General features: G+C 43.7%; 2 protein-coding genes across 5 annotated transcripts; one reads left to right on the plus strand and one right to left on the minus strand.

Annotated features, from left to right (window-relative positions):
- Positions 1–9322: 9322 nt before the first annotated feature.
- On the minus strand, positions 9323–40861 carry TRMT61A (tRNA methyltransferase 61A). Of its 3 annotated transcripts, none has more exons than XM_030558676.1 (4): positions 40793–40861; positions 37866–38230; positions 21201–21467; positions 9323–10703 (listed from the first exon to the last, which is right to left on the minus strand). In XM_030558676.1, the coding sequence occupies exons 2-4, from the start codon at positions 38194–38196 to the stop codon at positions 10375–10377; spliced, it is 927 nt and encodes a 308-aa protein (XP_030414536.1). In that variant the 5' UTR covers positions 38197–38230; positions 40793–40861; the 3' UTR covers positions 9323–10374. The 3 variants fall into 3 exon arrangements, with proteins under 3 accessions (XP_030414536.1, XP_030414535.1, XP_030414534.1); XM_030558675.1 differs by lacking the exon at positions 40793–40861 and adding an exon at positions 40081–40172; XM_030558674.1 differs by lacking the exon at positions 40793–40861 and adding an exon at positions 40077–40172.
- A 6087-nt stretch (positions 40862–46948) lies between these two features.
- CKB (creatine kinase B) lies at positions 46949–57318 on the plus strand. Of its 2 annotated transcripts, none has more exons than XM_030558677.1 (8): positions 46949–47047; positions 48616–48831; positions 49961–50115; positions 51586–51718; positions 52582–52753; positions 54626–54749; positions 55665–55854; positions 56959–57318. In XM_030558677.1, the coding sequence occupies exons 2-8, from the start codon at positions 48639–48641 to the stop codon at positions 57135–57137; spliced, it is 1146 nt and encodes a 381-aa protein (XP_030414537.1). In that variant the 5' UTR covers positions 46949–47047; positions 48616–48638; the 3' UTR covers positions 57138–57318. The 2 variants fall into 2 exon arrangements, with proteins under 2 accessions (XP_030414537.1, XP_030414538.1); XM_030558678.1 differs by lacking the exon at positions 48616–48831 and adding an exon at positions 49277–49464 and having other exon boundaries at positions 46952–47047.
- The last annotated feature ends 14417 nt before the right edge of the window (positions 57319–71735 follow it).

A 71735-nucleotide genomic window follows, 5' to 3' on the forward strand; every position in this document is an offset into this window, starting at 1 on the left:
CAATTATCATTCACATTTTTCTGATTAAAATCTTCCTTCCAGCTGATCTGGCTCATGTTTCCCTCCTTCTCACCCTCCAACCCCAGCCATTGCTCAGCTCACGTCTCCACAGCTAATGTAGTCTGAGGCACTCTGCTCTTCATGCATTCTTCAAGATCCCCCAACTCTAAAACAGCAGCAGACAGAGCTTCAGGGATCTGGACTCGCTTTCACTTCGGTGTCTGCTCATTCGCAGAACAGCGCATCTGATAAAAGAGCTAATCCAGGGGTTATCAAACTGGGGGTTGGGACCCCTCAGGGGGTCACGAGGTTATTACATAGGGGGTTGTGAGCTGTCAACCTCCATCTCAAATCCTGCTTTCCCTCCAGCATTTATAATGGTGTTAAATATATAAAAAAGTGTTTTTAACTTATAAGGGAGGGGCGCACTCAGAGGCTTGCTATGTGAAAGAGGTCACCAGTTAAAAAGTTTGAGAGCCACTGAGATAATCGAAAGGGGGGGGGGCGGAATACAGTGTGGCAGCTAACTTTAAGTACACAGGAAAAGAAAAGAGCCAGCAAGTGGGATTGCCATGAACATTTACTTTTGCTGCTGATTTACAGGGAGGAGACAGTGGAAGACAACAGTGTGCCTTACTCATTCCTGAAAGGGAATATCTGAAACCGCGCAATAAGTCTTAAGCAACCATACAGTGAACAGCAAATGCCGATTGCTTAAGGAATAGCTCCATACACCACGGTAAACGTGGATACAAGGGTTCACCCAGAAGCACTGAGGAAACAAACACTCTAATTGTCAATGAGTCCTTCTCTACCCTGTCTCAGAAAAAAAGTCTTGACTCTGAACATCCTGGTATATTATACTTTGCTCAGCCACCCTTTGTACAAGATCAGGAACCTGCCATGATGATGATCCACTAAGACCTGCATCACCAGTGAGTCCTGTTAATATAGTCCTGAATTTCTTGAGGGAACACACAACAAGCACATAGGTTCCATCAGTAGCTCCTGCGCAGCTCAAGAATACAAACCTCCCCTGGTCTCTGGCAAATTTTCCCTTTTGATAACACACCTCTGTGCCGCACACTAGGTATTTCCATGCACGCCTCCATGGCAGCAGCTCCCATTGTGGCTTTCCCTACCCTCAGCTGATGCCTTATTAACCAATAGCTATCTGAGGCAGGCAGTTTCCACAGGCCAATCACCACTACTTCCCATGCGGACGGGAGCTTTCTTCCTTGTAAGCCTGGCACTACAATGACAAGGCTCATTCACTTGGAGAAGGACAGAAAAAAAAGTCTCCTTACCTGTACTGAAGTTATGCAGCAGCTACCACTCAGCTCCATGACAACTCAGGCCTATCAGCCAATGCTTGTAATTTAGACCCAGAGGTGATGCTCCATCCGGTGAATATAATCCTTGATCAACACACCTTGTTTGGTGGTGAGAGTGAGGAAGAAGGGTACCTGATCATTGCAGCAATAACTAGGATTTGCTGGCATTGATTGCTGTCAGAACATCCTCCATCACCTTGCTGCAGCCACCTAGATGGCTCACAACTTTTTGAAATCCCCAGCACAAACTTTTATTGCTGACCAAGAACATTCATCCAGGTCTCTCTTTTGAGAAAATGAGTAGGAAAGAGCATGACCATCAAGGTGCTCCTGCAAGTTTCCTAGGCTATATGGAGCTTTTGAAATCTCCCATAGGTCACTGTGTTAGGAGGTTGTAACAAGACCTATGGGATAGGTAGTACTGGGCAGCACAACTGCTATAATGTAGCACAGAGTTAGGGTGGCTGCTTGGAAAACCTGGAACCAAAAGAACATAGCAAGGGTAGACAGTGCACCAGTGATGCTCTCCCACTGGTTCAACCCTAGTGCAGACAGCTTGAAAGTCAAAATTGTAGAGGAAATCTTGGGGACAATTTACAGTAGTCATTTGAGAAAGAGACATGCCTATTGCAGGTAGTTCTTGGGGCATGTTTCACCGTAACCATAAACCACCATCAGTGCAGCTGGGGTTAGACAAGATGGTGGCATAAACACTTAATGCCTGACTACACTATGTCACATCTGGGTCATGGGTAGCTAGATCTAATAGAGCCAAAATCCACTGTCACAAGACAGGAGTCAGCTGGGTCAGGATACCAGCATGTCAGAAGCAGGAGACGAATTGGAGGTTAGAACCATGAATCACATGCCAGGAGTCATGCAGGGTCATGAAATCAAGCCAGGAAAGGACAAAATCCAGAACAACGTGGATCCCAGTTGTTCAAACAGCTTCCTGTTCCTGCTGCTGGCTTAAGTAGGGCTAACAGGCCAATCAGCTACTCTAGAGCTCTGCCATAGGATTGCAGGGGTGGAGCCTAAAACTGGGGCTAGGCTTCATGGGTCCCAGATAAGCAAGCAGCAGCAGACTGCCAGATGGAGGGTTGAAGCATGGCTGCTCCTACACACCCAGGTTTGAGACCCATGAGTTATGACACACTATATACTTCCAGCATTTCTACATCTGGTAGAGAATCATGGCTATGCAGTTTGGTAGTGCAGACATGGTCTAGCATAGGGTTTAAAGTTGTTTTGATCACAGAAATGTAGGACTGGAATAGACCTTAATAGGTCACCTAGTTCAGTCCCCAGCTCTGAGGCAGGACTAAGTATCATTTAGACCATCCCTGACAGGTGTTTGTCTAACTTGTTTTTACAAACCTCCCATGACAGAGATTCCACGACCTCCCTAAGTAATTTATTCCAGTGCTTAACCACCCTTATAGTTAGGAAGTTTTTCCTAATGTCTAACTGAAATCTCCATTGTTGCAATTTAAGCCTATTACTTGTCCTGTCCTCAGGAGTTAAGGAGAACAAATTATCACCCTCTTCTTTTTAACAACCTTTTACATATCCTGTCCCCACTCAGTTTGTTTAGTCTCTTCTCCAGACTAAACAAACCCATTTTTTCAATCTTTCCTTGTAGATCATGTTTTCCAGGTCTTTAATAATTTTTATTGCTCTCCTATGGACTTTCTCGTTTGTCAGCATCTTTCCTGAAATGTGATGGCCAGAACTGGACACAATAATCCATTGCTGAGTAGAGTGGAAGAATTATGTCCCAACCCCGCCCTTTTTTTGTTGTGAGAGTATTATATCGTTGGCTTATATTTAGTTTGTGATCCGCTATAACCCCTAGATCCTTTTTTGCAGTACTCCTTCCTAGGCAGTAATTTCTCATTTATTATTTGTGCCACTGAGGCCTGGTCTACATTATGAGTCTATATTGAATTTAGCAGCGTTAAATCGCTTTAACCCTGCACCCATCCATACAACGAAGCCCTTTATATCGATATAAAGGGCTCTTAATACCGATAACTGTACTCCTCCCCGAGAGGGGAGTAGCACTGAAATTGGTATTGCCATTTCAGATTAGGGTTAGTGTGGCCGCAATTTGATGGTATTGGCCTCCGGGCGCTATCCCACAGTGTACCATTGTGACCACTCTGGACAGCAGTCTGAACTCGGATACACTGGCCAGGTAGACAGGAAAAGCCCTGCAAACTTTTGAATTTCATTTCCTGTTTGCCCAGCATAGAGCGCGGATCAACAGAGGTGACCATGCAGAATCAAAAAAGAGCTCCAGCATGGACCGTATGGGAGATACTGAAGCTGATCTCTGTATGGGGAGATGAATCTGTTCTATCAGAACTCCATTCCAAAAGATGAAATGCCAAAGCACTTGAAAAAATCTCCAGGCTATGATAGACAGAGGCCACAGCAGGGACTCAACACAGTGCTGCGTAACGGAAAGCCAAAGAATCACATGGACACTCACAGAGTGAGGGAGGGGGGACTGAGGACCCTAGCCATCCCACAGTTCCTGCACTCTCCGAAAACCATTTGCATTCTTGGCTGAGCTCCAGATGCCTGAAGGGTCAAGAACATTGTCGCGGGTGGTTCAGGGTATATGTCGTCACTGCACCCGTGGGAAAGAAAAGGGAAAAAAATCGTTTCTCACTTTTTTTCAATGTCACCGTATGTCTATTGATGCTGCTGGCAGATGCGGTGCTGCAGCGCTACCCAGCACCATTCCCTTCCTGATGGCAGATGGTACAATATGACTGGTATCCGTCATCATCATCCCATGAGTGCTCTTGGTCATTCCCTTCTTTAAACTTTGTCTCCTGGATACTCAGTCCTGCCTGGACTATCATAGCAGCTGGAGGCTGCCTCCCCCCTGTTTTATCTCTGCTTGCAGAGGCAATAAAGTCAGTGTTGTTTCTTCATGCATTCTTCATTACTTCATCACACAAATGGGGGGATAACTGCCATGGTAGCCCAGGAGGGGTGGGAGGATGGAAGCAACGGGTAGGGTTGTTGCAGGGGCACCCTTTAGAATGGCATTGAGCTCATCATTTCTGTGGGATGTCTGGGGCTTTGACCCGGAGCGGCTGTTTGCCTCTCTGGTTCTTTAGTAGACTTGCCTGATATTCTAGGCAGGACTGACTCTCCCTTTAGACAAAACTTAAGGAAGGGAATGACCTTGGGAGTCATTCCCATTTTTGTCCATGCGCCCCCGGCCAACCTCACCGAGGCCAGTCAGGAGCATCCATGACAGCAGCAGATGGTACAATATGACTGGTAACCGTCTCTGCTAACTTGCAAAGGCAAGGGGATGCTGCTGTGTAACACTGCAGTACCGTGTCTGTCAGCAGCATCCAGTACACATACGGTGACTGTGAAAAAAGGCTAAATGGGCTCCATGGCTGCCATGCTATGGCATCTGCCAGGGCAATCCAAGGAAAAGGGCGCGAAATGATTGTCTGCTATTGCTTTCACAGAGGGAGGATTGACTGGTGACATTTACCCAGAATCACCCGCAACACTGTTTTTGCCCCATCATGCATTGGGATCTCAACCCAGAATTCCAATGGGCGGGGGAGACTGCGGGAACTATGGGAGAGCTATGGGATAGCTACCCACAGTGCAACGCTCCGGAAATCAACGCTAGCCTCAGTACATGCACTCACACCACCGAATTAATGTGCTTAGTGTGGCCGCATACACTTGACTTTATACAATCTGTTTCCAAATTCTGTAAAATTGGAATAATCCCGTAGTGTAGACATACCCTGAGTATTCTTCCTTAAGTGTAGTACTTTGCATTTGTCCTTATTGAATTTCATCCTATTTATTTCAGACCATTTCTCCAGTTTGTCAAGATCATTTTCAATTCTAATCCTGACCTTCAAAATGCTTGGAACCCCTCCCAACTTGGTATTATCCACAGACTTTAAGTGTATTATCTATGACATTATCTGAATCACTTATGAAGATATTAAATAGAACTGGACCCAGGGCAGATCCTTGTGGGACCCCTCTCAATATGGCCTTCCAGCTCGATTATAAACCATTGATAACTACTCCATGAGTACAGCTTTCCAGCCAGTTGTACACTCACCTAACAGTAGGTTTGTCTAGGCTACATTTTTCTCTAGTTTGCTAGCTTGATCTAACATCTTCTAAACTCTAGTCAAGACAAGCTCATTGCCCTTTAGCATGTGCTACGCTAGTTAAAACCAAGGGGAGCCTAAGTTACAACTTGATCAACTTAGCATGTATTAAAATCAACATTGCCTGGCTACACTAGGCTTTTAAAATATATTTAGTTTACGTGATCTAGCAACGCACCTTTAAATCCTGGACAAGCCAAGACCAAACATGTCTTTTGGAATGTGCATAGTTGACTATCCATTTGGATAGCACAATGCCTGTTGCCAAGGTGGCATGCCATTTTAAAAGCTAGCCAACTGCAGATGGATTCAGATGGGCAATCTTGCTAACACTGCAAGTGCCATCTTCTCTGGAGGTGCTCTGCTCTCCAACAGCAATGCCATCTGAGTTTTTACAATTAGACACATTGACATTTGCATGTCAAACGACATCCCAACCCCCGCCCCCTCCCGCCACCTGGACAGCAGATGAAAGGAAGAGGAAAGCACTTGTGGCTGCCAAAGAAACAGATTGCACTGTATTGGTCACCTGTGAAGCCTAGGAGCAGCACCTTGGACCTCACATGTGCTAGAAGCACATTCCTGCCAACCCTCTGCTTGAAGACAAGCTCATGGCAGAGCTCAGTTGCAAAGGAGATGCAGTCATGACATCCACAATGGGCATTCCATCCAAGCAACCAGCCAGCATGTGTTCATTTTGCATATGAAGTTACTTAACTATTTAGGGAACCATCACACTTCAGTGTTTCCAGCTTGACCCTGCAATTATTTTCACAGGTTTCCCATAACGTTAATCTAAAAATTCAAAACCATTTCCCAGTGGAACCAGAAGAACAGCATTACATGCTGATATTGTCAACAAAAGGATACTGAGTCACAGGTGAAGGTAAGGGCTGCCTATGATGCTCACTGGGTATTCATCAGTTAGGATTATTTTTAAACCAGCTTCATGGATGATTCATTTGTTCCCTACGTTCATACTAATACAGACTAATTCCAATCAGAAGAAATCATGTACAGAGAAAGGAAATAACACACTCCGGCTTCTTTTTTCTGGAACTTGAATAAAACAATTCTTTAAATGCAAACAAGTGACCAGATCAAATTAAATGCTCTCCTTTGTTGAGACAGAAGTACCATTTCTTTCTGATGCATACATAGACCTTTCTGTTGTGGTGTCCCTCCTACCCCCCTTATTTGACTTGCCACATTTGTGTGTACATTGTTGCAGTCTAATAGTTATACTGCAACGTCTCTCCCACTTTCCTCTATTTTTTTTTCTCTTTATCTAGTTTCTGAAAAGTAGATACATTTTTTAGACGCCTACTGCACCTAACACCATTATTGGCTTCAGTGGGAGCAGAGTTAGGCAATTGGTGAATGCTTCCGAAATTCCTAATCTTTTATCTATCTGCCTTTTAAGTTCTGCCCATTATTAAAGAAGAAGGAAGCCTAACGTCATCTTTTGTCACCACAGCAAGTGATTAGGAGCAGCTGCTGCAATCCAGGGGCTGCAGGAGACACAAGCAGTATCCCAGGCCTGGTTTGCCAGCACTTTGAGATAATCAGAAATGCAATACATTGGATTTGTGAAACATCCACACAACTTGCTGTTACCATCCCTGGACGACAGTCTTCCAGTACTGGTGCTCCCAGTGCAGCAATAGCAGAATCAGTCTTTTTTTTTTTTTTTTTTAAACAAATGGCCTGATATTTCAGAGCCCCTGTAGCTCCTACTGACGTCAAAGGGGAGCTTCACATGCACAGCCCCTCTGAAAACCAGCCTGGTGGTGTCTAGTTATCATATTCCGTCTCCTCCCAAAAGAAGCCTTGCATGACCCCTAGGAGAAGAATGCTCCTTGAAGAGGGCAGATGAGCACTGCTTGAAGAGGGCAATTTTGCTGGCAGGGGAAGAATATTGACTCTAACTTTGTGCTGCCCTGTCTCTTCAAGGCAGTTAAATGGCTTTTATGATCATATTGTCTACAGCAGAGAAATTAAAAGCTAACTTGCACTTATGTGATAACAGCTAGGCAAGTGATGAGCTGTGATCGCTGTGCCTGACTGGCTAAGAATTGCACAGTGGGGTCCTGCTCTATGACTGACATTACCATTATTATACCAAAATAATAATAACGGCAATGCCCATGCTGTTATATTTGTTACCCCATATGCCCCAAGCTACCCCGCCACATTTGTTCATCTCATCAACTTGATACTTCCCATCTCCTAGACTGGGAGCTTTTTGGGACAGGACTGTCATTATACATTTGCATAGCACCCAGCCTAATGGAGACCAAGCTAGTTGTGGCTGTTAGGTGCTACTGCAATACAAAAGTTCAACAATAATAACTGAAGTATCACCTCTGACAATCAGCACACAAAGTGCAGGTGCTGCTAACGCCCACCTGAACTGGTCAGAATTGGGGGGAGGGAGACAAGGAATGAACACACATTTCGTTTTAGACAGAAGACTAAAAATTGATTCAAAATGGACATCAAAGCCTCAGCGTGTGGGACATAAACCAGTCAGATTTACCCAAATTTGAGGCTGGACATAGGTTTGTGAGGCTGGATATAGCTTTGGCAGCATGGAGTGTTAAAAGAAGTTTATAATGCGGGAGATCATAAGGGGGTTTAAATTAGGGATGTTCCTCGCTGCACAGTGAATATCCAGTTACACAGCCCCTTATCAGTGGCAGCTATGCTGAATTCTCTCTACTTCCTTTAGCAAAAAGGACACCAGGAAGGGATATGGGGCTGGACCTGGCTTTCCAAGAGTTAATATAGTTGGTATCTGAAACACAAAGGCCTTTTACCATTAGAGCACCTTAAAGGTAGAGAAGATCATTCTCCTCCACTAGAGTATTTGCTCTTCTTCAATATGGGATCAAATCAATGTTCTGTGAACTCAATGTCAAGACTATGGTTGACTTCAAGGGGCTTTGGATCAGGATATAACAGAGCCAAGCTTGGCTGTCACTCTGTAAGGGCCTCCAGTATTTCCATTTCAAGTCTGCTTGGGGGACTGAAACTTGGCTTTTTCCTTTTTTTGTTCTAACTTAAATGTTAAGTCATTAAAAATGTCTGTATCAAAGAAATAATTTAGATCTTAGAATTCCATTCTTAACTCACCCAGGTATTTCAGCACACGTGGAATGTAAACCTTGTCACTGTTCAGAGACCCAGCACTACCTATGCTCAACAAAGTAGGGTTAGGGACAGGCTTGCAGTATTAACCTGGCATTTCTCTGTTTTTTTCTGGTTTGAGTTAGGTCCTGAGCAGTACTTCAATAGCTCTGTGTGTATACACCCACCCACCCACACACACTCTCTCTCTCTCTAACTACATATCTAAACAAATGGTATAGCAACCCACCTACTGCTTCCTCCAAGGCCATTAACATCCATAGGGAATAGAGCTATATCATTTCAGGAGGAAAGCTACATCTGTAGAACTTCTTATATAACAGGTTGAATTCAACAGAATTGCTTTCTGCCTTTAATCTGCTCAACAGTTTATCTGTGCTGTCCTGGTTGGTTGAGCTTTCTTTAAACCATTACAGATTAGTGTTCTGCTGTGACTTGTTAAAAGCTTAGCTTTGTTTATTTTTGTCAAGAACAGGGAGAAACCAGGTTCAAATTTTCATACAGCAGTTCGCAATATTAAAAAAAACGTGCCCCAGCATGAATCAATATATTTTGTTTTGCACAAAATATAACATACAGAGAAGCAATGAGAAGAGAGATATTACCAGTGGCTGGGAAGAACATAATAGAGACTTTATTAAAAAAAAGGAAAGAGACATTTAGAGCTTCAGAAATATGTACAATAATTTTAATCCGTAAATACAAAATTTAATCTGATGTTCAAAATAGATCAACCACGCCAACTAGCTTTATATAAGAGACCAAATAATAAGCGGTTTAGTAAATTACCGCTAAAGAAGATTTATAATTTTACTAAGTTTACATCACTGTTACAATTTATTAAGAGAGAAATCCTGCCAATAGTGATTTTTTCCATCATTCAGTTGCAGCAGGATCAAATAACATAACACTTATTAAAAAAAAAAAATAGAACTCAGATACATTGCTTACAAAGCAGTGTTTAGGTAACATTAAAACACTTTGTGGTAAATTCTCACAACTGACTTACGAAAAGTGAAAGCAGCTGATCTATCATAAGATTTTGGTATGAATGAGCCATCATGGCTGAAGCCTCTATAATGATGTTCCCAATATATTCTTATGGACCAGATCCAACAGCTGCCATGCTTGTGTGACTTCAGTATAATCTATCTGATTACTAGATGCCAGTTTGGGATGCGAGAGAGAGACCATGTTCTTGAACATATTGCAAATAATCTTCTGTGCAGCCAAATACTGTTCCAGGGAAACACCCGTTCTGTGACCGCTCAATGTGATTGCTGTATGAGCTCACAACTTCAGCATCTAAAATGAGTCAATGAGGATCTTTCCAAAGATCCAAGAATGTCATAAATACTAAATAACTTAAGCAAAACCCAACCAGCCAAACAACCCCCACCCCAGAGTCTGCTGGGGGTGGGGAAATCAAGAAAGGATTCCAAAAAGTAAAAAGAAAATGCTGATAAGTTTTGTTTAAAATCAGCTAAGCGGCTTTATTTTGCAAATTCCAATGAATTGCCATTAGTTATTAATTTATCTTTCCTCTCTGGCAGAAACAGCGTGCTGTTCCAGACCTTCAACTTTCTGTCTATGCAGGGCTGGTTAGTGCTCATGTGTTATTTAAACAAAGCATATTCCAAATGGATCTGACTATATATGGAATTCCCTGACAAGTAAAAGTTTGGATGACTTTAAAAAACAAACAAACCCAAAGTATGCTAAAATAGACTTTTAGTAGCAAAGGTCAGATATCCAGTATGACCCACCATTTCCTTGAGTGGCACACCACTTTTAAACTGGGCAGTTCCCTGCTGCAGAATACCAAATAAGCTACCTTGATTTGATTGGTTGCTGCTGTCAAACCCAGTGCTAGAATTATCCTCGGCTGCTTTTCCAAGGTCAGGGATTTGCAAGCTAATTGTCCTAACATTGTATACTCGAAGCAGAATTTCCAAAGTGTTAATCTCAGTAAAACCATGTTCTTCCATAGCCAGGCAGGTTCTTTGAACTTGTTCAATGCAAGGGGAGAAGGAGCAGATGCGTCCACCTACAAAATAAGACAGGCAGTGGGGGAGAGAGGAAAACAACTTAATTAATCTTTGCCAAATTCTCTCAGCACAACTCTTCGTACAGTTCACATACATAATTAAAAGACCTAATATGCCTAAGAAATAAAGATCTCCAAGGAGATAACTATGCGTTTATAGAGTCAACATAAAAATGGTGACGATTTTACAAGCTGTTTCAGCCCACTTTATAAGTACAAATATGAGCACAGATTAATCCATTTTTGGAATACACACTTGTCCATGATTTTAGTTCATGGTTCGGCTGTAGAGCTGATCGCATTAGACTGCTGAATTTTTTTTGGAATCAACACATACGACCCCTGGACTGATGCAGTAAACTAAAGTTGACTCATGCAGTAAGATGAATGTTAGTTTTTAACTCTGCTCCACATTGCAGCATTGCCTTTATAATAAAAGCGCACACACACACACACACACACACACACACACACACACACACACACACACACACACACACACACACACACACACACACACACACACACACACACACACACAAACCTGGCTGTGTTTATTTGAGACAGAGATGGTATGTGTAGACAGAATAAAGTAATCTCTAATCCATAGATGGAGTGTTATTAAAGCTTCACTCTTTTAGTCAAGCAAGCTCTTCTCATGTCTCCTGAATATTAAATTTAAAAAGGCAACCTTGTGTGGGTTTACTGATTGTTAGATAAGGCAGCTTCATGGCATATGCATCAAAACCTCTGCACCACCAGACAAGACTTTAAATTGTATACTGTTACTTTCCTTCCCACTGAAGCACCCCCCAGCCTTTTGCCTTTAATTACTGAGTATTTTTAGCGCCACCCCCTTCATTAGCCCCAATGTCACCTTTAGAGCTGGGAAAAGAACGATTCAGATTTACTCTAAAAAGCCACAGCCAAATCAGATCAAGGAATTATAGAGACACTGTCTACCATAAATCCAGGTCATGTGGTCTCACTCATGATGTAATGTCCCATGATGCAACTGCCCTTACTGAAAACATATACGGGGGAGGGGAATGATGGAAGAACACAAAAGTTGAAGCTATAATATTTTCAGATGAAAATATGTATCGATCTGCTTTGCATTCCTTCCTATCGCTCTCTCATGCTCCAGGTCTACTAATCCAGGCAAACCTCCTAAGCACAGTTATGTAAGCAGTTAAAGAACCCATGTATCTGACAGCAAAGCATCCTGCTAAAGATAGAGGCTAAACTGGTCCCACACGAGGACTGGTTTATGTCAATTTTTTTTGGTTTTTAAAGCTACAGATCTAAAAAAGGACGGTGTCAGGTTTGAACGCAAGTGCTGCTGTAATGCCCGAGTTACAGTGCAGCAATGATGTGCTGGGTGGTGATTGGGGGAGAATTCTTTCTGTGACCATTAATCCATTCTGCAGTAAATAGGTTTCAGATTGGATTTTATTTTAGTCTTCTAATAGAGTCTTCCATGCACACATCTTCAAAGCAGCCTTTTGTCAAGCAATTCCCTGAAGTCACAATTAAAAAAACAAATCAAGTAATCACCTGCAAAAGTGACTTTGGGTTACTGTGTATTCCACCAAGCCTGATGATTGCAATTTAGTTGCACATCCATACAGCTAGTACCAATGAAACAAGACGTTATATGGATTAACCTGCATGGCTACCAAAATTACTCTGAAGCTGACAGGATTTTTTTGGGGGGAGGGCGGGGAGGGAGAAGGAGGGCGACTAGTACATTTTTCTACTACAGTTTTTGTAGACATAACTGCGTAGAGGAGAAGCTGGGAGGGGAATTTCTGTTATATAATTAGAAAGCTAGTATGATATATGCATGTTGTAAAGAAAGACATTACATTCTCATTGTGTAGGAAACCAAACAAGTGTCTAACTTAGTTAAATGTCATTTCACAATAAACTCTTTGTCTTCAGAGAAAGAAGTTGCAGAGAAATCAGAGTTCTGCTAGTGCTTCATTCAGTGCTTTACATTTATAGTAAGTAGATTCTGCTGATTTGTTTGGACTCCGAAGATGGTTTTAGATATACAAATCTGCATTACTTTCCAAAAGCATGAAGCCTGCACGCAGCTGTTGTAATATTGGCCATCGGCAGTTCTTATCAAGCCTCAAAACCACAACATCGTGCATTTTTGTTTCATGGGCTGGTTAGCTGACCACAGAATGTCTATACCAAATTTGGGGATGATTAGCAAAACAAACACTGACCGCCCACACACTAGACTGTTCAGAGAGCCAGGCGGATTACACAAATCGGGTGTTCAAACCACCTGGTGGTAAAGGAAGAGCTTGTTTGAAATAACTACGATAACATGCAGAAGGAAGTGCAGAACAAGGGTCACATTGCTTAATGCACTGTGAGAAGGCGCTCAGATGTTACAATCATGAAGGCGGTATAAGAACCTGTATGTTGTTTTCAGTTTTTCTACTTATTTTGGATTACCTGTTTCCTCTTGTTATTAAATAGAAGGGGTACCCCATAACACACCTAAAAATAAGCCTAGGTGCAGTAACTACCAAGCATCCTGCTTTAAGGCTTCCACTAGTTGGGAGAAGGGTCCCACATACTTTTTCCTGTACAGACCAGCCAGCAGGACAGATTTGATTGTTATGATGTTGGACTTCCTTAGGGGGCGTCCAGCCGATGTTAGTGAAAGGCTGGAAGGGATTCAGGCTACCATTCTGCAAGCAAATAAGAGATTTGAGGGGTGGGGGGAAACAATATGAAAGACTGAGTAGCTCTGACTGACGTTGTATTTCTGGAGTAGGGAAAACACTGGTGCTTGAGACACATAACTGCTCATCTGAAAACTGGCTCAGCCTCAGAAAGGATGTGAGGCTTGTTGATAGGACAGAGGTCGAAAGGCTTCCCCTACCACATCAAGCTATGGAAATGCTGGAGATGGATAGTTTTGAATTTCCCCGACAGTGGGTTGCATTGTGCGTCATACTCTTTGGATTATCAGCCATGCAACACTGGGTACTTTACAGTCGTCACACAGATGTAAATCTAGTTTCCAGCATTCACAGTTCACTAAATGAGCTCTGTTGTCCTTTAGACAGCAAGAGGCATTTAGAGTTTAAGAGACTGCACGTTGCATTGCTTTGTTCTGCCACGCTGAGGAGTCCTTCATGAATGGAGTAAAGACATGTGCTCCCCATTCGCTTGCATGCGCACTGCTCTGTTTCTGGACAACCAGGGGTGGACTGGACCCACCAGTAGTAAAAACAGCTCAAAAGCTGAAACTTCTTAACTGAATTTGGCTCATTTGAGTGCTTTCCTTTGAGAAAATCTACTGCTACTAAATTTGTTTAATGAGATCTGTGTGTCATCATAAAACAATAGAGTAATTATCTGAGATTAATCCAGCTCACATTGGGAAGCTGTGTGAGCTTTTTAATCTGAGGCGCTGTCTAAAAATGTATGTTTATTCATGTATAATGCATCTGACAAGTACTACGGTTGAGGGGAAAAGAATAATGAGTCTGTATGAAAGCGCCTCCCTCCCCCTTCATGTTACAGGCAGCGAATTTGTTGGAAATGTTTAACGCAGAGGTTAAATCTCACCAAGCTGTAGGCTGGGGATGAGCCCATAGAGTGTCTGGCAGCCATTATAAATAAGTAGGGGATTGAGAGTTTCCAACCTGAGCTTTGACTTCTGTAAAGATTAGAGAGGAGAGAGAGAGAGAGAGAGAGAGATACAAAAATGGGGGTGAGGGTAAGAGATAATACCTGGCACCTGCATAGTGCTTTGTATGTTCAAAGCACTGGACAGACATCTAACTAATAATGAAGGGACACATCCTGACATCCTTAGTAAGGGCCAGTGTCTGTTCCGGGTCACTTAAGTGAAAATTGAGAATAACTCTGCTTACTTCAAGAGTAATTCCAAATTTACACCGGTGTAGAGCAGAGCAGAATTTGGCTCTTGATTATTTGCCTGAGCAATAATGAACATCTCCTTGCAGTCAAGAGGAATTTTGCTTAGCTAAAAACTGAGCTGGTACTTCTAGATATGACCCCAGTTAAAGAAAAACTGGCAATGCTCTCCCTTTCACAAGAATTCTAATGCACACTTAATGTTCCAAAGGATACATAATATAAACACCAATTATACACTCTTGCTTTTGCAAGTTCTCTCTTCTAGATATAGGTGCTCCGCTAGGTTAATTTGTCACTGGTGTGTTCTGAAAGACTATGAGTAGAGAATCTGGAGTAACCAAAGCACCATTAAGTTCCACATGAAGGGGCCCAATTATTCTGAACTTTGAAAGTGATTCTGTGATGTAGGAGATACAATACGTAATTTTATTTTTCTTAGGAAAAAAGAACATAATTCACAGTGTTTTGGGATTTCAGTGGAGTGTCACAATAAGAACGCTAAATTACAAAGATCCCAGGAAAAAAAATAGGCACTAATAGTTTGTGGGGGCGAGGCAGCAGTGTCACAGAAAAGCATCACTATGGCATTTACTCTGTGCTAGTAAAACACTAAAAATATTGCATTTCCAATGGAGGACAGGATGTCCTTTAAGCAAGTGTACACGTGGGTGATGCAATGAAATTAGAGGATCCAGTTGTCAGAGAAAATGACAGATCTCTTGATTCAGAAAATATTCACTGAATCATTTGCCAGATTGTTAACAAGAATTTTATGTACAATTTTTTTGGGGGGTGGGTGCATTCCCAAAAGGCATTGGATAAGAGTCAGCTGTTATTGCACTGTGTGCAAGGCTGGCCTCAGGAGTTGTGTGGGGAGTATTTCAGGTTTGTTCCATCCCTGTTTCTTGCTGTGGGAGCAACATAGCTCAACTGCTGGGGCCTTTGGTTCATACATAGTTACTTGTGTCTTATGAAATGTCCACAGCTGTGGGACTGGCGCTGCTGTGAGGCTCCTACCTAGTTGGGGGCTGTATGTGGTATCTGCTGAATCTGAGCACTTAGGTAGGGCTTCACAATCACTAAGTGTCACAACATCCCTGTGAAGTGTGTAGAATACCTGTTTTACAAATGGGGTAACTAAGGCTGGAAGGCTATAGGACTTGACCAGGGCCAAAGAAGGAGGCTGTGTCACAGCTAGGAGTAGAATGAAGGAGACTCTTGTTCTCCATCCTGTGCTTGACCAATTAGACCACATGGCCTCTCACGCTACAGCCTCCCCTCTGTGGCTTTGTTTATAATGGTTTTTTTTTTTAAACCTTAAGTGAATAGATTGCTATTTAATTCAAGGCAGCAAACACATATACAAAGGCTAGCTCTGACACTCGACCAAGGTTTATTCCAGGGGGCAAATGTTTGTAGTTGATCCTGGAACAAACTTACATGGCAACAAGAGCGTCATCAAAAGTTTGAGTATTGTGTGTCCTGAGGGAGGACGGTCTTCCACTTACGGCACCTGTCTGCTAGATTTAATTCCCTGCCTTGCTGTAGGCTACCTGTGTGACCATGGGCAAGTCTTTTAGTCACTCTGTGCCTCAGTTCCCCATCTGTATAATGGGGATCACAGCATTTCCCTACTTCACAGGGGTGCTATGATTACAAACCCATTGAAGACTGCAAGGTGCTCAGATACCACAATGACAAGGTCTTCAGTTTTTATAACAGCCAAGAGTGTCTGTACTAACCTGTAAAAATCTGTTAGCGACCTCTAGGTAACTGGCAAGTGATTAACTTGAGTCATAGAGGATTTGTCTACACTGGTTAACCTCAAGTTCACAATGACTGGTCAGAAGAGGAATCAGCCCAATTGCAGGTGATCAGCTGGGAGGGAGCTTGCAGCAAATCCTACCATTATTAGCATCAGTCCTTATGTCACTGACTTCTTTTCCCCACGACAGTCTGGTCAGGAGTCTTCCCCACCAACCCCCAAATTGGGAAAAACCTGTGGCATGGTTTTCACTTCTCCCGGGGCCAGCCCTGGCTGGCTACAGGCAGGGGACCATAAATAACCTATGAGGCTCAGGAAAGAAAGTCAGTGAAATCTTTTGCATAGTGGAAACTATGTACACTGAAGGTTTTTTAAAACTGAAAGCTGAGGTTAGCCCAGTGCAAATAATTCCTTACCCTCCTCACAGAGCTGGGGCGGGGGGGAAGGGATTATGTAATATTTTTATAGACACTGTCTGAGAAAATAATGAGGCCTAACAGATAATGATTACAACACAACATTCTATATTGTTGTGCTGGGGAAAAATAGGAGCAAAAAGGCCTGTTTTAAACCTATTTTGAACAAAGAAAACCAAGTTCTTGGAAGAAAAAGAAAGAACACTCTGAATAAGTGCAGAGCAGCGGAGTTGTACTGTACTGTAGGTAGACGAACAGACACAAACCCTCAGAGGAAGCTTTTAGAGGAACCTTTTACTGACAAGGCATAACCTCAGTGGACCAATTATCTGCCCTGGCCAAGCACCACAATAGCCAACCTGCCAACAGTGTGTCATCTGCCTCAATCGATATCTTAAGAGTAACTGTGCAAATTTCCCTCTTTTAATTAATGGGTGCACGACACTTAAGTTGAAGTGGGAAGTCTGGATAAAAGGGTTAACGCTGCACACACAAAAACCAAGGGATTGTTTCTATAAGTTCAGTATTCAGACTGTTGATCTAAGCAGCAAAAAAAACTGGTTTATGAGACAAGGGTCTTGAGTAAAACCCCAGCTATACTTCACCCGCATAGTTAATTTAAATAGAATATTTAAAAGCCTGCATGAACACAATTATAGAAACAAGCTTCTGCCTAGTCTTCTTGAGCCTTGAAAGCATTGGATAACATTTACGATGGAGGGAAAGGAGGTTGGGAAATTAATATTAGAAAGCTTTGGTTCAACACTATTCAGCTATGAGATTTCTGTAAGTACCTATAGTTCCCAGATATTCTGAAACTCTAAACAGGTTATTTTTGTTAAATTACGGAGCTATAGCTCCATATTTCTAGCTTTGTTTTTTTGATTCAGCCTGAAGGAGTTAATAAGATCTTAGCCAAAAATCAAGGTCAGACACTGTGAAAAGCAGCCATTACTGTGAAAACCATCAATCAGCAGATGCTGCCGAGGAAAGAGCATAGGTCTGGGAATGGAAGCAAGACAGGCCGTGACGCGCTGCCGAATCACTGAGATATTGGAAGGAAAGGTTTTTTGCTGAAAGTATGAAAAGTGAAATCAGCAGAGAGGGATGCAGCTACGGTGCAGAGGAGTCTGAATGGGCACAGAGCACATACTGGTAATTAACAACAAATAAGGGCCTTCGAGCCACAAACCCACTGGCCATTTTAGTCTCCGAGCTCTCCACAATTTAACAATCCTTTAAACGGGAGGCCAGGACAATCTGAGGCAGGAACATGAGTAATAAATGTATCCTTTGAACATGGCTATTAACCTTCAGCCTATGAAAATAACGAACTACAGCTATTTAGAGCTTGGGACTGAGTAGAGGAGGAAAAATAAATACTTATCGTAAGGCTTTGTTGACCATGTACTCTGAAAGTTAGCTCTTAATATCCTCCTAGCTGATGTTTTTATTATAAATCCTGTTTTTGTTGTGTTTTGTTTTTTAAGGAAGAGACAAGAGAATGGTGTACGTTTAATCTGCTTATTCCAGTCTTAAATTTTAAGCATATGTCCTTAAGACTTTAAGAAATAAAATGACTACTATCCAACAGCAATGTAGTCATTTTTGTATTATGCATTGTGGCCATCTTACTTAGAATAAAATCCCCTGTATGAATAGCTTATATGTGATTGCACACAGAGAGGGATGTGTGGGAACGCATTTTCTCCAATGATAATTACCACTCAACTCATCACTAAGAGTTTTGGTGAATAAAGACTCTAAGTGTACTCAGTATTCCCACTGCAAAATAGCTTTTGATTATGTGAAATCAGCCAAACAAAAGGCACACTCATATATTCTGTTGGGGGTTTTAAGTCACCTTGCGAGCACTTTTCAGTTTTCCAAAATATATAAACAATCAGCATTGTTTCTAGTTATACTATACCCACAAAAGGAATCGATTTTCATCACTGATAATGGAAAAGCTACTTCATATTGCAGCATAAATCAGTCTTCAGCACAACAAGCTAGCACAAAACCCAAATAATGAGTCAGGGCATGTCCACACTGCACGCTAAGCCTGGGCTCTGACTCAGGTTTGAGTCCAAGCCCCCATTCCATCTGACTCATGTTAGCAAGCACTCAGGACCTGGCTCCTGGCTTGGGGGTGGGAGGAGAGGTGTCAGAGAAAGGGTGTCAGAGCCTAAGTACTGCTGTGTGCCTCAAATCCATGCCCTGCTAGAGTGGACGTAGCATAAGCTACAGATCCACGTCAGAAAGTCTGCATAGTGCAGTATGCAAACATTAGCATGGCTGTGAAACCCAGATCCAATAAGTTTACAATGCTGTCTGGACACTCAAGTGCGGGCTTAGAAACACCGAGTCCACAAGCCCAGATGCCACTGATCCAGGCTTAGTGTGCCATATAGACATACCTTTAGAGCACTGTCAGTTCTCAGGTACTGTGGTTTGTTTACAATGATCCTAACTACAAAAGGTGATTGACAATTTTGCCTTTCTACTGCTATGTAATACAGGGCAACCTATAAGCAACCATGTGACATTTGTTCTACTTTGCACTGGGTAAATGGACGCTACATTACAGCACACAGTAAGGTATAGCTCCAGATCTACGTAAATAAATCAGCTTTCCAGGATCTCAACCACTGGAATGTTCCAAGGATTCTAAGCCTAGAAAGGCTCAAGCATGGCTACTTAGCAGTCTCAACATATACTGGCTAAATAATTCAAGTTGTACTGTGTAATGCAGCTCCTTCATCTGAACAGAGGAATCAGCTGAGCATTACGCTCACTGGATTAGATAATTTGAGCATGGGAAGGGCACTACACAGCGCAGTATGAATTAGTTTCTCAGCAGACACTGGAAGCAGCTATGATTGCAGCTGTAACCCTTGCAAGCATAGACCATTTATTGTGGGATTGTTTGTTTGTCATTTTAAAGTATATGTTGCTTCTGGCAAAGTGTTAAGAAATTTTTCAGTGGCAGCCGAGGGAACTCCATACATAGGCCTGGTTCAGCCAGGTTCTTAACATGTGTTGAGCTTTAAGTATATGCTAAAGTCCCTTGTCTTAAATGTGACCTAAGAATGTACTTAAAATTAGGCACAATATTCCATGCCTTAATGAACAGAAATGGACTTCAGCATGTGATCAACTAAGTCCCTTGCTGAATCTGGGCTCTAGCAAGGGGTGCTCTGCATCGTGCAGGAACAGCCTCTTGATTAAGAGAATTCTCTTTGTGGCTAAACTAGAGTATTTGGTAAGGATGTCACAACTCATCCAAGGCCTTGTTTACACAGGAACACAGGGCTGCCCAGAGGATTTAGGGGGTCTGGGGTAAGGCAATTTCAGATGCCCCTTCCATAAAAAAAAGTTGCAATACTATAGAATACTATATTCTTGTGGGGGCCCCTGTGGGGCCCGGGGCAAACTGCCCCTCCCCCCCTCTGGGCAGCCCTGCAGGAACATTTTTTTTTTGTTAGAAGCTAAGGTGTGACTGTAAACCAGTGGTTCTCAACCTATTTGCCATTGTGGGCTGCACATGCAGCTCTCTATCTGTTATGTGGGCCACAACCATACAATATATATATATATACACACACACTACTTGTATGGCCCTGAGGATGTCACATGGGCTGCAGCTGTGCGCAGATTGGGCCACAAGCGGCTCACAGGTTGAGAACTGCTGCTGTAAACCAACAAAGACTGGTATAACACACTTATTCCAGTATAACAGTGGCTTTATTCAGCTTAAGTTATGTTGCTTATAACAGAAGAAGGGTGTTCATGCAAGGGCTTACATCAGTGTAACTGTACCAGGTAACAGGTAAAACTTTCCCATGAAGAAAAGTCTTAGAGTCCCACTCTCATTCAAGTTAATGACAACATTCCCACCAACTTTACATGGCTAGGATAGAGAAAGAAAGAAAGAAAGAGTGTGCTTAAGTAAAACCACTTCTCTCCAGGGATTATATACGTGGTGTTTATCGAATCTCTCCTGCCCAAAACCTGCAATGATTAACAGGAAGTGTTGTTTAAGATCTATTACAGACACTTTTCCAGTGAAACGTCAGAGATTTGCTTTCGTCAGTTATGTTACTAGTTCTTCCCACACACTCTTGGAGCTGTTAAAATATGCTTGACAGGGGTTCAAAAGCTTTTTATATGTGGCACATGACAACTGCAGCAGCTGTCACAGAAACCTGTGGGAGAAAGTTGTTTTTCTTCTTTTAAGTCTTTCTCTGTAAACATGAAGACTTTTTTGTAGTCTGAGAAAAAAAGACACCAGAATGGAGATCACACAACAGAATGGGGATACCCCTAACGTATAGGCTCAAAGACAGAAACCATGCACCCACACCCAAGCAAATACAGATCGATGTACAGAAGAGAAGATACCTTCAATTTTTAATGCTGATTTTGCATGTCCTATAGCTTCCCACGGTGACGGAATGTCTAGGAACACTGCATCTGCAACATTCGAGACCCCAAACCCGTTTTTACAGACATCCTGATTCTTCACTGTAACCAGGTGTTCTACTTTATGCTCCTGGAACTCCTCCTTCGCTTTCTCTGCCCTCTGTTGGTGGAACTCCACTGTGTACAGATGCCCTGTTGGAGCCACTGTCCTGATGATAGCATGAGAAAGGGAACCACTTCCGGTACCTGAACAAAAAAAACCAACAGTTTTGAAACACTTCTTGACATGAAGCTCTGAGTGACTGTGGAACTGTCTTCCGAGGGAATCAGCATAAATAGGACCCTACCAAATTCACAGCTGTGAAAAACACGTCATGGACCATGAAATCTGGTCTTCTGTGTGCGTTTAGCCTACACTATACAGATTTCGGGGCGGGGGGGGAGGGAGAAAGTTTCCCAGATTGGGGGTCCTGACCCAAAAAGGAGTTGCAAAGGGTTCACAAGGCTATTTTAGGGGTGTTGTGGTATTGCCACCCTTACTTCTCTGATGCTTTCAGAGCTGGATGGCTAGAGAGTCGCAGTTGTTGGCTGGACACCCAGCTCTGAAGGTAGAGCCACTGGCAACAGCAGCACCGAAGTAAGGACGGCATGGTATGGCATTACCACCTTGACTTCTGCGCTGCTGCCTTCAGAGAGTGGCGGCTGCTGACTGAGGACCCGGCTCTGCAGGCAGCAGTGCAGAAGGAAGGGTGGCAATACCATACCATGCCGTCCTTAGTTCTGCGCTGCTGCAGGTGGTGGCTCTGCCTTCACAGCTGGGCTCCCAGCTAGCAACTGCTGTTCTCCAGCTGCTCTCCAGCTGCCCAGCTCTGAAGGCTGCACTGCTGCAGTAAGGGTAGCAATACTGCAACCTCCCTACAATAACCCTGCGACACTCCACTCCCCCCAACTCCTTTTGGGGTCAGGACCCCATCACTTACAACACCATGAACTTTCAGATTTATATAGCTGAAATAATAAAATGTATGATTTTTTTAATCCTATAACCATGAAATTGACCAAAGTGGATCATGAATTTGGCAGGCCCTATGCATAAGCCCAAATTCTTGGAATATTTTAAAAATCAGAATGAATAAATCAGTTAGTAAAATTTATAACAGCACACAGCCTTACGTCAGCGGAAAGATGGATTAGATGTTTAGATTCTATGAACACTGATCAAAACTCACGTGGGATTTGAATATTTCCCTTTAACCTTTTTTTTTTTTTATGAATTTCCCCCCATCTTTCTGGTTCATTGTTTACAGAAGGCAATTTCCCCAGGGGACCCCAAATCACTTGTTGAGCCAACAAGTAAGTTCAGAAAGAAAACTAGATTGTATGGAAAGCACCAATCTATAACTGTGATGGAAGATATTGAAATAAATGGGTAAATAAAACAAATACTACAGGCACATGAATCACAGGTTCTCCAACCATTATCCAACATCTCTTTTTTAGAGAAAATTAAAAAAAAAAAATCAAGAACAAATTTTTAAATCTCACTTAAGACTTGATTAGAACAAAAGGTGAAATTTTGCTGACAAGTATCAATATCTGAAAGCCCTATTTATGTCCATACATGCAAAGCCCTTTGGGACAAAACCGCTATCACTTACTGTCATTCCTTCTTAGTATTCAGTGGTATGTATTCTCAATGTGCTATAGGCCAAATCCCTGTGAGGTGCTGTGTGCCCTCAGTTCCCACTGAAGTCAATGAGAGTTAAGGGTCCTCGGCACCTTGCAGTATGGTGACTTACAAGACCCTGATTGAGCTAGGTACACAAGTACATGCCTGACTTTAAGCATGTGAATAATCTCAGTGAAGTGAAATAAGACTACCCACACGCTTGGAGTCAGGTACGGGCTTGAGTACTATGCTGAACTGGGGTCTATAACAATAAACCAAAGGATTTTGTGCCTTACTGATTTAGGGAAGGTTTTAAAAAATGACTCTCTGCCCTCTTAAATAAACAGATGAATGACTAATCAGCAATGCTTTAATAAACCCAAAACTACTAAATCTCTTCACACTACAGACTACCCATCTAAATTTTAATTTAAAAAACAAAACAAAAAACCTCACACTTGTTTTTTCATTTTAATTTGATAAGAGTACAGTACTCCAAGTTGTACTTTGATTTGTAGTCCTGTAATCAGAAAACATTTATCCCGCAGAAATTAAAGAAAATTCATACCCAGCCCAGCCACCTAATGGGAATAATTTTTTGACTGCCATGCGGCAAACCAGAGTTGAATGGTTGGTCCAGGGCTCTTGCTCCCTGGCCAGAGAGGGGTGGGAATATTGTGGTGGTATTACACTCTCTTGACTGGTGCAGAAAGTGAGACATTAGGACTTTAAATGTAGAGCCCAGGGGCCAAATTCATCACTACAGTAAGCAACTCCATTGCAGGTTCAAAGCTGCATCCCTGTTTATGCCAGCAAGGAATCTAGCCCTAGGTTTCTGCACTGTGACATACAGCTCTATCAACAGGCTTAAGGAGCATCACTGTGCAACCCCTGTCTCAATCCTGGTGGTTGTGATAAGGGGGTGAGGCAAGGAGAGAAGGAATGGGTGATCCCTGGCATTCTGATACAGACCCAGGCCACTACCAAGGGAATAATAATACTTAGTTCTTATACAGCACTTTTTGTTAGTAGATCTCAAAGCACTTTACAAAAAGGTGATGTCATTATACCAATTTTACAGATGGCAAAACTGAGGCAAAGAGGAAGTGATTTGCCTGAGGTCACCCTGCAGGTCAGCAGCAGAGCCAGGAATAGAATCTAGGTCTCCTGAGTCCCAATTCAGTACTCTATCCATTAAGTCACACTGCACCCCAAGGAAAGTGCTTGGTGCCTGATGTTCTTCCCTGCAGACATTTATTCAAAGGAAAAATCAGCACATCCATGTCAACATTAAAAACACACCAGGCAAGAGCCAATTAACATGTGCACCCAAGAAACAGTACACAAGTATTTTATCTATGAGTTGTAGATGCACACACAAGCATTCCCACCTCTTAAAATGGATTCTGATATGGTAAGCAGGATACTGTTAGAACCGCCTAACATATATGCACAGCAGTGTAATACTATCTTCTGACTGATTTTGACGACAATAGCAGAGAGCTATTGATCATGAGATGCTAAAGTGACTGAAATCCTGTCCTAATGTCTCCAGCCAGAAGGCTAGATTGTGTGACAGAACTTTTGCAGCCCCTGGGAATGTAATTATTTTACCTTCCAACTGGCTAATGTTGCACCTTCTCAGGGTCTATCCCCAATTTATCTAAAGAAGCAAACAGAAGGACTGTCAGCACAGCTGTGACATAAGCAGAAAGGGAGACAGCTTGTGTGTATCTCGTTTCCTTCTTCATATTCTTTTACATTTTTAATGATCTTCCTTTTAAATCTGCTCTTAAACCACCACAGAAGATGTTGTTTTTCTCCTTTCTCGAATCCCCCACAAATGATCCAAGCCAAGACCAGAAAAAAACAGGATGTCGGATGTTGAATTTAAAGGGAGGCATTCTGAGCAGGGCAATTCCTTAAGTGAAGTTACTAGGAATCACTCTGTCATCACTTGAGTACTATGAGCATAAGAAGAAGAATATATGTAACCACAATTCTATTATACTCATGTCATCAATGCTCTCATCTCTAAAGATGCTCACAGGCAGCCCTTTCTGCCAACATTCTCGGTTTCCCATTGTTATGGGAACAAAGTGTTTATGAGTCACAAACCCTTGTAGAAATTAGCTGTCCTAAAGGGAGTGAACATTATGGACCCAATCCTGTGAAGAACTGAGTGCCCGCCCCGCTCTGACTTCAGTCGGAGTTCAGGGCACTCAACACCACACAGAACAGGGCCCTTCACAGATTAGCATTTCCTTCCCCCCCTCTGCATTCACAGCAGTTCACTGCATTCAGCATCTGTCCACAGGGCAATCAAACCCAGCCACCGCTACCCAATCTGCAGTTTTTTCAGAATGCAGGGCATTAATTGTACGTTTCTCTGGTGTAGTGCAGGGGGAAGAAGAGGTTTTACTTCAAAAGGTTATTTCCTCCTTGGCTACTGATCTGTAACAGTTACATTCCTCGATAGTTTCCTCCTCTCTTGTTTCCTCAATTTGTTCTTCAATTTCTTCCTGCGTCCCTCTAATCAGCAACTGAAGAGTAGAACTCAGCAAAATGCTGCCTACAATGGTTTCAAACAGCAGCACTCCAAAATGGGGCTTTTGCTAGGAGCAGGAAACTGGATCTAATCAGCTCAGGCTGCTGTCCCTGGGATACGGGACCATTTAAGCAAGCAGCAAAATGCAGGGGAGCACTGAATTGCTGCGATCTATTGCACAAATTGTGCTATGATACTATCACATTGCAAGAATGTCTCCAAAATAATATCTGCCCCCCTCCCAAAAAAGAAAAACAAACAAACCCCTCAACACCAGGAATATTTAAAATCAGAAGAGCACTTGACTTCAATAGGATTTCATTCCCAAACAGTAGCAGCTAATTTGTCCCAGAAGTGTGTACGCTGGATATGTGCTGAAAGCAGAACAATTTCTGGGACAAATACAGTTTGTAAGTTTTACACCAAATTGTTTGAGTTTTTGATAGGTTGTATTATAAATGGTCTTAAAAATTAAGTTAGCTCTCTAGCAGAGAACAATGCCCATTTGCCTAGAGCACATTACCATGTATGTATCAAGAGTACAAAGACAGCAAAATCTAGGTTACTTTACCCTCATTAAAAAGCTGTTCTAATTGTAGCTACTGCTTTAGAAATCAGGTATGCATACAAAATACCATCTGTGAATCCCACTCAAGCTGCTGCAGGTCCAGACTAAGCCTATGGTCATTATTAATGAGCTTTGCAAACCTGATGTTTCTCTCTATTGACTAAATATTTTATGATTTAAAAGTTCAGCCACAGAGTTACCTTACTGCAGTGTGTGCACCTAATGGCATCAGGCAGATTCCTGTTACAGATCTCTCTCACTGTGGGTGAAATTCATAACCCCAGATGCAGATATTGTATGAGGGGGACCAACCTAAGGCTCAAGGAACCAGAGGCAGGGATTAAGCTCCTGTGCCCAAACCTCACGGGCTTTCTGGCTAGTGACTCTGCAGACCAATGGGCTATGCTCCACCAGCTCACTCATAATCCCTTCTTCTCCCCGATGAGCCTAAAGCTCTGGGGAGCTACGTTTGTGCTACTCCCAGCCTCCTCTGCTGCAGGGCACTGCAATGGTTCAGCCTTCCATGGCTAGAAGGATTTGTGCCAAAATACACCATGCAGTATTTCTGCATCTTTCAACTGCTGCCCTCTCTGTGTAGGAAACACAGCAAATTACTTATTAAATAACCACACAGACCTTATTTGCTGTTCAGGCATAACTGTTCTTTTCACTCTCTCCTTATTGCAATAAGAAGATTTTCAGAGCAAAACCTCTGCACAGACCCCAGCCCTATAGGGGCACGTCTACATTAGGCCAGGGATCTATGCTCTGAGATTGATCCACCAGCGGTTGATTTAGTGGGTCTAGTAAAGACCTGCCAAATTGACTGCAGATCGCTCTCCAGTTGACCCCTGTCCTTTATCTCCGACAAGAAAGTCGACGGGAGATTTTCAGCCCCATGGTGTAGACCCTGCGACAACTCGATCTAAGGTACATTGACTCCAGCTACGTTATTCATGTAGCTGGAGTTGCATAGCGTAGGTTGATTTACCGCGGTAGTGTAGATGTAGCCTTGGTTTGCACGTTTATTTTGTTCCCCACTTGTGGCAGAAGGGTACATTTGGTCCCTTACAAAAATAGTTTATGATATTTCAAAAACTACGTAGACACACATCACACCACTGTCCGAAGACATGCTCACTTGACTGCACCATCACCAGACACTCCAACATTATGTTACCTGACAACTCACTGAAAACAAGTGATTGCTAACCATTTCTAAATCACGTTAGCTTGGTTTTCACCTTGCAAGAGATATTTAAATCGGACAACCTGGAAACCCACCAACTCTTGTATGTAGGAAGCCAGATTTCGAGTTGCATTAGCTTTCATTGCCACAGACCATGTGCACAGGCAGGGATGCTGGAACAATTTCTATAGTGGGAGTGCTGAGAGCCATTGAACCAAATTGTAAACTCTGCATATAATGGAATCCACTTCAAGCCGGGGGTGTGGCAGCAACTCCTGCAATTCTAGTTCCAGCAGCTCCTATGTGCACAGGATCTTCCCCAGAGTCTCTAATCACCGGATTCTGCTTTTTTTTTTAAAATAAACAAAACATTTAATTAAAAAATATATAGATGTGTGGGGCTGTGCAGATGTGAGTATATTTGACTGATAGTCTACACTGTCATCCCAGTAATTCAGGGGTTACAGTTAGAGAAGCTCAGAAACCCACAGGCACTCTCGGATTGCCCCAAGGTAAGAAAAGTTAAAAATAGAAAAAGCATTATCAAATACCATATCAGTATAATATCAAACAAGCCATCAGTAGAACTGTGGTGCTGACTGCAAGATTTGGCCACATGTATCATACTTTTGGGCACAGTAAATACAATAAAATAACAAAGTGCAGTCACATTTGTCTGTCTCCTAGCTACAACTCTCAAAGCTACCAAATAATAATAAGGTAGTGGCAGGCCATCAGTCAGCAGTGGGAACTGATGGAGCCTCAAAGGGCAGGAAAGAAACAGTCTCTAGGCAGTACTAATGCCTCTACAGATTAATGTTTGCCAAGAGGCAGGAAAACAAGAATAAGCACAATAAATGCAGGGAACAGGAAAATTATTATTCATTATTTTCAACACCCAAAGGCATGCTATGGACTTCACAGAAATAATTCAAGCCACAGTTCCTGTCCTAAAAAGCTTACCGTCCAAAGTTAGGCACATGCAGTGGGGATAATACAAAACAAAAAGAGGGGAAAAGAGAGAGGTTACAATAATACTGTCTCAGGGTTACTTCAGTAAGGTAAACATGCATCTCAGAGGGTTCCTTTAGAGAAGAATAGCTCTCTCCCACACTCTCTCTTCTCTCATGGAGGACACAACTGATGTGAGTTTTTAGGAAGGGAAATGAATGAGGAGAGGGTTATTGCTTGGGGAACAGGTTTAGAAAGTGCAATCCCATGCATAAGGTCATACGTAGGGCCCTACCAAATTCACAGTCCATTTTGGTCAGTCTCACAGTCATAGGATTTTTTAAAAATTGTAAATTTCATGATTTCAGTTATTTAAATCTGAAATTTCACAGTGTTGTAATTGTAGGGGTCCTGCCCCCCCAAAAGAGGGGTTTTTTTTGGGGGGTCACAAGGTTATGGAGGAGGGGGGTGCAGTACTGCTGCCCTAACTTCTGCGCTGCTGCTGGCAGTAGCAGAGCTGGGCAGCTGGAGAGTAGCGGCTGCTGGCCGGGAGCCCAGCTCTGAAGGCAGAGCCACCGCCGGCAGCAGCAAAGAGGTAAGGATGGCATGGTGTGGTATTGCCACACTTACCTCTGCTCTGCTGCCTTCAGAGCTGAACCCTTGGTCAGCGGCCACCACTCTCTGGCCACCCAGCTCTGAAGGCAGCGCAGAAGTAAGGGCCACCCCCCTGCAACTCCCTTTTGGGTCAGAACCCTCAATTTGAGAAATGCTCGTCTCCCCTGTGAAATCTGTACAGTATAGGGTAGAAGCACAAAAAACCCTCAGATTTCATGGTGGGACACCAGATTTCATGCCTCGTGACCCATTTTTCACAGCTGTAAATTTGGTAGGGCCCTAGTCATACGGGAAGGAAGTGGGAGAAGGTGAAGAAGGTATCAAGGCTGGCGCCATGAGCAGACAGGATGGGGAACATGAAGACTGAGGTTTCCTTTTTAGAGAAAAGAAAGTCAGATTCCCACTGGAAGTCACCTTCTGCCAAAATGGAGATGTTCACACAGTTCTTAAGCTATACAGTAATATCCCTCTTGGGCTACAGTACTGTCAGCAGGGGTAGCTTCATTAACTACAGTTGCCAAACACTCTGGAGATCAAGGGCCTTTCCACTACTGTCAATGCAAAGACTCCCTTGACTTCCATGGACTTTGGTTAGACCTACTTGTATATCAGCAGAGTGCCACATTCTCTCATGTATTGACAGATGAGGCCAGGCTTATACTGCAGATGTTTTTAAACAGAGATCAGCTTCTCACTTTCTTTTGCTCATGCAGTCGCCAAAGGATATACATGGCAGAAGTTATAAGCTTAGGCTTAGTGTTAATATGTTCCCAAGTTGAACGAATCATTACAGAGCTTTGGGTCACGCCTTATATTAGAAGCACATTTATAAAGTTTATATATGATTAACAGATGTTATAATCATGTTATAGACATGCTAGTATGTGTGAAAAGCATTTATAAGCAAATTAGTAGAAGGTGTTATTGAAAGTTTAAGCAGCCAGTTGACCTGCCGGACTCTGAAACCACAAATTAATCTTGTATTAATTCTTTATTAAATTACATATAAATGTATCCTTAATATAAAGGGTGACCAGAATGAATTTAAACATTTGGATAACTGATTTACAGCACCTCTGGAAGAGCTCGGGAATAGCTTGGTGGTATTCTGAGGATCTCCACAGTCAGTTCCGGCCAGCTCTACCAATGATAATGTCACAGTCAGCAGTCCTAGGACAAACTCAAACCTACTTGAGCCAAACACTCACTGGAATATCTATGTTTCTCTCTGGCTAAATCCTGTATTCAGAATTGCTAAATCTTCCTTTGGTGCCACATGAAAATAGATTTTGGATCTTCAAAAGCTGCTGCAAAACCGAATTGTTCTTGGGGTAACTCTGGTCACTGAATAGAAAATAGCCATGTCTGGGATGCTGATGTCAAGAGTAGTTTTGAAGAGAGTAGTGACATGAAAGAAGATTCAGTTGTATCCCTTAATCTAGACAGAGCCTACAACATGCAATTGCCAAGTGTAGAGATTGACCGAGATTAAAGCTACCTGACAGATGGAAGTCTGAGAGCAACAGACCACTTTCAACAGACAGGTATTTTAACCCTCTCAGGGTTATCTTGAGTCTCTTTCTTCTCTGCAAAGCTCAGGCTGTGTATCCTGTATCTGCCTTTTTGCAGGTTTTCTCATTGTGAAGTTTCCCAGTTCTGGGAGCAGTACTCTTAAAAAGTACAGTACAACCTCAGAATTACAAACAAACCAGTCAAACACACATCACATTTGGAACCGGAAGTATGCAATCAGGCAGCAGCAGACAAAAACAAGAAAATGAAAAGTAAATACACTACAGTACTGTGTTAAATATAAACTACTACAAATAAAGGGAAAAGCTGCATTTTTCTTCTGCATAGTAAAGTTTCAAAGCTGTATTAAGTCAATGTTCAGTTGTGAACTTTTGAAAGAACAACCACAATGTTTTGTTCAGAATTACAAACATTTCAGAGGTAGGGACAACCTCTATTCCTGAGGTGTCTGTAACTCTGAGGTTCTACTGTAACCTTAATTCTAAAAGACAGCACTGGCTATAGTTAAAACAACAATTTTTTAAAATTTAGATAGCAGCAGGAAATGGAAGAGAAAAGGTTCACCCACTAAGTATCACAGATGAGACATTAGCCAGATTCCTAGATTCTTCAAAACCTGAAAAGAGTGCATTTGTATCATTTTAATAGTCGGGCATATATCTGAAGACACTGGCAGCAAGCCATTCTTTAAAAATAAAGTAGGTAGAAAAATAAGCTGTAGTAATACTTTTCATGACCGCTTTTTTAAATATCTAAATCCATTTCCAAAACTCAGTGGTACAAAATAAAAGATTCTAGTCATCTTATTTTTTCCCTAAAAGGAAAAAAAAACCACCCTTTTACTTAAATTGCTAGAGATATAGTATTATGCTGAATTTACTCCATTTCATTTCAGACCAAAAACATTTTATCTTTCTCTCCTTACTTCAGTCTTATGGGTATGACACAAGAAATGAGGAAATTCAACACCAGCTGTTAATATAAACATTAAGCTAAATTCTACTCTGTTTCACTGATGTAAATGCAGAGCAATTTGCTGCAGTCTGTGAAGTTACTCTTGATTTACAGCAATGTAAAAGAGCAAAATTTGACCCATTCATTGCTATCATGCCAGCAGTATACAAGGAAGTAAAATAAAAGTCCAATGCTAGTTAATGCTCTGGATGCATATAATACCAGCATCAATAGGAAGCAGACTCAGAATGTCATTCATTGCTAGACTAGATTTCCTGGCTTGTTTCAGTTAATCACTGCAGGCGTGTTCCCTGTTAGGCCACACAAGGTTAATCTAGAACTAATTATTTAGGATTGCTGGAATATAGCCTGATTTAGGATTGCCCCAAAGCATGTTACATCATACTAGCCTCGGCCTTAATTGTCAACGCTTGTAACATTTTTATTCAAATTGTCATTTCTGGTCACTTGCATTGTGCTTCTAAATAAATTCACTTATTTCAAGGAGTAACCAGATTAATCCAGAGCAATGTCTTTTCTTTTATTAAAAGTCACAGGTACAGTAGTTAGTTGTTATTAGAAAGGTCAAAATGTACTACTTTGTCTATAATAATATAGCCACTAAAACAGATCAGTGGAGAACTTGCCACAAACTATCCTTGAGTGAAACATTTCTGGTGTACCAGAGCTAAGTGTATTCATTTATTAGATGTACATAAATACTTAAAAGTGCCCATCTCTTTTCTTTCTAGGCAGCTTTGACATTACTTAAAATTCTGAGTGATAGGCAGGGCCGGCTCCAGCTCAGCAAGCAGGTGCTTGGAGTGGTCAAGGGGAAGGGGCAGCATGTTGGCCTCTTAGGTGGCAATTTGGCGGCAGGTCCCTCGGTCCCTCTCAGAGGGAAGGACCTGCCACCGAAGAAGAAAGCAGTGCGGTGGAGCTGCCGCCGATTGCAGCTTTTTTTTTTTCCCACCCGCTGCTTGGGGTGGCAAAAACCCTGGAGCCTGCCCTGGTGACAGGCATGTGTAGGATCCACGGATCTTGAAAGGTGTGTTGTGGGGGGTATTGATCATCATAGCAGTGATTAGATCTCTGTGGGTTTTGCATCTGTTGTTTTGGCAAGGTTTGGTGCTACTTTGAGTTAGTGGGCAGGAGCTTGCTTCTGATGACGATCTTGGTCAGGTTGGCGGGAGGGAAGGGATTGTCTGAAGGCCGGAAAAGGGGGTTTGGAAAGGATTTATTTCAGGCTGTAGTCCTCATCGAGTATAAGTATGGGTATATGAGTATGGGTTGTAATTGTTTAATAATACCCTGTATGGGTTCTGGTGTGGTGGTAATAAATAGGGATCTACAGTCGGAAATTCTTCCCCTCTGTATTGAAGCAAGTTCTCTCAGGATATTTGGGTGGCCTATTCCATGATATGATCTATTTCTTTGGTGGAGTGTCTTTGTTAGATGAAGGCGGTTTTAAGTGTGTATCCCAAACTTTCTCCTCTGAGAATATTCTGTGGTATGTGAGTGCCTGGCTGTAGAGAACAGATTTCTTGGTGTGTTTGGGATGGTTACTGGATCTGCGAAGATAGGTGATCCGTGTATTTCTTGCATGGTTGTCTGTAGCACTGTTGAAGCTGACTGTGGTGTTCAGGAAGGTGATGCTGGTGTGGGAATATTCTAGAGAAAGTTTGATGGATGGGTGGGGTTGTTGAAGCTGTAGTAGAAAATGAGAAATGTAGGTCATCTGTCCAGAAGATGAAAATATCGTCAGTGTACTTCAGGTATATAATTGATTTCATAGTGCATTTGTCCAGAAATACTTCCTCAAGGGGGCCCAGGAATAGGTTGGCATATTGGGAAGCCATCTTAGTACTCATAGCTGTTCCCATGGTTTGGATAAAGTGTAAAAAACTGTTATAGCTGAGGATGAAACAGATGCAGTTATTGTGAGGGATGTTGGTGTATAAGGAGGTGACATCCATGGTGGCAAGGATGGTGTTCTGAGGGAGGTTTGTTAATGTTGAGGACTTTGTGGAGGAAGTTGGTTGTCTCCTGGAGGACGCTGGCTCCTTGTGTGATGAGTGGCATGAGGATGGTTCCTGTGAGTCCTGATATTCATTCAGTAAGAGTGCCATGGCCAGGCACGATGGGTCCCTTGTTTGTGCATCTGAGAAAGCATGGAGAAGGTTCTTGGTGTGGGACTATGTGTGATGACGTTGTAGAGTTTCTTCTGGAGTTGTCCGGGGAAAAGATTTGACGATATCCTTAAATTCCTGGGTGAACTGTGGTGTGGAATCTTCAAACTCTTCATAATAGGTGGAGTCAGAGCTGTTGGTTGGCCTCATTGATATAGTCATCATGGTTGAGAACTACAATGACCCTCTGTCAATAACCTAGTCCCAGATTTGGACCTTAGCGTCCAAAACATGGGGGTTAGCATGAAAACCTCCAAGCTTAGTTACCAGCTTGGACCTGGTACTGCTGCCACTACCCCAAAAATTAGAGTGTTTTGGGGCACTCTGGTCCCCCCAAAAACCTTCCCTGGGGACCCCAAGACCCAAATCCCTTGAGTCTCACAACAAAGGGAAATAAACCTTTTCCCTTCCCCCCCGCTCCAGGTGCTCCTGGAGAGATACACAGAAGCAACCTCCGTGAATCTAAGCAGAGGGAGTCCACCCTCTCTAATTCCAGTCCTGGAAACAAAAGCACTTCCCTCTTCACCCAGAGGGAATGCAAAGTCAGGCTAGTACATCTAAACACACACAGATTTCCTCCTGACTTCTTCCTCCCACCAATTCCCTGGTGAGCTGCAGACTCAATTCCCTGGAGTTCCTCACTAAAGAAAAACTCCAACAGGTCTTAAAAGAAAGCTTTATATAAAAAAGAAAGAAAAATACATACAAATGGTCTCTCTGTATTAAGGTGACAAATACAGGGTCAATTGCTTAAAAGAAATATGAATAAACAGCCTTATTAAAAAAGAATACAATTCAAAGCACTCCAGCAACTATAGACATGTAAATACAAAACAAATACAAAACAAAAAACCAACTTTGTACTCACAACTTGGAAACAGAAGATTAGAAAAGCAGGAAATAGAAAAATCCTCTTCATAGCTGAGAGAGATTCAGGCAGACAGAAGAACCAAGAACAAAGGACTCACACACAAAAAACCCTCCACCCAGAGTTGAAAAAATCCTATTTCCTGATTGGTCCTCTGGTCAGGTGCTTCAGGTTACTTTTTTTTTCAGGTGAAAGAGACATTAACCCTTAGCTATCTGTTTATGACACCCTCTTTGTCTGTTGATTTGAGCTGTGACCCACTAACTCAATTTTTTTGTTAATGGCTCACATCATCCTGAATAGTCTTTTAGAATGTGTGTTAACTACTTACTAAACAATCTGTTCCACCTTGTATTTAGCTGTGACATAGATCAGGGAAAGGTACTCTCAGAGGAAGAACTCAGAGACAAACTTTCCAATGATACATTCACCAACAGAATGGTCCAGTAAGAGAGATAAAAATTTTATTAAAGCTAATGTTAAAAAAGTTATATAATACATAGTTTGGGAAAAGAGTGTCTATACATCTGGGTATAGTGCTTAGATTATCCACAAAGTTAGTTTTTAAAAGTCATATGATACATAGAGCGCATAATCAGCAATAATCCAAATTTAGGTGAATAGATTTAACAATACCGTTTAGGTATTAGAATCAGAACACTCAGATACATCACTCATGAAAAATTGTACAGAGATTTGGTTGTGGAACGCGAAATATATCAATGAGTGGAGATTGTCCCTCAGTAATTGAGAATACGGTTGGTTGCCCATTTAGAAAATACAATCCATGAGGAAAGTATGTTACTTTTCTGACTGTGCATCTCATTGGCACTCTAGCTCATCCCTGCTGGTACTGTCGATGTCCAGTGATGTCCCTCGATCACCTGATGGCGTCAGATGTCATGAGTTGCCGCATCAGCTGAGTGTAGTGTTGACCGATTATGCATTCTCTCAGCACTTGCTTGTTACTGAGGTTCCATGCGCCTAAGGCTCTGACGGTCAGCGCATGTGTCTGGACCTAGTAACCCTTAGCTCTGAAGGTTTCGGCCAGAGGGGCGTACTTCTCTAACTTTTGAGCTCGGGCATTGTGAAAGGCCAGGGTCCTGTTCTCGAAGAGCACTGTGATATCCACCATGATGATTTTCTTCTGGTCCCTGTTGGTGATGATGATGCCCGATTGCAGTTGGCTATCAGTTCCGGGGATAGTGGAGTTTACGGCAACCGAGATGTTGGTACGCTTGCCCATCCTTGAAGAAGATCATAGGTTCACCCTGGATCTGAAAAGATGTTGTCTGGACCAAATCCCTTCTACTTCCATCGATATGCAGGGATGCATACTTCCCGGCATTGAAGTGGAGTCCCATCCAGTTGGCAGCCTCGCTGGTCATGTCAAGCATTTGTTGGAGACTCTCGGGGTTGTTTGCAATCAGGACTGTCTGTGTAAGCCAGGATATTTACTCTGTTGTCATATAGATAGAAACCGCCTAGACTGCTGGAGATCACTCGAATGAGCGGCTCCGTGGCTAAGTTGAAAACGATGGGGCTCAGGGGGCAGCCTTGCTTCACACTGCTATGGATAGGAATTTTGGGTGTCTCTCCTTCCGTGCAGTGGATGGTGGTGGTGAAAACTTCATACAGTTCCTGGACCTGCTGGAGAAAGTTTTCAGGCATCCTGAGCTCTCGCAGCATGGCAAAAGTGTGCTGATGGGTCATCGATCCAAAAGCATTAGCCAGGTCGAGCCATGCTATGGCACATTGCCTCTGTGCCCTCCTGGCCATGTGGATGCCTCACCCCACCTTGTCTCTCTAATATCCTGGGACCAACACAGCTACAACAACTCTGCAGTTCCAACCCTAAGACTATCATTGTACAAACTAGAATCTGGACTTGTGGGGTTCAGAGTTTCTGCAGTATCAAGGGCTTGTGCAATAGTGCCTTATGCATCTGGAAATACCAGTTTCCTGCGTTCAGGGGTTAAATATACACACACATCACATTCCCTGGCCCACAAATTTGAAACAGAATGACAGATCAAATTTTAGCTGCATGTGAAAAAGAGTCATGCCTAAAAGGCTGCCAAATATCATGCAAGACTGGGAATGGGAAATGTTAACCAAAAATATGGCACAACAACATTGTGCACTCCTTTTATGCATCTGCTCTTGAGAGTCAAGGGACAAGCAGGTTTACAAAATGATTCAATGGAGGCAGACAGAATAAATGCCTCAAAAAGAAAGGCAGCTATATACACTAATAAAAATTATATATTTCCCCTAAAGTACAGGAAAGTAATCAAATCGCAGGAAATTGTTAATAATGCTGCCTGCGGTAATAAAAATATTAAAGATTATAAAATATATTTAACCAGTATGATAATGAACATTCAGTATAAAATATAACAACTCCCCTTTTGCATCGCAAGCAACAGCCTAGCATTTATAATGTTTAAAGCACACTTTATAAGCAAAACAAAAAACACACCAATAACCCATTCTGAGGGTTAAAAATCAGCTGCATGAAAAGCAGTGGAACATAGGGCACAGATCACCATTGGCATCAAACCACCCATTGTACATTCCATTGCAGCTGACCTTCGTGTGCTGTTTCAGTACTGCACATAGCACATACATAGCGCGAGAAGGGTCAACTATGTGGATTATGTAGCTTGGTGAATGCTCCCATTTTATCCCACATAATACCAGTTTAACCCGTACCAGTTTGTTTTCTTTTTCAACCCGTGTAAGTTCTACCAATGCTCAAGTTATTTTAGAAGAATGTAGGGTTTATATTTGAGGTTTGTCAGACAAGCTGTTCTGTAGACATCTTCGAGTTTCAACTCCCCCTACACCTAATCCTACTGTATTTAAAAAAAACTGAAGTATTTTATCTGAAACTGGCACATTCCCAAAGACCAACTCATAATTTTAAGAGGAACCCTCCCCTCCCCCTGAAATCCACCTTGTTGTATACATTTCTGCACATGGTGCCCGTCGTACTGAGCCAATGTCACATAAGTGTCTTTTCAGTACAGAAAAACAAGAGTATTTGCTAACATTCATAAATGAAGTAGAATTATTCAAGCTGTAGGCCAGGAAGATTCTAGCAGCAACAGAACAATATATATTTTTAAAGATTAAAAGCAGAGTCTGTTGCTAGTTAAAGTGTTGTTGAGAACTGCTGTGTTAACTAAGGGGTCCAAGACCCCCTGGGGGGCCACAAGCAGGTTTCAGGGGGTCCACCAAACAGGGCCGGCATTAGATTCACTGGGCCTCAGGGCAAAAAGCCAAAGTCCAGCCACCCCGAGCCACACCATCCAGGCCTGAAGGTTAAGCCTGAGCAGCTTAGCTTCGCGGGGCATCCTGTGGCTTGGGACCCCAGGCAATTGCCCTGCTTGCTATCCCCTACTGCCAGCCCTGCTTTTTATATGCAGAAAAACAGCTGTTGTGGCACAGGTGGGCTGTGGAGTTTTTAATAGCATGTTGGGGGGGAGGGGCTCAGAAAGAAAAAGGTTGACAACCCCTGAGTTAATATACTAAAATCCCTTATTAAAAACTATTACCTGATTCACACACTATGGATCCTGGCTTCAATTCCAGCATCATGGTGATTAAAGAGATGTCAGTTGAATAAAGAATTTGTGTTCTGTGAGGAAGATTCATTGTCCACAACTCTGGGGTTGGATGAAGAATAAACACCCAACCTCCTTTACTGCAGGTCACCTTTGAGCCGTACCTTTTGCCTATGAGATCAGTGGAATGTCTAATGACCCCATACTTAGTCTGAGTTTTACTGCCATGTTGGACTTTCACAGGAAACATTGATTCATGGCCCAAGAACACGATTGCTGTGTCTCCATCTTTTATTGTATCTCCGTATTGAACAAAACTCATTGTGATAATCTTTTAGTTGGCGGGATATTTTCACCTAAAGGAGAAGAAACATACAAGAGAGTTTTATACCTTTAGACCACGATGGAGTTTTATATGGAATTATGAGTGATAAAAGTAAGAATGTGTCATAATTTATATCTAAAGCTTGAAGAAACTATACACAAGATGGCTACTAAACTTAATGTAGTTCAAGAAACATTTAGAAGTCTAACAAAAGACACTGAACCAAATCCTTGTCCCACAAAAAGCTCTCACTGGACTTCAGTGTGACCAACATTTGTCCCTTTGTACACTAAGCTGCACTTATAATTTAAAACAAGTTCAAGCAAACAAATTCTTTCTTCAGCTTGTTCCACATTGTTACAGAGATAGCTACCAGGAGATATGAACTGTAGCTGTCTATTAAACCCCACTGCACAAGTTCTCAAGCATGCCTGTTAAGTCATAAATCGCCAGAGAGAGAGAAAGAGAACCTAAGACAATAAACATTCTATCCAGAGCAAGAGTCACCCCTAGAACTGGGCAAGCTTAACTACTATCCAATTGGTTTAAAAAAAAAGAAAAAAGAAAAAAGAGAGAGACTAAATGGAGTGAGGGATTCCCCTGGCATGAAGATTTCAGGTCAGGTCATCCAAGAGCTTTAATGCGATCCCTTTAAACAATTAAACATTTACAAATATTTATCTTTAAATAGTTTTCCATTAACTTAAAAGCCAGAGCAGAAGAGTAAAGCTTTGTGGGGCTGTTAACTGTCAGCTACCAAATATCAATTAGTTGTGGGATTTTAGCTGATGTGGTAATTTGGATATACTTTTTATCCAAAATATCGGGTTATTTACTGTTGGGTTTTGAAGTAGTCAATTCTCAAGTTGCTGTGCATGTACTGTAGATGCAGTTTTTCTCCCATTGTCTTTGTTGAGTGACTAACTACTTAACTTAATAAAGCTAGAATAACCTGAGCTATGAAATGGAAAAAAAAATTATATTCCTATAAATCAAATCATTCCTGCCTTCGAGAAGTTCTTTCCCACACAGACTTTGCATCTCCAGCCGCAGACTGGGGAGAAGCAGTTGTTTACACATTACTGTAGGGTTAAATTGTGCAATACAAATTAGAGACTCCCCTTTATAAAGGCAGAAATCTGATGCATTAATCGGAACAAAGAGAAGTAAGACATAACATTTATGGTGCATAGTCCTTCATGTGGGTTTGAAACACAGCATTCTTTTTAAAACACTCCTATAAAATATACAGGCCACTAGATCCAGTATTTGGCTATCAACTATACCTTTGATTATAATAATCCTCCTTGGCCTGTATGCAGAGGAAATCTTTGACTCCTGAACAGAGCCCTAGAGAAAGAACTGCTGTATTTACTTACTTTTTATAAATACAATAACTCAGCTACTAGGATCTAGAGGCAAATTAGCCAAGTGCAGAAAACCTAATGGTTACTTTGAGGCTGCTTTAGAGTTAATTAACTTGATTCTCTATTTACTAGGCTTAAAATTAGAAGCACAATAAAAGAGGCAAGGAGGGAAGGCAGGAAGATGCTCTAGGGATTAGAAAGCAGCAGCATTAACAGGTGAAGGGTCCAGCTAGTGACGACAGCCTAGTGACATGCTTCGAGGCAGCTAGGGCTAAGCTAACATTGGCCACTCAAGGGGAGGGGGCGGGGGAAACACGTGGGTGGGGTGAGCAAGGGGACAGATGACCCAGAGCCGGGTTCAGAGTCTTCCAATCCTTCCCCCCATCTCCCAGGCTCCTCGCCTCCCGCAGGGTGTTCGCCCCTCCAGGTGCCAGTCTCCCAGCCCAAGCCAGTGGGTGCGTGTGGGTAACACCCACCTCCCCCAGCAGCAGCCACACCCGGTGCCTTTACCTGCCTGGGTTTCCCCCTCCGGGTGGGGACATTAAGGGAGCCACAGGACCCGGCTCGGCTCACCCACGTGGTGCTCAAACCACCGCTTCCTCCTTCCGCCCTGGTCGCAGGCTGCTGACGCTCCGTTTCCCTCCCCCTTAACCCCCTGCGCCGGAGCGAACTGGCACCTGCCAGCCCAGCAACCCCGCCCGGAGCAGAGTCAGTGCGGGGAGTCCGGCTCCCAGCTACCTCCCCGGGCAACGCTGCAATTCCGTGCCCTTCTCCCAGCCCGGGGGAGGCACGTGGGGACCCGGCTACCGGGGCTAGCCCAGCCGCAGGGAGCACCGAGTCCCCCCCAGCTGCTGACCGGAAGGGGAGAAACTCCCATCCTGGAGCCCCTGCAAGGCTCATTTTTAAAGCTCTTTTATCAGCTGGAGGGTTTCTGCTGCGGGCTTGTCCCGGGGAGGAGCAGTCCTCAGCAGTGCTTAAATTGCGGGCGGGAGGGCTGAGCCCCGCGCCCGTAGACTTAGCAGTTCATAGCCCCTGCACCGCTGGGTTTGCCATGCAAGTTATGGAAGTAAAAAAATTGCTTGAGCCCTGGCACCTCTTTCATTACAAATTAAGCCCTGGTCCTAGGAGTCTCACTCACATCAGAGCCTGAGCTGTCAATGCAGGGGGTCTCTCCCTTCTGTAGCCCCCCCAACCAAGAGCCACAGGGATGTGGCCCAAGAACTCACCGAGTTGGCTGTGTGTTCGGGTCTCATCTACCCACTCTTGCTCAGCTGGAGGAAGAGGGCACGGGCTCATTCTGGATTCATTCAAAGGGCGTATTTAATAGTATCTCCCTGTGCTGATGAAGGACGTTGCATTGTGTTTCAATGAGACTTTAGAGGACATTGAAGTAGTCTGGGTCCAAAATGTAGTGGGTGTGTTAAAACAACAGGTTTTACTAAACTTGCTAATAATAGAATTTTTTCATTAAATTAAAAAACACAGGTTTTTGCAGCATTTTGCTAGTGCATGAAAGTGAATTTGCCTGGTCTGTTTTCATTCTGCTTGGACCATGAAATGCAACAGGACCCTGATCCTGCACTGAGGTTTGTGTAGGAAGCTTCCTGCACCCACACAGAGCCTCAGTGACTTATTCTTCCCATATTAATAACAATACTTACCAACTTTGCTGTTGACTTCAATGGCGTCAAGATTTCACACTAAGTATCAAGGAAAATAGGCTGAATTCAGAAATAAGTTCTCTAGCATACATTGCTATTATACAAAGGATCTAATTCTGGAAAAGCTGAAGACAATTAGCCATTACATACAGCTTTTGTAGGCTATAGGGAAAAAAGACATTAATTCAAGATAAATAGAATCAGTGTTCTAAAGACACAGAGTGATAAACTAACCATCACCTAAGTTCCATGTTAAAGGTTTAAGTAGTGTGTAGACCAATGATCTCCAAACTGTGGGGTGTGTGCCCCTAGGGGGGCATGGAGGAATGTTCAGGGAGGGAACAGCGGAATCTAGGCCAGCCCCCAGAGGGGCAGGGAGGGGGTGCCACCTAGCCCCACTTTGTCCCCTGTTCCGCACCTGCCCTACCTCCAGCGTCAGCTCTGGCCCCAGCCTTAGCTCCCGGCCCCAATCACAGCACACAGGCCCCAGCCTTGGCCCCACTCCTGGCCCTGGCTCCTGTCCCCAGCCCCACTCCAGGCCTCACCCATGGCTCTGGCCCTGCTCCCAGACATTGCTCCTGACTGTGGTTCCTCTGGGGGCACGGACAGGTTCCATTATGGATAAAGGGGGGCATGATGAAAAAAGTTTGGGGACCACTGGTGTAGACCTATACATGGGACTGTGGCATTGGGGACTTTCTCTGTAGAGAGGAAAGTAAGAATACTTCATTTTTTGTTTGCAAAGGAGCCCCAGAGACCTTGAATGGAAACATAAAACCAAAGGTCCATCAAGCCCAGTATCCTGTCCTCTGACAGTAGCCAATGGCAGGTGGAAGGGCACACACAAATAGAAAGCACTTGAATCATTTTGGATTTGTAGATTCTTGTCTATGCTGACAAGGCAGATAATCCTATACATTTTTCTTTATTAACTGATAACGTATAATACACGGTAGTTAAGGAAAAAATCTTTTAGGTGTCTTCTGCAATAAAATTTTGAAGCAATGAGCAGAGAATTGGACATTAAGTAAAAGGATCAAGGACTGCAGGTGGACCTGAAAACCAAAAAAATCATGATCTGTGCAAACTTGGATGGAAGTTCTATCTATTGGAAAGAATTGATGAGTCTCCATCCTGCTCCCTTTGAAATCAATGGGAGCTTTACCATTGCCTTCAGAAGGAGCGGGAGCAGTTATCTGGTTTACCTCTTGAGCCAACTATGCCTGTTCACCCTACAAATACAACTGTATTTTTAACCAGTTTGTTACACCCTCCTCTGACCTGGACATAAATGCAGTTTCTTAGATTTCTTAGATTGTGTTACCCCAGATATCCTGCAGCCTTACAACCATATGTCTGTGTGTCTGCACCTAACACATTGCCTAATCATTTTGGAGTAATGGCATTCTGGGAAAAGATGGTTGTTCAAAGAATTGATCCAGCAAGAGAACTGACAGCCTTCGGCTACCTTTAACTTCAGTGAGAGCTGTTCGTGCTAGGCAACTCACAAGAGGTGCTCAACCCTTTGCATTAATGGGCCCAAGATGAGAAGACATTGAAACAAATTGCCAATAAAGATGCTCAAAGTGATATTCAGGCAGGTATATTTAATGGTTAAGATAAATTCATCCTCCATTTGTGTGGGAAGAGAAGTTAAGTTAAACAAATGCAGCAACAGCCAAATCCTTCCAGTATATTGATCCACATACATTCTGGCTTGTTTTCAAAGTACTGTTTTATGGCAATTTATAACCCAGCTTGCCAGCTCACGAATTGGATACAAAACTGTTGGGGGTGGTTGTTCACCATCTATTGCTGTCTCCTCTTTTGTGGACATTCTTCTGAATTCTCAAGGAAATGTTTACCCTATAATTCTCCGGGCTCATCTTAGGCACACCTGGGTCATTTCAGAGGATGTGTCCACTAAGTAACACACATCTCCTTTTGCACTCAGATACAGACAAAGCTCAACATGGAAATCTCTGGGATCATTACTCCATATCTCCATCTTGGGCTGCATCACTGCAACCTACTGTATAAATCAGCAAGCATCAGGACATTAATTACTCCATGATATAAGGGAATATAATGCTGCCATTATTGCAGCTGGACAAGCAAATAAGGGCTTACCTGAAGAAAATACCGTTTTTCAGCAGATGAACTAGATATAAAGGTCTGTCACTGTCTGTTGGCATATTAACTTTAGTCTACTGCACAACACTTACAATTAAGCCACCTGGGAAGTCTGGGGATTGATGTAACAGAAAGACTATGGATCCAATTTAGATAAAACTCTCAGCAAATCTCAAAATTCCAGGTGAGCCAATGATAGCTAAGTCAGACAAGACCACTTCTGCCATATTGGCTACAAGAAATTTGCCAAATAACGATGGACAGAATGAGGGGCTATTGAGTACAGTTCATATGTATTTATTACACATGTGAATTGCACATAGTTTATTCGACTCCTACTCTCTCACCTTTTGCATGTTGCTTGTCTTCTTCAGATGAAAACTTTGTAGGGCAGGGATTGTCTCTCTCACTGTGTGTGTTAATGATGCCTGGCAGATTGAGGGCTCTGATGGAGTATAAAGTAATAATAATAGTGATATTCCTGCTTCTGGGAAAGATTGTGTCTAGTGATTAGAGCAGGGGACTTGGAATCAGGGTTTCTGGCTCTGCATTGAGTAGCTGCATGACATTGGGCAAGTGAACCTCTCTTTGCCACAATTTACTTATCTAAAAATGGGTATAATAAAGGATGGTTTCTTGCCTAAGTGTTCATTTGATGGAAAGACATCAACATATACAGAGTCCACCAATGAGACCTGTTATGTTGATGTTTTTTCCATTGTTGGTGTGGAAACAGGGAATGAAGCCAGGCAATAGGAGATTGAATGAAAGAGTTATAAAATTCTTGCTGAAAATGAAAAATAGGATTAGTTATGATGCAATGAAGATCATGTGATCTTATCCGGGAATAACCTAAAAGTGACCTTTGTAACATAATGGATGCCCAGTGGGATGCGTAAGGCTGGAATTAAAGAGAATTATCACAGCTGGAGCTGTTACCAGAGGAGAAGAGTGCATAACAATTCTGGGAAGAAATCAGAGACCACGTAAATACAATATTAAATTACTGGTGTATTATTATTTACAGTTATTATTATTAATATAGCGCCAAACATGTTCTTGGCATTTTGCACCAAATAATCCAGAATCCGAATTGTACATGACATTGGGACATCATAACTTTGACAAAATTACAGAAGTTTTACTGAGAGCATCCATAGCTAAATGTATTATTTCAAGGACTATGGGTCTGATTTTGCACTCACATTCATTTTACTGTAGTGTAACTCCATGTCTACATCTAAAATTTTGCAGCGCTGGTTGTTACAGCTGTATTAGTACAGCTGTATAGGGCCAGCGCTGCAGAGTGGCCACACTTACAGCAACCAGCGCTGCAAGTGGTGTTAGATGTGGCCACACTGCAGCGCTGTTGGGCGGCTTCAAGGGGGGTTCGGAGAACGCGAGAGCAAACCGGGAAAGGAGACCAGCTTCGCCGCGGTTTGCTCTCGCGTTCCCCGAACCACCCTGCAAACCGCAGGGAAGGAGACCTGCTTGCTTGGGGGTTCGGGGAACGAGAGAGCAAACCGGGAAAGGAGACCAGCTTCGCCGCGGTTTGCTCTCGCGTTCCCGGAACCACCCAGCAAACCTCAGGGAAGGAGACCTGCTTGCTCGGGGTTCGGGGAACGCGAGAGCAAGCCGGGGAAGGAGACCAGCTTGATTACCAGAGGCTTCCTCAGGTATGCTGGGATACCTGCTTATTCCACGGAGGTCAAGAAAAGCGCTGGTAAGTGTCTATACTTGATTACCAGCGCTGGATCACCAGCGTTGGATCCTCTACACCCGAGACAAAACGGGAGTACGGCCAGCGCTGCAAACAGGGAGTTGCAGCGCTGGTGGTGCCCTGCAGATGTGTACACCTCCTAAGTTGCAGCGCTGTAACTCCCTCACCAGCGCTGCAACTTTCTGATGTAGACAAGCTTACTGTCATCACTGCTGATTTATGCTAGTATAATTGAGATCAGAATTGTGCACTAGAAGTCTGTGCAAACTGTGAACATACCTGACTGGTACATACAGATGGGGGCTTTAGAAAGTTTGGAGGAGATTTAATATGATTTGAAAGATAGAAAGGATATTGAGAGGCTTTGTTCTTTGTTCCTGGAGACAAGGTGCCTGCCTGAGGACTGGCTGTCCCCAGTGACTTCAGCAGGAGTTCTGTGTGCTCAGCAGCTCTGAATATCAGGTAGACCTTGATTAATTCAGATATTGTCCATGCCAAACATAATGCAATTTTGTTTGTAGTGGTCTGAATTTTTATTTTACAGTCATGGTCTATGTTCATTCCTTATCCCAAATACTTTTTATTTGCAACACTTATGACTCCTCCTTTATCTGAATTTGGATGATGATGGTGGGGTTAGGAATTGGGAGAGGAACTTGGATTTATATCCTGTGACAGTCATAATTTACATTAAAATAACTCTTTTATTTAAGCCTATATAAATGTATAGTCCCCTGTCCCATTCAGACAAATGTAAGGCCTACTGTAATAACTATGTTTCAGAAAGAAATATAAAGTGTAACATTATAAGGTTAAAAGTAAAGTTATTAACTTTTCTTTTTCCTTAGCCTTAGTAGCATCTAACTTTAGGCCCAATCCTGCTTGTTGTACTCACCTGAGTAATCCCATTAAAGTCAATAGCACTACTTTCCAGGGCCACCCAGATGGGGGTGGGGGCAAGTGGGGCAATTTGCCCCAGGCCCTGGGCCCCACAGGCCCCCCACAAGAATATAGTATTCTATAATATTGCAACTTTTTTTTATGGAAGGGGCCCCCAAAATTGCTTTGCCCCAGGCCCCCTAAATCATCTGGGCAGCCCTGCTACTTTCATGAATAAGATGAGCAAGCTTTAGTCTTTTAATTTCTGTTCTCAAGAGGGAATTAAGATCATACCTTTGTACCATTTCAGCTACTCTCCAATGCAGCCTCCCCCCTACTTATCTCCCCCCCCTTTTTCTGCACACAATAAAATAAGAGGCTTGGTGTACTTTATTAATCAAGTATGCATCCCTTCAAATTAAACTGTGAGATAAACTCACTATTGTAATATTTCAAGGAGGCTGAGAATAGGTACTAGATTTTCAGCCATTATTCTTATCATAGGTTCTAAGCAGTGAACTCAGAGGCAGTTAATCACTCACATGACTCTTAGATCAGGCTGGTCCTAACATCACAAAGATCTTACTTTTATTACACCAGATTATTAGAGTCGTTAAATATTTACTAAAGGCAGCATCTGAATGGCAAAAATGCTGTGTGGGTCTAATAGTGCTGGGAAACACTGTAATAATGGGAAGTGGTTGTGCATTAAAACAGTATTTGCATTTTACCAGAGCAAATAATCCCATATGATTGAGCCAAAACTCCTCACATTTTCAAATAGCCTGGAAGGAAAGCTGTAGCTCAGGCTATCATAGAGGAACCGGAGACAGCCAGCATCTCCCTGCCACTAGAGGCCTAGCTAAGTGGAAGTAACAATAGGTTATAATAGACGAGGGGACTTCGGCCACTCCCTTTTACAATCTTCCAGTGGAATGAATGGAATATAAATACCAGCCAATGGCAGGCCAGCTCCTGCTGTATATAAAACTGGTGAGGTTGTGGGGGTGAGACTCTACTTCATATAGGTCGTGCTCTGATAGCTTGGAGTGTAAGAGCAGGAACAGGAGCTGTTTCTGTGGTGCCCGGTAAGTGCTGGGGGACCTGACTGGCAATACTAAAAATTGGAGGATGATCCATTTGGCCTGTTTTAGACAGTTTGATTTAAAATTACTATTTCGAGGCACAAAAAAAAAGCACCCAAAATTGTAATCCGAAGGGTCTACATTGTATTGCAGCTAAATGTATTGTGTTAGTGCTGGCTACCAAAGGGTCCGGAGTGTGTCTCCGGACCCTGAAAAAAGGAGGGGAGGCATTGCGGGGGGTGGTTATAGCTAAAGGGAGAGATGGAAACAGATTATAATATGGACGCCCAGAATGCAACCTAGGAAAAACCAATTAAATCCCAGCTCCATGCAGGCACTAGAGGGTTTGTTAAACTGGATCGGCTCTAAGTTTAAAGCCAGGTTAAGTCGCTATTTAGCAGGGTATTTACATAGATATTCCCCCCCCCCCCCTACTCGGACGCGTTTGTTACATAATGGCTCGGTGTAGGTGATTGTTTAACCCCGTCCCCAAAGTGGGTGGGCAGTGCACTGGGATGGGCGAGCTGTCCCCAGCGGAGCTCCCGCAGGGATGGGAGGGGGTCGGGCTCTCCAGAGCTTGTGCTAGGTGTTTGGGATCTTTGCCCCCGAGGCTGGGGGAAGCCGGAGGAATTTCTCTTCCCTAGTCCTCACCTTCTCCCCTCCGGAGCTGGCTGATCTGCTGCAGCCGGACGCTCCCTACGGGATTTGGTTGCGGTTGCAGCTGGGTCCCGGCTCCCCGCGGTGGTTCCGAGCTGCGCCCAGCGAGCCCGGGGGCTGCGTTCCTGCAGGTGGGGCGAGGTTGCATCGTCCTTCTGGCCCCGGTGGCTGAGCCTAGGGGGAGGCGCTGCATTACCCTCCCTCTCCTGGCGAGGGGGGCGCTTGCATTGCATTGCACGCTCCCTGCAGGTGCTGGCTCCTGGGGAACGCTTGCCGTGCTCGACCCACTGCCTCTCAGGCGCGGGCAGGTGCCGCATCACCCCTCCTCCCCCAAGCCCCGGCTTGCCTGGGGCCGGAGGGAGATAACCTGGCCGGGTCGGGAGCGCCGTAGGTCTCCTGGCTGGCAAACCATGCGCCTTGCTGCAGCCCCCTGCCGAGGGCGTGGGTGGCCCGGCGCCCCCTGCAGAGCCCGCAACCTCTGCTGACGGGGGGGGCAGGTGTGGGAGCAGCTGGGCCTCCCGGCTCTGCAGCTACCGCGGGTTCTCCCTCCTCTGAAGTGGCCCTGCTCTGGCAGGGCCGGGAAAGAGCTCTCAGCAGGGGGGCTGGCCACTGCCTAAAGCCCTGGATTGGGGGGGACATGGCACTTTTCCCACCGACTTGCTGTGCGACCTGGGGAAAGTTCCCCACCCCGGCTCTGCACCCTCCCCCTGTGTAGAAGGGGGTAGCCCTGCCCACAAGGTGCCCTTGTTAGCAGTTTGTGGAAGGTGCCTTAGAGATCAGGCGGTTAACTGGGCCGCAGGCAGGTGGAGTACGTGCCAAGGTGACCTTGCTGCATGCCATGGCGTCCTTCCAGAGCCTGCCTGGAAGGGCGTGCCAAGCACTGAAGGTGAAGTTTCCCCTTTCTTCTCCCCTAGCACCTTGCAGTCAGGCATCAGTCATGCCCTTCTCAAACAGCCACAACCTCCTGAAGATGAAGTACTCTGCTGTGGATGAGTTCCCAGACCTGAGTGTTCACAACAATTACATGGCCAAGGCGCTGACCCTGGACCTGTACAAGAAGTTGAGGGACAAACAGACTCCCAGTGGATTTACCCTGGATGATGTCATCCAAACTGGGGTTGACAACCCAGGTAAAGGAGAGAGCCCCTTGATCCACAACCATCTGTTCTCCCTCATTAAAGGAAGTGCGTCTTGATAGCAGCACCAAAGTTCCTAGAGCTGTCAGTCTCCCAAGCAGTGAGTCCTGGCCCAAAAGCCCTGCCTGCTAAGCGTTCAAGGTGGCCTTATCCCATTGAGCAATGCAGAGAACACTATAAATGCATGCTGTGTTCTGATAGACCAAACATTCAAATTATGTAACTGCTCTGCTAAATGCTTTAATCTGAAACAAAATCTGACTAAGTGAAACTTATCTATAAACACCATGACTAAAAATTTGACATTCAGGGCTTACCTGGCTGCTTTGATCTCTCCTATTCCAAACTGGCTATGTGAAGTTCTGTGGCACTTCTTTTGAAAAAAAGGGGGAGCAGATTTATTAATGTGTTAACATTCCAGTATTTATTTTTACTCTAGCAATATCAAAATGGCCCAACTAAATAATCAGAGACTGCCTCCTGATGAGGAGTACCCGGACCTGAGCGCCCACAACAACCACATGGCCAAGGTGCTAACCCTGGACTTGTACAAGAAACTGAGAGACAGAGTTACACCCAGTGGCTTCACCCTGGATGATGTCATTCAGACTGGGGTTGATAATCCTGGTAAAATGCATTGAGAATATTCTATGTGAACCACCTGAAATAAGTGATGCATATGGTGACTATAAGTTTGTGGAGGTGACTCTTGTGAGCAAACTACAACAATGCAACTCCATCAGTAGCAGTCTGAACCAAAAATCAAGTTGTCCATGAAGTCCAAGCCCAGTGTATTATAATGGCTGCAATATCTGAGCTGCCTGAGCATAAAATATCTGATTAAACTATGAACAAAAACCTTGCCCTGAACTAGATTCACTTGTCCAAACATGGATTGTTGGCAACAGTTAGGGGTTTTCAGTAACTTTACATTTCATTAGCTGGATGAAATGTGAAGTGTCTAAGATTGGTCTTCAGCTGGTTCTTGTCTTGTGTATGTAGGAATGTATTCCCAAGTGACTAGACCTACCATTATAAGGACAAACTTATCTGGTTAATGCTGTTCTGGGATACAGTCAAACATCACCCAAATCTGGCTCTTGCAATTCTATTACCACTCTAGGCCATCCCTTCATTATGACAGTAGGATGCGTAGCTGGTGATGAAGAATCCTATGAAGTGTTTAAGGCACTCTTTGACCCAATTATCCAGGACCGACATGGAGGCTACAAACCAACTGACCAACACAAGACTGACTTGAATCCTGATCACCTACAGGTATAGAGTCTTTTGCCAGATGTCTGACTACTGCTGAAAGTATAGAAAAGCCTGGGCAAAATTAAGTGCAGTTGCTTGTCCCTGTCAATCAGAATCTGTTCCTGTGACTTGAGTGACCACCTGCTAGAATCTGTTAGACTCCAGAGAGCAATAGCTAGGAATACTTCTCTCAGTAAGGACTCTTCTCCATGGGCTGGGTGGAACCACTTTTGAAGGACAGAAGTACTGTAGTCATAACTGACCTGAGATACTGCTGTGACTTGGGGCTTGCCTGTGCTACTGCGTGGGGTCGATCTAAGATACGCAACTTCAGCTACGTGAATAGTGTAGCTGAAGTTGACATACAGTAGACCCTTGCTAGAATGCGTGTCTTTTAGTGTGAATTCAGTTATGGCACGGGACTGCATGGATCCCAAATTTAATTACCTTCATTGGAATCCATGGTAACACAGGATCATGCATAGATCCAAAACCCCATGTTCTAGCGGGGATCTGGTGTACTTAGACTTACTTACCACAGTGTCTTCACGGCAGTAAATTGACAGCTGATGCTCTCCAGTTGACTCTGCTTGTGCTTCTGTCAACTCCAGTACTCCCCTAGAACGAGAAGAGCTCTCAGCAGTCAATTTATCATATCTATACAAGACATGATAAATTGACATCACCCTCCCTCCCTCTCCCTGCTGGATTGATTGCTGCCTGCCAATCTGGTGGGTAGGGTAGACAAACCCTTAGCCCACTCTGCTCTGTGGAACAATTACTCTTGTCTCAGCTGTGTGGGCTTCAACATCTACATTTGTATTCTACTTCTGGGGCAGCCCTGTCTCACCCTGGAGGATCCTTAAGGATTATTGTCTAGCCTAGGTCCTTGTACACAAACCACTTGAGCTGTTGAAGTCACTACTATGTCATATCCATTCCCAAGTTTAAGTTCAGGATCTCTCCCTGCTTTTCCAATTCTTTATTCTAGAAATATTAAACTACTGGGAATCCCTAACGTGTGAACTATTTATAGCTGAAGTAGATTTTTAAAGTTGAATGGGAGGACTCTTAACTGTAACAACCTGAGTTCATAACTGTTTGCCATCTACAAGAGTTGACAAGCATCTAAACACAAGGAGCTGCATTATTTAGAGCCCACTTCTGCAGGGGAAATAAAACCCCAAACTTGCGCGTAGGTAAACACAGATCTAAAATTCTGTTAATGAGTTGATCTTTTCCAACTCTTAGTAGAGGAAAGCAGCTCTAATGTATTGAGGGCACTGACATGAGGATTGTATGCACACAGTACACTAGCTTATCCACTTAAAAATATGAGATAGTAACACAGTGGCTTGTGTTTGAGTTAATGCTAAAGCCTATTCAAATACTGAAGGCTTTGGGGTCAAATTGTGCTCTGGAACTAATAGGGGCTGTACATAATTCAGGGCAGAACTTGGTGGCATGGTTGCACTTCTCAATCTCTTAAAGGGTGGTGATGACCTGGACCCAAACTACGTGCTAAGCTCCCGTGTCAGAACTGGTAGGAGCATCCGTGGATTCTGTCTTCCCCCTCATTGTAGCAGAGGAGAGAGACGGGCTATTGAGAAGCTTTCTGTTGAAGGTAAAATGAAAGTTCTGATATTATGGACTGACTTTTAATGTTTATCAAACTGAGGCTGATAACTGAGGGGGCAGAATATCTTTGCCTACCTCTTAAACTGCAAAAATCTCTCCAATATTACTTCTGCTTTTGGTGCCCTAGGAATCTGTCAAATTACCACACGTAGCTGGAAGGCTAACCTGATTAGTTTATTTCTCAACTGGAAGTGAATTGGAAGCAAGTAGAGGGCAACTGGATTGTATTAAGTAATGAGATTGTGATCTTGAAGGCCTTACTGTCTGTGTGGGATAGCAAGTGAGCATGCACTCCACTACAGCAGGTGTTAGACCTTTCAAATCCAGTGACGTATTGTAACACTCAAGCTCTTAACTGCAACTCTTGCCACCTAGCTTTCCACTAAGAGGACACTGGGAGTGGGCTGTGGGTTTCAGCAGGATGTATTTTAGCTGACTGTTGTACAGTAGTAATGCTGTCCTCTGTACAGAGACCACTCTGCTCAGGACTCCTCAATACAGAAAATGTTACACTAACCTCTAAATGACTAAAGTGGCCTTGCTTATTCATGTACTATTAAAATAGCTTATTCCACTTCTGGCTAGCAATATAGGTCCTCAGAAAACAAATGGTCTTTAAAGAAATAAAGGCTACAGTAACTCCCAACAATATGCAGCAGCCTGATCAATCCTTCAAAGCTGAAAGAACCAAACACTGCACTGTCCTTACAGTAAGGGGAGGAAGGAAACACAACCGATCAGTTTCAGAAATCCCACTATGCTTGTGCATCTAGTCTCTCAATTGCTGGGAACATATCAAAATACCACCTAGCATCCTATTTGTGTACTAAACACGAATCTTGCTTTCAGCCCTGGCTAGCCTGGAAGGTGACCTTAATGGAAAGTACTATGCTTTGAAAAACATGACTGATGCGGAGCAGCAGCAGCTGATCGATGATCACTTCCTATTTGATAAACCAGTTTCTCCTCTCCTGTTGGCTTCTGGAATGGCACGAGACTGGCCTGATGGCAGAGGTATTTGGTGAGTATATGCAATGGAAACCAGAATCCTTTAAACATGTCTGCAGTGGGTACCACACAGACATCTGTGGTCCTGAATAAACTAGCTGAATGAAACATTAGCTTCTGTATACTAGTGTTCACTTGGCAGCAACTTGCATTCTGTCTTTGCTTTCTAAAAGTGGCATTTGAATCTGTTCTCACTTAAATTCGAGCTTTAATATCTGCTTCAGTGGGCCACAAGATCAAGCCCATAAGTTTAAGAAGCCCTCAAACTTAAAGTTCAGCCCCATTGGCATGTCTGTGGCTCTCTGCCTCTTTACTAGGGATTTAAGAATTGCACCACTGCAGTAATAATTCATTTAAGGGAGGCAGCTTAAAATCAGTTAATGGTGAACTAGTGGCACTGTCACTATGATTAACTCAACTGAGCCTTTGGGGGTTTAAAAAAAAAACTGCAGTAAAAATGGCTTCACTGAAGACACATTGCAGGAAGAGCAATGCCTTCTGCAGCAATATCAGCAAAGCAAACCTAAAAGGGTACTAGTGCCTATGTCTTTCTGCTTATGGTAAGGGGAAGTCCTGGCCTCTTATGTGGCTTTTTTTTTTTTTTTTGCACTGGAAACATCAGGCCTTTGCTTTTCTGTCTAGAAAGTTAGCAGTATGTCTTGACACAGGAACAAGTAAAGGGAAGGAGTTAATTTGTCAGACCTCTAACACCCAACTAGTGGAAGAAAAAATGTTGTTCTCCTCTGCGCTGAAGGTTGAACTCCTGTGACTGTTCCCATCCCAGGTGAACAAGAGTCACTAAAAGCTTCTTGCTACACTCAATAGAATCCTTTCAGTCTCTCATGCAGTAGTGGGATCTTGAACATGTTTGGTTTTGTAGGTCACCTTTCCAAGATAACTTAACTTATCACCTGCCTGCAAGAGATACCAACACTAGATAGCTTTGTCGACTGAGCCATGACCCTAAAACCTTAGTCTCTGATTAAATGGAAGCTTTTAACATTCTATGTAACCTTCATCTTGACAGCTAACTAATTCAGTACCCAGCTTGATTGCTGTCAGGACTTGCTGCTTATCAGTATTGCGCTAAGAATTTTTTAATCTGGCAGCAGCAACTAAAATCCAAAGGCAAGGGCAGATGGACCAATGGGTTACCAGGCTTGCAGCATTCTTTCTTCTAAACTGCAGCTTAAAACAAATATCCAACATTTTGTTTCTTGAATCTACTCATATGCTGAGTCATTGCTGCATGTAAGGTAACTTAATTGACCTTGATAAGACAGTTAGGTTGCACATAATGTTTCCCTGCATACCGTAGATGGTGTGAGATAGTCAAGATTCAGACTTCTGCCATCTTGGGGATATTTGCTAATGTATTTCACCTCGTACACTGCCCCAAAGTGACCCTTCATGGAACAAAGGGACTGAATCTTTCTGTCCCAGAGGTACTTGCAAATTTAATTTAAGACCTGACTTGGCATCAAGGTTGAGCAGTAAGATCACAGGAAAGGATGCACAGGATGTAGCCAAGGCTATAGTCCAAGACTTAAGTCATGTCTAAGCAGGGTAGAAGAGGAGTCCAATAACAACTATTCAGATTTTAAGGGCAGAAAAAGCTGAATTGCTTCAGTGTTTTGGGAAGGTCTCACTATGGAGTTGACCCTTTAACCTACAAGAGGATTCAGAGTTGAAACTAAATCTACTGTAACTGTCATGCAAGAGTAAATGACACTAAAGTCTGTGTATCTTCAGTACAACATGAGGTCTTCAGATAAGAGATGGACTGATTTAGACTTTAACCCATTGTAGATTTACTCCCTTGGATTGCCACCTGGAAAACTCCACTCCAAAGGGAGAAATAAGTTGTTTGGCTTCTGTCTTCTAGGCACAATGACAACAAGACCTTCCTTGTCTGGATCAATGAGGAGGATCACCTTAGAGTTATCTCCATGCAGAAAGGTGGCAACATGAGGGAAGTGTTCACCCGCTTCTGTACTGGGCTAACAAAGGTGAAGTTAACATGTGTAACAAGAAGCCTAAAGAGAATTGCTCTTGCCTTAAATGGTGCAGGACTTGATGCAGTGCTCCCAGTGCTGACTTAAAACAGGCTCTAAAAATGTACTGCTACTGTGTGGCATGGAATCTCAGTGCAAACACAAGTCCTGTATTGTGCTTGTGTAAACATCTGACAATGTAGCTTAGGCATCTGGTAGCATCTTAGTGTATCTTTCCACAAGTAAATTCCAGGGGTGTATGGGCTCAAACACTTACTCTGAGAAAGTAGGTTATTCTTATGAAGTCTAGAGGAAGGTCCTCTAATGTCCTGATTTGGCTTCCTCCTCTTAAGTGGGGTTTAATTAAAACATAATATGAACTACCTATCACTGCCTACAGACAAATAGAACATATCTTGAGACTCAGTAAATTTGTAGTGATGCTACACTACACAAAGTACCTTAGCTAGAACACTAGTGTGTGAAGGAAGTAAAACCAGCACTTTCTCCCCACATCCATCCATGCAAAGAGGAACAAACTCCACTAAATCAAGCTTGGCAACACATCACTAAATATCCACTCTTCCCACAAGCCTGTATCGACAGATGAGCTTAGATGGTACCCTGAAAGCCACTAAATATAGACTAGTTCAGACACTGGGGAACAAAGTAAGTTCTAAACATCTGTTTGGGGGAGGGGGGGAATGCCCTGCTGGTTGTCCCCACTTCTAAATCCAGGGGGCTTTAGCTTCAGAGGCTCCACTGATAGCAGCTGTTCAGCTCAGGTCATGCTACTATCTGGGGAGGGGTGGTGAATCAGGGAGCTAGATACATGAATGAGACTGTAAATAGTCATCCAGTCTCAAATTCTCAAACCTTTAGAGGAGGAACAGACCAGGCAGTCTCTCTAAAAGGCTTTTTTCTCTCTAGATTGAAACTCTCTTTAAGACCAAAAACTATGAGTTCATGTGGAATCCACACCTTGGCTACATCCTGACGTGCCCATCCAACCTTGGGACAGGTCTCCGTGGTGGTGTACACATCAAACTACCTAACCTTAGCAAGCATGAGAAGTTTGGAGAAATCCTCAAGAGGCTGAGGCTGCAGAAGCGAGGCACAGGTGAGAAATGGAATGCAGCTCTGCATTCCCACTTCTTTAAATACTCTGCTATTGGCAAGAGTAGTTTTGGGGCCTGGGTTACCCAGAGGCAGTGTCTAGAAGATTAATTCCCAGCTCATACAGTCAGGGCCATCCCTAGAGGGGGTGCAGGGCTTGGGACAAATCAGCCTCCCTGCTAGTTTCCTTGCCATCTGCCCTGCCTTGCCACCGCTCACCACATCACCAACCCCTGCCTGCCCACCAGTCTCCTGTCCATCTGGTACACTTCTTCTCTGCCCCCCCCATCTACCTGACCACCACTCTCCTCCTTGCTGCCTGCCTCCTCACCCCTTTCCTGTCTGCTCACCTCGTTCACCTCCTCACCCTACTCACTTGCCTGCCAGCTTCCCTCCTCACTTGAATATCTGATTGGGGTGCCATTTGTCCATACATAGGTTGGGATGCAGGACGAAGGGCTTTTTTATCAAAGCACAGGGCCCCAAAAAGCATGGGGGCCCAGGGCAGTTGCCCCAATTCACCCTACCCAAGGGATGGCTCTGCATACAGTAGAAGGACAGTACTCCAGGGTGACCTTAAAAAATGGTATGGAGGCAAATGGGATAGAGGTCAACAGAACTGCACTACAGCATTCTGTTAGTAGCACCATGTCCATGTCCAAATCATCCCCTTCCATCTATGGAATAGACAGCTTGCTCACAGAGTGCCCACAGCTACAGTCATGGCTAAGGAAAGTGTGTCAGTATATCACAACACTCTAAAAGCATCAAGTTACCTGACGTCTGTCCAGTAGAATACTATACCAATGATGCAGATATTCCTAGGCACAGAGGCTGAGTTACTTGCCAAGGGTCACTCAAACTGATAAAGCCAGGAGTGGGAGAGTCCTGTCTGCTAGAACTTGTACTGCACTATTAACTCAGCAGCAAACTGGAAGTATCTTTCTGTTCAAGCCATGTCATTCCGTCTCCCTGCCCATAACCAGGTATGAATCCAGCAAGGGAAACAATTTTGCTCCAAGTGAACTCTTGCTAGGTTGTCTCTCCAGCAATACACACAAGATGTGAAGGTCTTCATAACTCTAAACTGCATCTCCTCTTTCTTCAGGGGGTGTGGATACTGCTGCTGTTGGAGGAGTGTTTGATGTCTCCAATGCTGACCGGCTTGGCTTCTCTGAGGTAGAGCTGGTGCAGATGGTGGTTGATGGTGTGAAGCTACTGATTGAAATGGAAAAACGCCTTGAAAAAGGCCAGTCCATTGATGACCTCATACCAGCTCAAAAATGAAAGCACTTTAATTCCATGCTTCCTAACTTATTGGATGAATAATAAAGATCACTCCAATCAAAAACCCACTAGTAACACTGTAGAAAAGTCTTCCATCCATCTGTGTTAGAGTTTATTTTTTTGATGGCTGAGATGTTGCTGAAAAACTGAAATAAACTATTGTTTTGGCCTGACAAATGTGTTCTAGTATTCAGACAGGTTTGTTTAACTAATCTAGCATGGCAGTACAAGGCAGAGGGCCATTTGGCTGTTTCTTCCAGCTGTTTGGGCAGGCAGGACTTAGTGTTGTAGTAACATCCTAGCTGTGCTGCTTAAATCTAAAAAATGAATTCTGAAATTGATACACCCAGTTGCAATTCTAGGGGAACGGTCTTTCCACCATTTGTGGTGTTAATTGTTGCTGTAACTCTTTTTATCCTGTTGTGTGAACATTTGTTCTTTATGCCACTTTTCAGTTAAAATCTCCTGTGAAAAGTGCCACATCTTTAAGACTTGAGCATGTGCAGTCAGCTCTTGAATTCACTTGCTGTATTGCTGGTAAATTCTTTCAGAATCTTGACAGTGGTAAACTGACCTGTGGCTTGTCATACCAGGGCCACCTGACTGTTAAAGGGACTGATTGCAGTCAGAAAGATGTGCAGCCAATATGTTGCTTCTCATGGCTTAAAGCTTGCTGTAATAGATCTACTGATGTCTAGGTCAGTAGGAATTGAAACTAAGGAATTAATGTTCTCTAAGACAACAGATAATAGGAGAGCTAGTGTAATGAAGGGCTCCAAATTTAGTCCCCTGTGTTACCACCTTCTCCCCCACCCCCTGTTCTTCATTTGAAGGGTTAATCCATCTCATAATGAAGGAATCATAGAATATCAGGGCTGGAAGGGACCTCAGGAGGTCATCTAGTCTCACCCCCTGGTCAAAGCAGGACCAATCCCCAGACAGATTTTTACCCCAGTTCCCTAAATGGCTTTCTCAAGGCTTGAGCTCATTATCCTGGGCTTAGCAGGCCAATGTGCAAACCACTGAGCTATCCCTCCCCATGCTAAAGGAGTAACCAAAACCTGCCTTAACTACATTACTTAGGTACTTTTCCAAAAACATGTTTAAACTCAGAGAAAGTATTTATGCACCTGACTTCTCCTACCCAAACTACTGAGAGACATGGCAAACAGAAGAGAGATGCTGACTCAAGTGTCAGAGGCTCGTTCATACTGCCTGCTCTGGAGTCTTTGCCTGCTCTGGAGTCTTTCCCTGTTCTTACACAGAGCTCTCAGCTAAGAACTAACAAGGAGATTGGGCTTCAGTCAGCTTCCTGGGCCTGAAACAAATCAATAGGCCAGACTAAAACCATCTAGTCTAGCTGGAGCCTGACACAGCTTGTTGGTTCCACAACCTTTCTCAAGCTGTGGGTGAAAGCATATTGTATATGGTAGCAACTGAGTCTCTCCTGCTATAGAATTACTATAATCAACTTGCATTTATAATTACTCATACAAGCAATTATCCCAGAGATGATGGTAGTAGGGTTGGTACTGGCCCTGCAAACAATTGCTTCCCAGAGCTCAAATACAACCACCAGAGTATGAGCTCATAGCTGTACTCCCTTCTAAACCAACCATTGTATAGAGGAGGCAGGCTGATAGCTTGGGCATGCAAAATTGTGCTTCACAAAGTGCAGTATACATGGTTTTAGATCACTCGTGTTGCTGATTTAATCTTTACCTTGCTCTATCTTTAAATGTCATAAACAGAACTTCAGTCTCACACTAGAATAAGCTAAGATGCTAATCAGTGTAAATCTCAGTAGAGGAAGGCTGAGCGGCTTTCTTATTAGACCATCTCTACATTACAAAATTGTTGACCTAACTTATGGCAGCACACAGCCATTGCAGTTATTCAATCATTTGTGTGTGTGCGCGTACACTTGGCTTCTTGTGTCAGCAATACACATCCTCACTAGGAGCACTTGTATCAGTTCTGTTGTCAGCAGGGTGGGGCATTGTGGGATGCCCTCTGAAAGCCAATAACAGTCAAAGTTGTGCCACATCTGGACTGCCAGATGCTTTTGACTAGACCAAATCTTTTTAATTTTTGCTGGAGTCTAGACTTTGATTATACCTTGGCCAAGAAATTTGGACCTTGACAGAAAATCAACTATTCCTGGTCTACACTGACACTGCATCAACCTAATTACATCAAATGTGACTTTCCGCTGCTTGGGGAGGTGATATTACTAAATAGACAGAGAGGCACTTAAGCTATTGGGAGGCAGATTTGAGTGAAGCTATTTCCACAGCTAGGCTGATGCAAGGTGGCTCACATCAACCTAACACTGTAGTGTGGACCAGGCTTTAGATGTGGTATTTCTTTATTGTTTCAACATGGTTAAAATGCAGTGCTGTAGATGTGGGGGAGCTTCTTCACAAGAGGCTTGCTGCTATGTGCAAAGTGTAACATTTACATGTTGGAAGCATTCAGAAAAAGAATGTTTTCTTTACAAGGCTCTAGAAGAGGAGGAGGAGATACGGTAAAACCCACCTGCTATTTCTGTACATACTTGGGATACGTCTGACTTCTGTCCACTTCATGATTCCACACATACTTGGTAGGTGGTTGGAATCTCATCTAACAGGCATGGAGTTTTAATTTAATAGTGCCTGTCAGCACTCCACACAACAGCATTGCTGCAATCATTGCTAATGTAAATCTTGTTATAGCACCTTCATTGTAGCAGCCAAGCTTTATTTTTCTTCTGTCTCCAAGAAGCTAGACTGAATCAGTAGGTGAAGCAAATAAACCTTAGTCAAAATTGCAGGACAGTCCTTATGTCTTATATTTAGTTCAGGAAAATAATTCTCTTTAGTCTTCTTTTCCACTGCTAGACCATTAGCTGAATTCTCATCTGTCTGCCATGGGGAATAATAAGAGCATGATTTTGGTTTGAGCTTGTATAAAGCAACTGAGAACATCCTAGAGAGTAATCCTGTTGTGGCAGAAGGCTCGGCACAATGACCTAACAGAACTGGTACCGGCCTAATGCTTATGAGTCAGAAAAGGAAGAAAACCTACTATCAAATTATCTTAAAAGTTGTAACGTAGTTTTATTCTTAGCATTACTCTGACTAAGCACTGTTCTACCTAGTTTTATTTTCATGGGTAAATTGTAGGAGACCTAATAATTGGTTAGGTCTGCAAATATTTTACTCTTATGCTGTGGGTTAGCTAATGAAGGTGATTGAATCACAGGGCTGGTCCAGACTAGGGGGGGGAAATCGATCTTAGATACGCAACTTCAGCTACGTGAATAACGTAGCTGAAGTCGAATATCTAAGATCGGATTACTCACCCGTCCAGACGGCGCGGGATCGATGTTCGCGGCTCTCCGTGTCGATTCCGGAACTCCGTTGGGGTTGATGGAATTCCGGAATCGATATAAGCGCGCTCGGGGATCGATATATTGCGTCTAGATTAGACGCGATATATCGATCCCCGAGCAATCGATTTTAACCCGCCGATACGGCGGGTAGTCTGGACGTGGCCACAGATATAAACACACTCTCCCTTCCCTCCCAAGGCAACAGTGGCTTCTCAGGTGAGTTGTTGGGACCTTGCACTATTCAAGGGGCAGATCATAAACTGCTAGAGGTTTTATAATGTAGCAATGCAAAAAGTGTTTCTAATGGATTCATTGGTATCACTCAATTTCCTTAGATTAATGGTAATCAAAGTCTTAGTATAGTTGGAGGGGACCTCCAATAGGTTGTTCATTTAATTCCCTGCATCATGACAACAGTGACAATTATTCTTAGAGACCAAGTGGGTAATGTCTTTTATTAGACCAACTTCTGTTGATGAGAGCAAAAAGCTTTTGAGTTACTTCTTCAGTTCTGAGTAGAAGTTGGTCCAATAAAAGATATTACCTCACCCTCTTATCACTCTACTCTCCTGGGACCAACACAGCTACAACAATACTGCAAATGTTAATTAGTCTTAGTTGTTCCTAATGCCTAGGTGCCATTTCTAGCCACAAGTATCTCCAGCTGGTGAGGTCACAAGCTTCCTTGGTTGCTGGATGCATTGCCTGTCATGTCCCCTAATATTTAAACTAAGTATTCTTTTCTACAGATTAACAGTGATGCTTATGGTGCAGTGGTGGTCTCTCTGCTAGGAAGAATAATTGATTCCCTGTTCTCTTTATGGCAGTCCCTTCTGTATCTATAGACTGTTATCCTGTTGTCTCTCAGTCATCTGTTCTCCAGACTGAATGTGCACACTTCTCAGAATCTTTCCTGAAAGGTTTTGGTTTGTTTGTTTGTTTATATTCTTTGTTCTCTTCTGAAGTTTCTCTGGTTTTTCTTTTTTGAATTCCTGCAGCCCCAGTCAGTGTAAGACTCCTTTTCAGGGATAACACATGCAAAATAAAGTGGAACGATTACATACCACTTCTGTTAACTACAACCCACTCCAATATGATATTTGCCCTTTGTGTAAGTTGTGTTGAGGATTCATATTCAATGCAGCATCCACTGTAATCCCAGGAGCCTTATCTGACAATGCATTTAGCCCCACTTTGTATTTATTAGGTCCAGAATGCACATTCAGTGAGCTCCCAATGCAATTTGTCTTCCTGCCATGTGACTGACGATTGCTCATGATTTTTAACCAGTTGTGTATCCTTTTTATAGCAGTGCCAGTTAATTCACGTTTCACTTTTAGCCCTGTGAGCCTGTCATGGGGCAATATGTATAAAATGCCCTACAAAACTGAAGATTTGTCTGCATTGCCGTTATCCATTAAGATTATACCTGGTTTAAGAAATAATTATATTAAATTGGGTTGCCATGATTTATGGCTTATTAATTGTTCTAATCCTTTACTTAGTATCACAGCTAAATGCCCTGGTCTGTAATGCTCTGGCTCCTCTTTCCAGTCAAAAGAGTTTTGCTTGTTTGCCTTTTCCCATTTCTCTGGCATTTCGTCTGTCCTACCCCCTCAAGATCAGAAACAATTGGCAAAGGGCCTGGTAGTATTTTGCATCCCATGACTACAGAGGTGTGCTAACTACTTATACTAAACTATATGTCTGAGCTTGTATTTAGCTGGGACGTGCTTAGTACCTTTCCCAGCCCTGAAGAAAAGTTCTTGTGTAGCTTGGAAAGCTTGTTTTTCTCATCCACAGAAGTTGAGCCAATAAAAGCTATCACCTCACCCAGCTTGACTCACAAAGATTAATTTGGTCGTTGGTCGTTCAGCATCTTGTTTGCTCTTGCCCTGTTAAATAGGTCTGCAGTCTCCTGTGGTGTGCTCTTATGTATTACCTTCATGGGCAGCGTGTGAACCGCAGGCTGGGGGAGGCTAGCCACCAGCCCCAGCCCCATCCCCACCCCCACCCCTTCCATCCAAAGCCATGCCCCTTCTGCATCCTCTGCCTGATCTTAGAGCCACCCTCACTGCAGCCACCGCCACAACTTGCTCCCCCACCAGCCCCAGAGCACCCCCAGCCTTGGAACGGTCGGTGTGGTCACAGCCCCCCCAGCTCCAGAGCACCGGGAGGGGGGCCACCCCAGAGGGAGACTGGAGCGGCTGCGTAGAGTGGAAGCAGGAGTGGGGTGTCCAGGGGCAGAGTGTGGGTGGGGCCATGCATGGCAGTTTGGGGTGGCACAGCCTCCCCCAGCCTATAGTACCCACCACCCATGATTACCTTTGTCTTCTACTCATCCTCTACAGCTTGGAATCAGTGCTATTAGAGGCGGAAAAGACTTATGTAATCATCTAAGCTATTCTCTTGCCAATATAGGATTGCTCCTTACCGTACATTTTTCTAGTACTTTGTCCAGTCTAGTTTTAAATGTTTCAAGAGACAGGGCTTCCACCATTTTCCTTTGGATTCCATTTCAATGCCAGGATGATTTTTCTGATACTGTTACTTTTAGTTACTGTGTATCTATCATTAATACCACCTCCCTCACCTTCAACTATTTAACAGCGAGGTAGTGTGGTCCTGGTCCAGCAGGCAGAGCACAGGTCTGGGATTCAGGAGATGTAGGCGCTGTCCTTCGTTCTGCTACTGACCTGTTTTGTGAGCTTGGACAAATCAGTTCACCTTTGTTTCCTCTCCCACTTGTTGTTTGTCTTGCCTATTTAGATCAGAAACTCTGAGTTGGGGACTGTTTCTTACCATGTGTTTGTTCAGTGCTGAAGGGGCCTTGATCTTTGCTGGGGACTCCATGTACTACTGTAATGCAAAAAAAACAACAACAAGTATTTGTCTTACAGTTGTTTGTACAGTGCCTAGCACAAAGGAACTGGTGCCTGTAGGTGCTACAACAGAATTAACGTGACATAATTCTGCTTTTTCTGGTTTTTCTTCCAGATCCCAATTACCTTTTAAATCTTCAATTGAAGACCTCCCCCACAGTTATTTGACTTTAAACTGATCAGTAATCTTTCATTTTTCAGCAATTGCAGGCCACTTAGAAGCATGGCATGCTGCTGTTGTGGTGTCTAACTGTCCCTACTTCTTGGGTTACAATAGCACACTTGGAGAAATGGTTCCCTTCACAGTAGACAACAAAACTTTCAGGTGGTGTAAGTGTTCTTTCCAGGGGTGATCAATGCCTTTCCTTTTGCTTTAATTCCTGCATGATTTAAATAAGGTTCCCCTGCTATGATGCACTGGCCCAAGATGTGAGAGACATGTAAGAAGAGGTATTTTCTTTCTACAGTGTGATGTCAATGGTTAAATTGGTCCCCTGGCCCCAACCCCTCTCCCCAGCAGGTGCACTGGGCAGGTTGAGCAGGGCAGGCCCCCGCATCCCAACCCTGCACCCCCCTGGCAGGAGTGCTGGGCAGGTAGGGGTAGTGCCCTGACCCCACTCCCCAGCAGGAGCACCAGGGGGAGGTTGCGGGGAGACTGCAGGTGGAAGAGGTGGGGAGGGACCCCCACTTGCTCTGGTCCAGGGCCCTACAAAACTGTAATCTGCCTCTGGCCTCAGAGAATTCTAAAGATTGGTAAAGTATGATTTCTCTTTACAAAAGCCATATTGACTCTTCCCCAATAAATTGTGTTCAGCTATGTGTCTAAAAAATTTTGTTCTTTACTACAGTTTCAAACAATTTGCCTGGTACTGAAGTTACAATTACTGGCCTATAGTTGCCAGGATCACCTTTGGAGCCTTTTTTAAAAATTGGCATCACATTATCTATCTGCCAGTCTTCTGGTACAGAAGCTGATTTAAATAATAAGTTACATACCATAGTTAGTAGTTCTGCAATTTCATACCTGAGTTCCTTCAGAACTCTTGGGTGAATACCATCCAGCCCTGGGGAGGTATTGCTGTTCGAACGATCTATTTGTTCCAAAACCTCCTCTATATACTGCAACAGTTTCCTGTGTTACTCAATGAGTGAGATTCTCTATTGCAAGAGTGTCTCACATAAAAAGTGACAAAGCGTCCTGTGTCACCTTATAGACTAAACAGAAATATTGGAGCATAAGCTTTCGTGGGTGAATACCCACTTTGTCAGATGCATGATCCAGACTAACACGGCTACCTCTCTGAAACTTGTCACTCACATAAGGCTGCTTTTTACAAGGAATCTTAATTTTAATTCCTCACAATTTACCGAGCATATATATATATATATATATATATATGGTGTTTTCCATCATCTACAAATATCATGATGATACCAGAAGGCTGATCCTTGCCCTCCAAAGCATTTGAGTCTATATGCCACATCTTTGGTGGAAGGGGACATTGTCAGGGCCTGAAATTTAAGATTTTGCAAGAGGGGAAAAAGCTTATGCAAAAATCTAACATTGCAAGAAATGGTCTCATGGAAAATAAAAGAAGGGGAGAGATGGAAATTTTGTTTGAATTTAAGCAGCCCTCTGTGTGCAACACAGACATTACAGATGTGTGCAAAGTGCATGAGAACAGAAAGCAAAGCTGAGTTGTGGGTAAAAAATTGTGACCTCCCCCCCACTGAAGTCTATGGGAGTTTTGCCATCAATTTCAGCAGGGCCATATCATCATTTTCATTTTCCCAACTGTGTGAAATACGAAAGTAAAGGCAGCATCCTTTACTGTGAAAAGTAAACTAGATTGTTTCCCAAAGCTCATTGTAATTTAATAATCTAGGGCAAGAAAATTGGCCTTTTAGACAAATGGGCCAGACTGTGCCCTGGGGGGGGGTCCATGGACTGCAACAGGCATTATCAAGTCATGCTTAACAGCCATTCTGAAATCACATGAATCCCTAATAATCTCTGTCTGAGCTGACTGCATTTTTCAGTCTGTTTCCCAGCACTGTTTAGAGACTGACAGAAAATTTGCAGGAATTTCTTGCACAGGAGATTGAACTCCTGAGATACATTTTAAAGATGGGTAATTGAACATTTCCACAACACTCCAGTTCACATGTATCATGGTGAGGCTAATTCTGAGGAAAGGCTTTGCAGTATTTTCCAAAGAGCTTAGGGTTCAATGTGCCTGCATTACTGCAGGATCAGAGTTTTTGGCAGAGGGTAAGAGCACCAGCACATGATAATATCCAGGTGCAGGATTATAGCAATCTCTGGGCAACATCCATATTTAAGCCTGTGCTGAGGTAGTCGATTACAAATGGTCTAATTGGAATAAGCATGAACAAGGTGTTCCATATGGACTCAAAGTCTCTTTGTTACCTCTGGGCTTAGAACAGGCTTCTTCCAATGGAAGAAAACAGTTTTACATTCTTCTTTGGTAGAGATCTCTCTAAAGCGGTTTTAAGAAGGGAAATCACCATGCAATGTCATGAGATGCTTTTCTGGTGAAGCTGTGAGAAGTCTGGTATTTGCCTGCCTCCACTCTGCAGCCTGCCCCTAGTAACCAGCCAGTGGCACAGGATGGAGCTCCTCACAGAACCTGTCAATACCACTTCCTAATTGGCTGAGGATGTTGCTGTTCTATGTGACAGCAGGGTAGTGCCTCTGCTGAACTGCTCTACTGACTCAGGAAGTGAGGGACCTGAAATCACAAATCAATAGCTTTGCAGTTTTACAGTAATACTGTGACTGATCTGCAGAAAGCCTAAGGGCTTGTCTACATCACAAAGTTGCAGCGCTGGTGAGGGGGTTACAGCGCTGCAACTTAGGAGGTGTACACATCTGCAGGGCATCACCAGCGCTGCAACTCCCTGTTTGCAGCGCTGGCCGTACTCCCATTTTGTCTCGGGTGTAGAGGATCCAGCGCTGGTGATCCAGCGCTGGTAATCAAGTGTAGACACTTACCAGCGCTTTTCTTGACCTCCGTGGAATAAGCAGGTATCCCAGCATACCTGAGGATACCTCTCTGGTAATCAAGCAGGTCTCCTTCCCCGCGGTTTGCTCCGGTGTTCTCCGAATCCCCCCCCAAGCGGGTCTCCTTCCCCGCAGTTTGCAGGGGGGTTCGGGGAACTCGAGAGCAAACCGCGGGGAAGCAGGTCTCCTTCCCCGCGGTTTGCTCTCGCGTTCCCCGAACCCCTCCCCGCAAGCAGGTCTCCTTCCCCACGGTTTGCTCTCGCGTTCCCTGAACCCCCTCCCCGCAAGCAGGTCTCCTTCCCCGCGGTTTGCAGGGGGGTTCGGGGAACGCGAGAGCAAACCGCGGGGTAGGAGACCTGCTTGCGGGGAGGGGGTTCGGGGAACGCGAGAGCAAACCGGGGGAAGGAGACCTGCTTGCACGGGGGTTCGGGGAACGCGAGAGCAAACCGCGGGGAAGGAGATCTGCTTGCAGGGGGGTTCGGGGAACACTGGAGCAACCCGGGGAAGGAGACCTGCTTCCCCGCGGTTTGCTCTTGCATTCCCCGAGCCCCCCTTGAAGCCGCCCAACAGCGCTGCAGTGTGGCCACATCTAACACCACTTGCAGCGCTGGTTGCTGTAAGTGTGGCCACTCTGCAGCGCTGGCCCTATACAGCTGTACTAATACAGCTGTAACAACCAGCGCTGCAAAATTGTAGATGTAGACATACCCTAAGAAATCCTTCAGGGGAGACTTGAATATTTCCTAAGGCTGTTAATTTAAAGGCCCCACCTCTTCCAGCTGAGGCCCCGCCTCGCCCTCCCCACCCCTCTTCCCCCGCTCAGGACTCTGATGTGCCAGTAAGTCTTTAAGTTACTTTCACACCTGGAGAGAAGTGAAAGTCAGGCTTGGTGTGTAGATTAATACTGTGGAATGCTGCTGAACAACTACACTGGGCTTAGCTTCAGGGCCTACCTTATGTTACTGAACTCTCTGCGCAAGGTCCTAGTTTCTTTTGTGGCTCCCAGAGTTTTGCTCTTCTCTGAAGACTTCGTCACTGTTGAAGCAGTGGGGTCACTCCAGGATTTCATGGAGTTCCAGGCTGTGGCCCCATTTTGTGCTAGGACTCAATGCTCCACCCTGACTAGTCGTGAAAAATTACACATGGCAGGAGAGGGGATCTCAAACATTTCCCTAGAATGGGTCATAGCTTAACAGCGGGATTTCCTCTTGGCCCATTTTCGATTGTGCAGCCCATCTCTCAGCGCATTTGTGGTCACATAACATCACCTGGGCAGTTACAGCCTTAGCGTACATAGGAAAGTAATAGTAGGAAAGTGTTACATTTTCAGCTTCTTTCAATGCAATTTAACATTTGGAAACAAGGAGGAGCGCTAGCACCAGGTGACCAATCAGCACTCTGCGCACAACACATTTATAGTGCACTTACTGTACATTGTGCCTTGCATCTGAGAATTTCAAATCCCTTTGCAAACAGTGGAGCCAATCAGTTCTCACTTTACTAAAAGAAGGTCTCCAAAATATGATAGCAGGAATTAGAAGGCTGCCTATATGCAAATAATCTGGGATAAGAGGAAGGGAATTAGAGAGTACTTTCTGTATATTGAGCTGATAATACAGAATTTCAAAGTGTCTTTGTAGAGTGCTAGCAGCAGAAAAGGAGTCAAACCAGGGAAAGTGTTAAACCAAGTGAGAAGAAACCCCATGAAACTGTAGCTGACTGTTTGAAAAGCCCAGGCAAGTCAAGAAAAATTACTGAGGACTGCTAAGAAGCTAAAGCAAAAATGATACCTAAAAAAGTACCATGACAAGGAAAGGAACTCATGATTGCCTAGTTGGTCAGTCATGCAGAAACTATTTTATGGCACGAAATGGTACATAGATTACTAACCAGACTGATTTCCAACAGAAGACCCAGAACAGTCATACCATACCTTAAGGACAAAAGATGGAATACTCCAAAAACAAAGGGATTAACAAAATACTAGCAGAATATTTCCAAGAGCTATATACTAGCAAATGTGTTAACATGGAAGAATTAGGAGCAAGCATTTTTCAAGATCTGAAAATGGCTGACACAGAATGAAAGAGTAGTACAGTAAAAGCTTTTTATCTGGCATGTTGGGGGAATGACGGGGGAGGGGGTGTGTGTGCCGGTAAGTTAAAAATTCCAGTTAACTAAGAGGGGATGCAGGGCTGGGAGTTGGGGCACAGGAGGGGTTTCAGGATGCCAGATCCAAAGGGTGCTCACCTCAGGCAGCTCCCCACAAGCTGCAACCCGTCCCTGCTGCTCCTAGGGGCAGGCGCAGCTAGTCAGCTCTGCCCACTGTCCCTCCCCGGCCCCGAGCACCGGCTGCACAGCTCCCATGTTTAAAATATAGTAACTCCATTGTGAACTAAGATATTTCAGTCTTCTTTGGCAACAGAGTGCTCACTAAATACTTTCCATCAGGCAGATGTAGTTTTGATAACTAAACTAAATAAGGATTTATCAGATCCAGCGTCTTACAGGCCCATTTGTTTAACAAATACAGATAGTAAAATTTTAACAAAAATACTAGCATCCAGATTAGACACAAAAATGCCTAAATTAGTGCAAACAGACTGGTTTTATAAAAAGGAAGAAACCACTTAAATAACACAAGAAAACTCCTGCATGTGATAAAGCGTTCCAAGAGCACTAATGAAGACATCTGCATTCTAACTATGGGTGCAGAAAAGGTTTGGTAGAATGACCATATTTGTTTAGAAAGTGGAGAAATACAGTTTTTGGGACCACTTTCAGAAGTGGATTAAAATAACCCCTAAAAATCCTTGGGTGAAAAACTGTCTGGAGTGGTTCAGGAGTACCAACCTCAGGGCAGACTGTTAAGTAGCAGGGCACACACCCCAAATTGGTTGTGAGTTCTATGCTTTGATTTCACCAACCAAGGATCAAGTGTGAACTCCTCAAGCACTTATAGCAGCCTGGACATGGAGTGACAGACAGTCCCCTTGGGCACTCTGGTCTATCTTGCAAGCCAGGTTAGCCTGCCTTTGTGATAGATGGTCCCTTACACTCTCTCTCTCTCTCACACCCCTCTCAAATTAAATCCCACTCCCACTCCCCAAGGACCGGTCACTTATCCCAGCTCAATTGCACTTTAGATCTGACACCAAATATAATCATATAATAAATTAATTGAAGATTTATAAACTAAGAAAAAGAAATTAGAAGGTTAACGCAGATAAACATACAGACAAATGAGTTACAGTCTTAGGTTTCAAAAGGTAATAGCAACTTCTATAATAATCAAGATCCATTTGTCCTTCAGGGGTAATCCAGGCCAAGCACTTGGGACCTTTTGCTTATGCTTAATAATCCTTGCCCCTCAGAGTCCAAGCAGCATAAACATGCAATTTCTTCCTGTCTGGGATTTTTATTCCCTTCCACCAGAGTTCAAGCTGTCGGGATGAGTCCCCATGCACATATCCTGTTCATGGATGTGGGGGAGAGCAATCAACTAAACCTTTGTCTTCTGATGTTCCACAATGGCTTGTCTGGTGCCTCTGGGCCTTCTTTTGTTGGGCAGGAGATAATATCTCTTGTGATAAACTAGTGTTTCACACTTAGCAATAGCAGCTGCTTTTTTTTGCTGCTTTTACAGATCCAGACTAACACGGCTACCCCTCTGATATTTGACACTTGGCAATGCTTCTTTCCTGACAAGTGGTTTGACACTTACAGAGCACACACTAAATGCTACCTTATAACGTGGGATGTAGATATGATATGTGAGATTAATGCATGCAGCAGTTCACAAGCATTTCATAAAGTTGAAACACCTTTTCATAAATCTAATACCTATTTTAACACACAGGTGAGCCAGACCGCTTTCCAGCAGTGCATTAGTCAATGTTCAGTTGAGGCCTAGGGGCTGTGGCATGAACTGGCACCTGACCCGCCAGGACAGGGGTGAAAGTAACTTACAGGACTTACCGGTACTGCTGGAATCCTGAGGGGGTGTGACCTCGAACGGAAGAGACGTGGCATCTCAAAATTTAAAGGCCCTGGGGTACCGGCTGTGGCTGGGAGCCCCAGGGCCTTTAAATCAACCTGGTGCTCCCAGCTGCAGAGGTGGCTGGGAGCCCCTGGGGACTCAGGGGAAAATTAAAGAGCCCGAGGCTCCAGCCGCCGTGGAGCTCCAGACCCTTTAAATCCTCACCGCAACTCCAGCCACCAGAGCCACCGGTGGGATTTAAAGGGCTCTGGGCTGACCGCAGCCCAGTGCCCTTTAAATCTGGCCCCAGCGCAGCCGTGGGCAGGATTCAAAGGGTTCTGGGCTCCTGCAGCCGCAGCAGCCCAGAGCCCTTAAAATCTGGCCCCAGCCCGGCCGCCGGAGCCGTGGCAGTGCGGGGTGGGCGGGATTTAAAGGGGTTTGGGCTGACCGCAGCTGCGGCAGCCCAGTGCCCTTTAAATCTGGCCCCAGTGCAGCCGCTGGAGCTGCGGGTGGGGGGCTAAAGGGCTCTGGGCTGACTGCAGCCGTGGCAACCCAGAACCCTTTAAATCCAGCCCCAGCCCAGGCGCCCGAGCCGCGGGCGGGATTCAAAGAGCTCTGGGCTCCCCGCAGTGGCGGGGAGCCCAGAGCCCTTTAAATCCCTGCTGCGGAAGCCAGTGCTTTCTGGCACCATGTATTGGCTCTTGCTGGTACGCTGTACCAGGGGGGGACTGGCTTACTTTCACCTCCGTGCCAGGTTCACATTAGGTATTTGGGGAAATGATGTCACAAAGACTGAACCAATACGATTATACAGAGGAACAAACCAAGGATGTCCCTTATTGTCCTTATTATTTGATTGAATTATGGAACTATTAGAACAAAAGATTGGGGGTGACACTGAAGAAAGTCAGGGAATAAGAATATCGGGAATAGAAAAGGTTTCATTATACGATGATGGCCTTATGCTTTTTATACAAGATATAAATAAAATATGGCCAATATTACATGAAATAATTGAAGGCTTTGGTCAGGAATCAGGATACAGACTAAATCACTTTACTCAGAGATACTACACTGGAACTACAGAAAGAAGACTGGGACACTTACACTAAACTCATTGACCAGTATACATTCTGCATCCTGCATAAAATTTCAGTAGTTTAAGCATGTTCAAGGTTTACCAAAGCAATCTTTAAGATCATCTCCAAGTTCATCCAACATGGCTGCCAAAAACCTGTCTACCATGTCTGGGCAAACAATGTGAAAACTTCCTTTAGCTGTTCAAAATATTCATTAACACAGAAATAGCCAGTCATCTCCTAGAGAGCCTGAATTT

This window comes from Gopherus evgoodei, chromosome 4, assembly GCF_007399415.2.
Source record: "Gopherus evgoodei ecotype Sinaloan lineage chromosome 4, rGopEvg1_v1.p, whole genome shotgun sequence".
Classification (NCBI taxonomy): domain Eukaryota; kingdom Metazoa; phylum Chordata; order Testudines; family Testudinidae; genus Gopherus; species Gopherus evgoodei.

What these genes read in the sequence shown, in the direction of transcription:
- TRMT61A (XM_030558676.1), bottom strand. Translation starts at nt 38,196, where the DNA reads ATGAGTTTTGTTCAATACGGAGATACAATAAAAGATGGAGACACAGCA. An exon ending in ATCCATAGTGTGTGAATCAG is followed by an intron (nt 21,468 to 37,865) that starts GTAATAGTTTTT and finishes TTTTTTGTTCAG; the next exon opens with GTACCGGAAGTGGTTCCCTT. An exon ending in ATCAGCATTAAAAATTGAAG is followed by an intron (nt 10,704 to 21,200) that starts GTATCTTCTCTT and finishes CTTATTTTGTAG; the next exon opens with GTGGACGCATCTGCTCCTTC.
- CKB (XM_030558677.1), top strand. Translation starts at nt 48,639, where the DNA reads ATGCCCTTCTCAAACAGCCACAACCTCCTGAAGATGAAGTACTCTGCT. An exon ending in TGAATCCTGATCACCTACAG is followed by an intron (nt 50,116 to 51,585) that starts GTATAGAGTCTT and finishes AATCTCTTAAAG; the next exon opens with GGTGGTGATGACCTGGACCC. An exon ending in TCTGTACTGGGCTAACAAAG is followed by an intron (nt 54,750 to 55,664) that starts GTGAAGTTAACA and finishes TTTTCTCTCTAG; the next exon opens with ATTGAAACTCTCTTTAAGAC.